Genomic DNA, 72,089 nt, shown 5'->3' on the forward strand with positions numbered 1-72,089 from the left:
TACGGGATCAATATATTTCAAACAGGCAAATGCAAACAATGAACACAGAATGATTCTACTTTAAATGTAGCCTCCCTGGCCTCTACTAAACAGGCCACACAGCTGCCGTGTTCTGTCTATTGAAACCTACACTAGGCCCTAACATGTGCACAAACAGGAACAAACTCACAACAACGTTGAGGACTTTAGGTTCAGTCCTGGTGGCCACCAACAGTCTTGAATGGTGGTGCGCACATCTGTCTGGCATATCCGTGAAACGTGGTCTTCTCCTTGCTTCAGGGTCCTGGAGGTGCTCCGGGAAACTGTATATCCCTTTCTCGGTCTATTCGTGGCTTCTCACATTAGCACAGGACAGCCACCTTTGCTACACCAAAAGAGTCTGTTCAATTTCACAAGCCCACTAAGTCTCAGGCTGTGCAACCTTTTTACACAGCTCCATGCACAGCAGCTCTCTGCAGCAGCTCCCAGCTCATAAGCTCTCACAGGCTCAAACTCCTCCCCTAATCTACTCTGCCTCGGGCAATTCATTAACACAGTCCTTTACAGGGGGAGCAGATCATTCCATCACACCAGACAAGAGGGTGCTGTCTCTTAAAGTTGCAGCGCGTTTCTTACTGTCTATAACAGCACCACCCCATTACATGCCTCCTTACTTAATGATGGTCGTCCTCAGCCATAGCAACATCAAGGACACAGTGTAATGAAGGAAGGTGCAATGCGGAAACAGCACCTATAGAGGAGGCAACAAAGTCTGAAAAACAGACAGAGTACACTGTTCTATGTATTTGACTGGTGGAACCCCTGGCCTCTACTAAACAGGCCACACAGCTGCCGTGTTCTGTCTATTGAAGCCTACACTAGGCCCTAACATGTGCACAAACAGGAACAAACTCACAATAACATTGAGGACTTAGGTTCAGTCTTGGTGGCCACCAACAGTCTTGAACGGTGGTGCGTATGTCTGTTTGGCAGATCCGAGAAACGTGGTCTTCTCCTTGCTTCAGGGTCCTGGAAATGCTCCAGGAAACCGTAAATCCCTTTCTCGGTCTCTTCGTGGCTTCTCACGATAGCACAGGACAGCCACCTTTGCTACACCCGAAGAGTCTGTTCAATTTCACAAGTCCACTAAGTCTCAGGCTGTGCGACCTTTTTACACAGCTCCATGCACAGCAGCTCTCTGCAGCAGCTCCCAGCTCGCATGCTCTCACAGGCTCAAACTCCTCCCCTCCTCTCCTCTGCCATGGGCAGTTCATTAACACAGTCCTTTACAGGAGGAGCAGATCATTCCATCACACCAGACAAGGAGGTGCTCTCTGTTAAAGTGTGTTTCTTACTGTCCATAGCAACACCACCCCCTTACACAAGATCTCCAGCTGCCCTGAAAACACATGTACGGTATAACATTTAGAGGTCTCCTATGGCTGTATATAAGCCTTGTCAAGCTTCTTAGCGCAAACACAGCCTTAGTAATGTCAACCTGCTGCCAGCCAATGACAGAGCATTTTTCAAACTTGGCCGTCGTGGGTTTCTGTCACATTGGCTCGCGAACAGTCCAGTTTTCTCACATAGAGCCATTCAGAGACTGCAAGGAGCTCTCACTGGGGTGCCAATTCTTATATTTCAAAGAGAAATCGTTTGCAAACGTCCCACTACTAGAGAATGCTGCAGACGCTGCCAGTACATCATTGAGGAAATGTGACCGGACATCAGCAGGCTAATTGGAAGATACTCTTGATATACAATGTAAATACTTAGACTGCTTGATGTTGTTTTGACTGTCTTTTTGGTGACAAGAGCTGTGGAGGTAGTGTGGGCACCTGGTCAGGGGTAACCTTGAGTTGTTTCATGCAGACAACTCTGTGTCATGGCTGGAAGCCTAAGTTGTAAGGGGGGAAAGGGCTGCTCCTCTGTCAGGTTATAGAAACAGTGCAGGAAGCACAGGTCTTGCTCAGGCACAAGCCAGAGCCATAATTAAAGGGTTATTCTGAAGTTAATTCTTCAGCATCTCCCAGCTCTGCAGTCTCATTACTTCCTGGTTGCTTGAGGGTGGATACTCTTCCTTTAGTGACAGTTCTGGTAAGGAGCTTCATTCTGCTACTACACCTTAACAATCTGTCAGTGTCAGTGATATGAGTCTACACTGCTGTCACTATATTCACATTTATAGATAACAGGGCCTTGGAACAAACACACAGCTCAAGAAAGTGAGAGCTGTGATTTGGAGAACTGCTGTGCAAACCTCTGAAAAAAGCATGTGTTGATGCAATTGTGCATCCAGGCTCAGATTACTTCTACCGGCATCTCCCTGTAATGCTCCAGGTGATTGTCAGGTCACTCCAAATATGCACACATGGGAGATACCTGTCAATCATCATGTGTTTGGAGAATCCGATACTTCAAAATGTTTTTTTTTTCTGTTCTGCAGGATCGTTTCAGAGAAAAACATGCCTAGCTGCAATTGTGCAGCCAGTCTCACGTTAATTCTGCCTCTTGCTTGGGCAACATGAATCATATGACAGGTTTCCTGTAAGTTCGGGTTGGGAGATCAGCAGTTGTTACATGTATCATGGACAGTGATAAATGGATGTGTGAATGAAGTCTTAGACTATAAAACAGAAAGACATCGCTATAATTACTTTACCCTGTTATTACAAGTACCCTGGTAAGTTGCCACTAGTAAAACAGGTTGTCCAGCATTGAATTTTTTTACAAATGAAGTGCAGATTAGTTTAAAAAAAATGTTATGTTCACTGATCCTCTAAGGCTGCTTTCACACATCTGGATTTCTGAATCCGGCACGATGCGGCACCGGATCCGGTTTTGTCCCATAGAGTTGTATTGTCGCCGCACTGTGCTGGATGGGTATGCGGCTCATCCGGTTTTTGCCGGATACCGCAAGAAGTAGCCATCTGGCGTCTGCAAAAAACGTTCGCTGCAACGTTTTTTGACAGCGCCGGACCATTTTTTCTCACAGCGCATGCGCGGAGACTGTGAGTCTCGCGCTGCTCTTTTAAATGTGGCCGCCCCTACGGCTTTTCGTCGCACGGCGCCGGAGACACAAAGCCAGATGTGTGAAAGAAGCCTTACATGTTCCCTAATAGTCTTTGTATTTTTTTTCTTTTAGCAGGAAGGATAGGCCAGTGACTATTACAGACAGTAGCATAGCTATCAGGGGGGCAGAGGGTGCAGCACTCACAAGGGACCATCAAGAGCTACAGATACTGTAAACTTTAGCGGCATGTGCAGTGCACCGTTACATTTAAATTCTGTGGTAGAGCACTACCGCGCTCAGCCTCAATTATCTGTAGTCCGTAGGCTGATTTAAGTCTGCAGTCTACAGAGAAGCAGGGAGACACACGGAAAAGGCAAGGGGCAGGGTGGCATGATTCGTGCTCTGGTGAAATTACATCAATTTATTGCTTTGCCCATGCCATGGTTCTGTCTGCCGGAGGACTCCTCAGGATCCATGGTGAGGTAAGATGTTTTTTTTTTTTTTTTTTTTATTAGTGATCATTGGGGGACTACTGAGGGCTGTGCATACAGTGAGGGGAATGGTGGGGCACTACTGGGGGCCACTCATACAGTGTGTGGAGTGGCTACTGGAATACTGGAGGCCATGCATACAGTATGGGAAACATGCATACCATGTAGCAGGGCTACTGTGGGGCCATGTATACCATGTGGGTAGCTACTGAAGGTTTTAAATACAGTGTGGGGGAGGCTACTGTTAGACCATAAAATAGACCATGGTCGCTCCATAAACTACTGGAACTGCCCGGCAGGTCACTTTTTGCCAGAGATCGATGGGAGTGACGCTGGAAAACAATGAAGGCGAAGGCAGGTTATTATGAAACCGGGGTCAGGGGAATAACATTTAAAGCACCACTCCAGCGGTGCAATAAAAAAATCCCACTGAAGTGGTGTTTTAACAGCTGGTAATATTGAGTTCTACATCTAGGGATGTTCTGAGCCAAGAGTCAAAGTAGAGAAGGGCACAACTGTATTCTCGGCATCAGTGGAAACGCAAAGTTACTATTTCATCACAACTCTACATGCTGTCTGCTATATAGTACATCCTTGAATATTGTTCGATTCTGACATTTTGGTTCTTTAACATCGTCCACCCCAGTTTCTTAATGATATGCCTTGTCAGTAGAGTTGAGCGACTTTTGTTTTTTTATGGTCGAGTTTCGTTTCTTGAAACCCGACTTTTCCAAAAGTCGGGTCGAGCAAGATCGGCCGATTATAGGGAAAAGTCGGGGTCGTCCCGAAACACGAAACCCAATGTAAGTCAATGGGGAATAAAAGTCGGCAGTGAGAGGAGGACAGGAAACACACCTACAGTGCTCATTTGAATGCCAAAAGAATCAAGCTGGTCAACCTTAATTAACCTCATAATACAAGTTACGCACTGAAAAATGGGGGTTATTTTGCTAAAGTTGTGGGGGGGTAGGGCTGGCTCCAGGATTTTCATGTGCCCTGGGCGAAAGAGCGCCCCTTTAACACATAATACCACAACTCATCATGCTCCAATACGGCAGAGAAATAGCGGTATAGTACAATGAAAAATACTTCACTTTTTACATCTCATGACGAGGCCCATCTATTTCTCCATACAGAATCATTGGTCCCATATAATGTTTGAAACAGTATATGATGAGCTCCACATAATGCTACAGTATATGTTGGTCCCCATGGATGAAGCTCCACTGTCTTATGGGCCCAAATAATGCTCCAAACATAATGGGCCCCATTTCTAATGCTCTAGTGTATAATGGGCCCTGTAAATGCTGCTCCAGTGTCTGATGTCCACCTTTGGAATGTTCCAGTGTATGGTGGGCCCCATCTATCATTCTCCAGAGTATAGTGCTCCCCAAAAATTGCTATCCCAACATTGAAAACAATCAAATAAGTCTCCTCGCTAGGGAATCCCTGTACTTGTCTGGACTCCTTGTCGTCCCCATCTTCCATCTCACTGCACAGTATTTCAACTTTGCAAGTGCTGTGATCCTGAGCAAGCAGGGGGGGGCCCACTCGTTGGCGACGGCACTGGCACAGGGCCCCTGATAGTACGGTGGTGTGTCTGATGGCGGGTGGGCCGAACCTGCACTTTCATCTGCAGCTTCCTCTTTGTCACCGTGTAAGATGGAACTGTATATGGGAAGGGTAACCTGAGTTTCATCAGGGTCAGATTCAGGCCGGGTAGCGTGCGAGGGGAATGTAGTGGTCTGGGTCAATGTACCAGCAGATTCATTGAGCAGTGGCTGGGCATCAGTGCACTTGTGTCGCCCCCAGGAGTACGGTCGCCACAGTGGCATTACCTTCCTCCTAGGGAGTGTGATGTTATGCTTGGGAGCAACGAAGGATCTCTCTAGCAGGTTAACTGATTGGGCGGCGTTATTCCCACGAGTCATGACCCTCCAAACAGCGTTCATGAAGGCAAAGTGTTTGTTTTACGTGGGCAGTATGGTTGCAAAGCTGAACCTTAAAGGAATGTCCAGAAGGGCACCACCAGGAGTGGAGCCTACGGCGTAATTTGACTCAACACGGGCAACCTCAACCATGCCAGCTACAGAACAGATGCACACATTGCAAGCTTAATTCCGTTAACGATCGAGACTCCGTCATGCCCCGCGGTCCGAGTCTGGCTTACTAGAGGGACACGTGAGGCTCTGGCACATGAGACTGGCCAATAACTGGTGTGTCATGCCCTTACATGTCCGTGGCTGCATGTGCGCTACACTGAAAAGGCCAGCGTTTGTCGCTTACAGGTGCAGATAACCCGCTGTACAACGTTAGTGATGGGGATCATTGATTACAATTATTACTCGCAAACGATGATTTCCCAGTAAGTGCAGGTCAACCGCAGTTCCGGAATTAGGCCTAACCGTCATTCCTGAAAAAAATGAAAAACTTACGTGTGCAAACCACAGGTGCTGTAGCTTGCTTAACAGCTCGCCAGCCGTTCTCACGCCCAGTATGGGTTACACGTGATTGCACAAAGGTGAGAAAGGGTACCGTATCCCCGGATAACATGTATGGATAGCGTACACATTCAAAATATATGTCTATACATCAGGAGGCAGGCTCAGACGGTGTTAGGCCCAGTATGGCTTGCACGTGATTGCACAAAGGTGAGAAAGGGTACCGTATCCCCGGATAACATATATGGATAGCGTACACATTCAAAATATATGTCTATACATCAGGAGGCAGGCTCAGACGGTGTAAGGCCCAGTATGGCTTGCAAGTGATTGCACAAAGGTGAGAAAGGGTACCGTATCACCGGATAACATGTATGGATAGCGTACACATTCAAAAGATATGTCTATACATCAGGAGGCAGGCTCAGATGGTGTAAGGCCCAGTATGGCTTGCAAGTGATTGCACAAAGGTGAGAAAGGGTACCGTATCCCCGGATAACATGTATGGATAGCGTACACATTCAAAAGATATGTCTATACATCAGGAGGCAGGCTCAGACGGTGTAAGGCCCAGTATGGCTTGCAAGTGATTGCACAAAGGTGAGAAAGGGTACCGTATCCCCGGATAACATGTATGGATAGCGTACACATTCAAAAGATATGTCTATACATCAGGAGGCAGGCTCAGACGGTGTTAGGCCCAGTATGGCTTGCACGTGATTGCACAAAGGTGATAAAGGGTACCGTATCCCTGGATAACATGTATGAATAGCGTACAAATTCAAAATATATGTCAATACACCAGAAGGCAGGCTCAGACGGTGTCAGGCACAGTATGGATTTGACGGCCCAGACTACACAGCGGAGGAGCAGGGAGAGGTAAAGATTGCAAATGCTGGGGCCCTGCCCAAGCAAGGGGGGCCCACTCGTGGGCGTCGGTACTGGCACTGGGCCCCTCATAGTACGGCGGTGTGTCTGACGGCGGGTGTGCACCACCACCGTCAGAGACACTTGATTGCACTATGAGGTACCCTGTGCCAATGCCCGCGCCCAAGAGTCGGCCTACCCACCTGTCCAGGGCAACGGCACTCGCAAGGTGTCGTGCGCTAGGTGGTGACCCCGGCCATGGGGGGGGAGGCAGCACAGTTAGGGAGTTTTAGAAAGTGGCATATGCTGATGTTGGACATTCAGCTGATGCAAAAGGCGAAATAGGTCAAGTCCCAGGAAGAGGTGGACCAAAGCAATCCATTTTTCTGTCACCCTATGTGTCATCAGGGGAAGGTGGGACAAACCCATGCATGGTTCATTTTAATGAAGGTTAGATCATCCACATTTTGGGTTGACAGACGGGTCCTTTTTTCTGTCAGGATTGATCCAGCTGCACTGAAGACTCTTTCGGATAGCACACTTGCAGCTGGGCAAGCGAGCTCCTGTAAGGCATATTGGGCCAATTCAGGCCAGGTGTCCAGTTTAGCGGCCCAATAGTCAAAGGGGAATGACCTGTGTGGGAGAACATCGATATGGGAGGAAAAGTAGTTTGTAACCATAGTTGACAACTGCTGTCTCCTGTCACTTTCCATCGATGCAGTATTACCAGTTGTGTGAGCGGTATTTGAAAAATCAGTCCACAACATTGTCATGAAACCTCTGTCTCCAACGCCACTTCTGCTGTGTGCACCACGAACACCTCTGCCAAGCTGCCCCCCGGCCCGTACGGCTCGTGTGAGAACCATCACCGCTGCTGTGTGCTGGGAATGCCTCAAGCAACCGATTTACCAGAGTTGCTTGTTTATTAGCCAATATTAGGTCAAGGTTCTCCTGTGGCATGATGTTTTGTAATTTGCCTTTATAGCGTGGATCCAGGATGCTGGCCAACCAGTAGTCGTCATCGTTCATCATTTTGGCAATGCGGGGGTCCCTTTTTAGGATCCGCAAGGCATAATCTGACATGTGGGCCAATGTTCCCGGTGTCAATGATGCACTGCGAGTGCTGGTTGGAGGAGCACTTTCTGGCAAATCCACATCCCTCCAGTCACGCACAAACCCTGTACCAGACCTTGCCACGCCAACATTTTCACTTGCCCCACGAGATGCATCCTCCTCCCCTAAGTAATCATCCCCATCATCATCCTCCTCCTCCTCTTCTTCCTCCAACTCGTCCAGGAGAGGTCCCTGAGCAGACAATGGCTGAATGTCATCAAGGATTCCCTCCTCCTCTTCCTCCTCATCAACATTGGCTGCAGACGCCTGCTCCTTAAGTTGCGTCAAAGTTTGCATGAGCAGACGCATAAGTGGGATGCTCATGCTTAGGATGGTGTCGTCTGCGCTTACCAGCCGTGTGCATTCCTCAAAACACTGAAGGACTTTACAGAGGTCTTTCAGCTTCGACCACTGCACACCTGTCAACTCCATGTCTGCTCTCAAAGTGCCTGGCCGTGTATCCTCCCACAAATGCATTATGGCCTGCCTCTGCTCGCACAGCCGCTCCACCATGTGCAGGGTGGAGTTCCACCTTGTTGCAATGTCGATAATGAGGCGGTGGTTGGGAAGGTGGAGCAATCGCTGCAGCTTCTGCATACGAACGGAGTGTACAGGTGACCGGCGGATGTGCGCGCACAGTCTTCGCACCTTGTGGAGCAGGGCTGTTAACTCCGGATAATTTTTGAGGAAGCACTGCACCACCAGGTTCAAGGTGTGAGCCAAGCAAGGTATGTGGCTGAGTTTTGAAAGGGCTATGGCTGCCACAAAATTACGGCCGTTATCACTAACTACCTTGCCTGCCTCAAGATGTACACTGCCCAGCCATGACTCAGTTTGTCGCTTCAAGTACTCGGCCAGCACCTCGGCGGTGTGTCTGTCGCCCAAACACATCATCTGCAACACAGCCTGCTGACGCTTTCCACTAGCTGCTCGATAGGGGGACACCTCGTGTGCAACAGTGGCAGCTGCAGATGGAGTGCTCGTACGACTGCTCTCTGTGGACGAGCTTTCGCTTCTGGAGGAGGAGGAGAAGGAGGAGGGTGGAACGCCTACAGCCAACTGCTTCCTATACCGTGGGCTAGGCAGCACTGTCCCACCACCGCTGTCCCCTGTAGACCCTGCATCCACCACATTAACCCAGTGCGCAGTGATGGACACGTAACGGCCCTGGCCATGCCGACTGGACCATGCATCAGTTGTGAGGTGCACCTTTCCACTCACTGACTGCTTGAGTTCATGGACAATGCGGTCTTTCACATGATGGTGGAAGGCTGGGATGACTTTGCGAGAGAAGAAGTGGCGACTGGGTAGGTCATAGCGTGGTACTGCATAGGCCATGAGTTCGCGGAAAGCTGCGCTTTCCACCAACCGATAGGGCATCATCTCAAACGAGATTAGTTTGGCAATGTGGGCGTTCAAACCCAGTGTACGCGGATGAGAGACTGTGTACTTTCTTGACCTACTCATAGTGTCTGGGAGGGTGAGCTGGACTTGAGAGCTGCATATGGTAGAAGTAGCGGTGGACAGGGCGGACTGAGAGAGGGTTGATGATGGTGATGGAGTTGGTGTTCTTTCTGATGGCCTAGATTCAGTATTTCGTTGATATAACAGTGGGATTCCCTGACTGCTGTGGCCTTGCAACGACACCTCAACATTTGCTGCTGTGCTAACCGGTGGGCTTACAGTGGGGGAAACAATGTAGCGTTGCTGACTACCTTCTTTGTGATATGTTGCACATGTGGCACTTGAGGTTTGGTGTTGTGTCCACGCTTGCAAGTGCATGCTGGTTAAATGTCTAAGCATGCAGCTGATATTCAAATTTTTCAGATTTTTCCCTCGGCTAAAGGTCTTTGCGAACTTCTTACAGATAACCTTGGCCTGATCATGAGGATTTTGTTCAAAAAAGTGCCACACTGCACTCTTCCTACTTTGGCAGACATTTTGCAGCCTAGCACGCTGTGATGTTTTGACCCTCTGGCCAAGCTGTCCAGCAACTCTTTTGATTTTTGGAACCTGTCTTTGGAGTGCTCCGGGCCTGCCAGATAACAGCTGTTGCGATGTTGATGTCTGCTGTGGATGCTCCTCATCTGAGCTATTGGAAGCAGCACCCTCTTCCCCCAATGGATGCCAATCTGGGTCAACAACTGGGTCATCCATCACCTCCTCTTCAGTGTCATGTGCACCTTCCTCTGTGTCATCGTATATGGTGGTATAGTGTGCGGGAAGGGGCACCTGAGTCTCATCAGGGTCAGAATCTGGCTCTGTACACTGCGAGGACAATGTAGTGCTCTGAGTGAATGTACCAGCAGAATCATCTATCAGCGGCTGTGCATCAGTGCACTCCATGTCAGATTCATCTTGGCCTGTGTAATTCACCATTTCACTTGATAATCCAGGCATGGTATGTGAAAACAGCTCCATGGAGTAATCAGTAGTATGGCCTGCGTCATCCTTCAATCTTGGTTGTGGTGAAGGACACAAGGAAAGGTTCATGAACATGAGCCTCCAATGACGACTCAGTGCTTTTACTTTTTACAACTTCAGAAGAGGAGGCGATAGAGCTGGAGGCTGAGTCAGCAATGTAAGACAAAACTTTTTCCTGATGCTCTGGCGTTAAAAGCGGTTTGCCATCTCCTAGAAAACTAAGCCTTCGAAGCCTTATGGAGCCAGACGATGACGCAGGCTCAACACCTCCTGCATTCGGTCCTATTTTGCTTTTGCTACTACCATCAGATCCACCACCAACACCATCATTACCAGCTGCCAACCCCCTCCCAATTCCACGGCCTCTTCCACCAGCCTTCCTCATTTTTGGTAGAAATGTAGACAAAATCCAACAAACTATATAGTAATGTAAAACAAGGTACAAGGTGTCTATAGGACAGGAGAGATTTAGATTTTCTGCACACACTAGTGGACACTGGACACTTTTGGATTGTGTGAGGCCCACTGAATATCAGAGCGCTATGTCACAGGCTCGATGGCACAGGTGTGAAAAAAGTGACTACAGGATAAGGGAGATTTTGAATTTCTGTGAGATTTTGAATTTCTGCAGACACTTGTGGACACTGGACACTTGGATTGTGTGAGGCCCACTGAATATCACAGCGCTATGTCACAGGCTCGATGGCACAGGTGTGAAAAAAGTGACTACAGGATAAGGGGGATGTTGAATTTCTGGGAGATTTTGAATTTCTGCAGACACTTGTGGACACTGGACACTTGGATTGTGTGAGGCCCACTGAATATCACAGCGCTATGTCACAGGCTCGATGGCACAGGTGTGAAAAAAGTGACTACAGGATAAGGGAGATTTTGAATTTCTGCAGACATTTGTTGACACTGGACACTTGGATTGTGTGAGGCCCACTGAATATCACAGCGCTATGTCACAGGCTCGATGGCACAGGTGTGAAAAAAGTGACTACAGGATAAGGGAGATTTAGATTTTCTGCAGACACTTGTGGACACTGGACACTTGGATTGTGTGAGGCCCACTGAATATCACAGCGCTATGTCACAGGCTCGATGGCACAGGTGTGAAAAAAGTGACTACAGGATAAGGGAGATTTAGATTTTCTGCAGACACTTGTGGACACTGGACACTTGGATTGTGTGAGGCCCAATGAATATCACAGCGCTATGTCACAGGCTCGATGCAGCAGGTGTGAAAAAAGTGACTACAGGATAATGGCGATTTTGAATTTCTGCAGACACTTGTGGACACTGGACACTTGGATTGTGTGAGGCCCACTGAATATCACAGCGCTATGTCACAGGCTCGATGGCACAGGTGTGAAAAAAGTGACTACAGGATAAGGGAGATTTAGATTTTCTGCAGACACTTGTGGACACTGGACACTTGGATTGTGTGAGGCCCAATGAATATCACAGCGCTATGTCACAGGCTCGATGCAGCAGGTGTGAAAAAAGTGACTACAGGATAATGGCGATTTTGAATTTCTGCAGACACTTGTGGACACTGGACACTTGGATTGTGTGAGGCCCACTGAATATCACAGCGCTATGTCACAGGCTCGATGGCACAGGTGTGAAAAAAGTGACTACAGGATAAGGGAGATTTTGAATTTCTGCAGACACTTGTGGACACTGGACACTTGGATTGTGTGAGGCCCACTGAATATCACAGTGCTATGTCACAGGCTCGATGGCACAGGTGTGAAAAAAGTGACTACAGGATAAGGGAGATTTTGAATTTCTGCAGACACTTGTGGACACTGGACACTTGGATTGTGTGAGGCCCACTGAATATCACAGCGCTATGTCACAGGCTCGATGCAGCAGGTGTGAAAAAAGTGACTACAGGATAAGGGAGATTTTGAATTTCTGCAGACACTTGTGGACACTGGACACTTTTGGATTGTGTGAGGCCCACTGAATATCAGAGCGCTATGTCACAGGCTCGATGGCACAGGTGTGAAAAAAGTGAATTGTAGAATTGGGCAGAACAGGAATCTCCCTAGAGTGTAGGTCTGTAAGAACGGAATAAGTCCTCCACAGTGACACACAGATAGCTTCACTGTGGCTGTGATAACAGCCGTTACACGGTACTGTGTGAGGAGCATACACCACTGTATGGTGTGAATAAATGCACACTCAGTACCTTAGCAGGACAAAAAAAAAATTGGGATTGCTTTTAAAAAAGCAGTTTGCAGAGCAGTGGGGAAACAGCAATGCAGCTGTCAGGAAGCCTTAGAAGGCAGCCTAACAACCAACACCGCTGATCCACCACAATATAGCCTCCCCTTGCACTGCACACACAGTGACTGGTGTGTTGCACAGGCAAAATCGCTAGCAGCAGAAGCAGTTTTTTTTTCTTCTTCCCTGCCTAATGCTCTCCCTACAGAATCAGCAACCTCTCCCTATGCTAATATCGGCAGAAGTAAGATGGCGGTCGGCGTGCACGCCCTTTTATAACCCCTGTGACGCCCACCAAAGCAAGCCAATCACTTGCATGCCCTTCTGAAAGATGGTGGCGACCCCTGCCTATGTCATCACGTTGCCCACAGTGTCCGTGGACCCTGATTGGCTGAAAAAGAGCGCTAAACAAACTTTTGAAACGCGACTTTGGCGCGTAAGTCGCCGACCTCGTGGCCGACCTCATCCTAGGGTCGGGTTTCGTTTCATGAAACCCGACTTTGCCAAAAGTCGGCGACTTTTGAAATTGTTCGACCCGTTTCGCTCAACTCTACTTGTCAGTATGCTACCCTAACAATCTACATTGAAATACATTAATTTGCATCAATACTCTGCAGGGTTGTCAGTAGGACATGAAAAAACATGTAACGTTGTTAATCTCAAATATTTACTGAAGATAAAAGATGTAGGAGATAGACAGCCTCTTTGTATGGCAGAATCGCAGTAGGTAAGACAGTGTCATCATGAGCCAGTGGGGGACTACTATATAATTAGATTGAAGCAGTGGTTTACATTATGGCATTGGTGGGCAAGCTGTGCAGGAGCAGCCTTTCCTCTATTAATACTGCAGCCTTCTGATCTTAGTCTGCTCGGATCCTGTCCACTCTATTAGCTGACACCCATTATATTTACATGAGCTAATTACCATTGCGGTTCGGGGGATTTCATATCATTTTCTTATGAAAATTACTTTATATGGACGGAAGTGTCAGAACTTTCCTGTCACTTCTAGGAATTAAATGTCCTCAAGGAGCACTTAAAAGAATGATCCTTACAACATAGTGATGTGCCTAGGGCAGGGCCTGGGTACAGGGCTTGGCACACTAATTACTTCAGGTTTTTTTCATCCTAAGCTATGCTCTGCCCCCTCAGACCCTGTACTAAGAATTGTAGTGCACAATTTCTAAATACAATGATCCTTAAGGGCATGTCACACTAAACGATATCGCTAGCAATATCGCTATAACTTGTGACGTTATAGCGATATTGCTAGCGATATCGCTGTGTCTGATACCTACGACCGGCTCCCCCCGCTGGTTATCGCTGATCGCGCGAGAACGTCCTGGACGCGTGGAGCCGGGTGGGAGGACGCAGGATCGCCTGGTGTGACAGGTAAGTAGCGATCCCCGTCTCCAGCGATGTCGCTGGTGAGATCTGCCTGTGTGGCAGCTCACTAGCGACCACTTAGCGATGTACCAGCGATCCTGACCACGTCATATCGCTGGTCGGGATTGCTGGTACATCGCTAAGTGTGACAGTACCTTTAAAGGGGTTGTTTTTATTCTTTCTTAAATGCACACAACTGGGACTAAAAATCATTTTTGGAACTGGGTTTCCTTAAAAATGTTGTACTATTTGCTTCCTATAGCCTCTGTATTAAACTGTCTATTGCTGGCTGCAGAATGAGTTAACAGATTTTTTGGCATTCACTATTATACAGATATTAAATACATGTACTCCTAATATCCAAGGCACCAGGTATCTTTCTTTTACAAAAATTATATTTATCCACACCAGTGTACACACAGGAAAATTAGCAACGTTTCGACCGTGCAGGGCCTTTGACAAGCCAAGAAAAAAAGTGCACTTTGCCAGTGTTGCTCTCACACTTCCTCTTGATGATTGATTTGTCGAAGGCGGGGATCATGACGATTTGTCCTAAGGCAGGGATAGTGACAATTTGTCTGAAAGCGGAGATAGTGATGATTTGTCCAAAGGTGGGGATCATGACAATTTGTCCTAAGGCGGGGATTGTGTCAATTTGTCCGAAAGCAGGGATAGTGATGATTTGTCCGAAGGCGGGGATAGTGACAATCTGCCTGAAGGTGTGGACAGTGACAATTTGTTCGAGCATGTAACAACAGATCTTCTGTATTCAGGAACAATCAGGAACAATATATGATATGCTTAATAGATCAGGAATAAATCATTTGTGTGTCTCTGTCTGTGCATCATCTGAAGCAGGCTGCTTTATCTTCCATACACAGACATAGGAAAACAGGAAATACAGTCACATGCTCTCCCTGTGTGAGCCTCTGGGAGTTTTTTTTTCTCTAACTCTATGAACAGCTTACAAATCTAGCAACTAAACACTCATAGACAGGAATTGAATTGTTTCATCAAACATATTCCAATACCACCATTCAACAACTACTTATCCTATTAATCCCATTGTGGTTCTGAAGTCTACAAACTTGGCTCTTGATAATGGCTTTGTCATATTCAATCAGCTATCATCTTGTCAGACTCGCAATAAACAGGCTCGAGTACACTACGTTCCAGTGTCTTTTGACGGACAGCGATGGATCCTGCGCCCATAGGCTTCCATTATAACCAACGACGGATGGCGCTGGATCCGTCACTGTCCAACTTTTCGATGTAGACAAAAAAATGTTACTTTGTCCATCATCTCCAGCAAATGGACAAAGAATTTCGAATGACGGATGAAACCTGCGGCCATCCATCGCTAACCGTCGCTAATACAAGTCTATGAGAAAAAAACAGATCCAGCGGCATCAGTCGCTGGATCTGTTTTTTTAAAAAAAAACAACGGATTGTGACTGATGGAAAAAAACTGATGTGTGAAAGAGGCCTAAGTGGTGATGTTTTACATCAATGTGCTTAGTCCTTGCACTAATAATCTTCTCACTGCTGGCAAGTTTAATGCATCCTTGGTTGTCTTCATAGATAACTATTGGTTGAGCTAATGGCTGCCAAAATCTTCCAAAAGTTGTTTCGTCCAAATTACTTCTTGACTTGCATAAGCAGCAGACATATATTCTGCTTCTGTAGAAGATAATGTGACTGACACTTCTTTTCTGCTTGACCAAGAGATTGAATTTTCTCCTAACTTGAACAAGTAACCACTTTTTGGTTTCCGATCACTTGAATCTCCAGCACAATCTGCATCCACATAACCTCTGAGAGTGAGATCTCCTGATGCAGATATCTTAAGATTTAGCCTTTTAGTTTCTTTAAGATATTGAAGAATTCTCTTAATTGCATTCCAGTCTCTTTGGCGTGGCTTGCCTACATGTCGGCAGAGAATTCTGACTGTTGCTGTGATATCCGGACGAGTTGTGGTTGTTATGTAAAGAAGCACCCCCACTGCTTGTCTGTAACTCTAATTGTTGGGTAGTAGATCTTCTTCTCTTTCCAACTTTAAGTAGGATGGATCCATTAGTGTTGACGCACCTTTGGCTTCTGACATTCCAAACTGGTTTAGTATTGCGGAAATTTTAGAACTTTGGTTGAGATGAAAACTCCCATCTTCCTCTCTCTGGATTTGGATTCCCAAACAATATGTCACATTTCCAATGTGCTTTGTCTCAAAGTGCTGGTTGTTTTGCAATTTCTTTTTCATCTTGATGACACATGATTACATCTTCTATATATAGGAGAACATACATCCACTCCTTCGCTACATTTTTCGCATACAAATATGATCAGCTTGAGATCTTTTAAATCCTTCATCCATCAAAAGTTCCCTCATTTTCGAGTTCCATGCTCTTGCCAACTGCTTAAGTCCATATAGAGATTTTTGCACTTTACAAACAAGGCGCTCTTCACCCTTTTTAATATATCGGGTTGACTCATGTATAACTCTTCTTCACTGTCACCATGTAGGAAGGCTGTTTTGATGTCAAAATGTCTCACTGTCATCTGTTGAATTGCAGCTACGGACATTAAAGTTCTGAATGTGGTTTGCTTTGCAACTGGAGAAAGTATAGCATCATAATCTTCACCATACTTTTGTGAGTACACTTTTGCTACCAATCTTCCCTTAAACCAGTGAACTTTACCCTATGAGTCATATTTGTTTTTGAAGACCCACTTACATACGATATAACTCTTTTTCGTTGTGGTAGCTCAGTAAGCTCCCATGTCTGGAGAGTTAGGTGTCGAGTTTCCCCCACTGCACAGGGGGAATCTCAAGCCATGTCCTCTGCGGTCTCCCATTCTTCTGCGGCCACAGAGGTTCCTGCTCAGGAGAAATGTAGGTCCCAGTGTCTTGCTCAGGCTAATGCTAGGCATCTGGTTGCTGCTCTAGGCTCAGCTACAGCATCATGCATTGGTCAGCGGCAAGCAGACGCTCTTGGGACTAAGTCCTGCTTTTCTCCATCTGAGCATGCCCGTGAGATGACCATTCATTGGTGGTCGGAGGTCACATGCTCAGGTCCTCAAGCAGCTCGGATTGGACAATCAGGAAGGCCCGGAAGGCTGCATCTATAAAAGGATCGCACGACTGCATGGCCATGTTCTAGTATAGACTGCATTATCAGACCATGAAGAGTGAGAGTTGTATGCACTTATAAATGTCTCTGGTGATTGACTCATTAAGAACCCCTACCCTTGGTACGCATGTGTTGTGCAGCCTTGCCTGTTAGCGCCCAGGCTGAGGTTTAGGTAGGAGGCTGAGTCTGAGACTGGCATCAACGCCAAGTGGTGGCTTGCGTGTACTCCACAGTACACTTGGTCGGCACACCACGGTAGCCAGCGTCAATTAGCTGCGTCCGCAGGTTCGATGCCGCACGCTTAGTGGGTCTAGAGGGACTCTGACCCCTGTCCTTGGGGCAGAGTTCTGTGACCATATACTGAGTGCTCACTTTTCCGAGCTCTGTGAGCTTTAACAACCTCCCACATTTATGTTCCGTGGTAGTTCCGCTCTGTGAGGGAACAGAGTCCGCCTCTGTACAAACCGGGTGACGTTAACCCACATGTGTTCCTCTCTTACTGTCATATAGCGTCCACCATTACCAAGCAGCAGAGTACCATCTCTGCACGGTGGACCCTGGACTGCGAACGCACCGTATTTACCATCTTTATTATTTGGTGCTGTGATGGTGTGATATGTTATGTGGATGTCATTTTTTGTATATTCCTATTTTTACCAATTCCAGTTATTTTCATAGTGTTTTTCTTATTACATTGTAAGCCTACAGCCTCACTGTATCTGTCTCTTGATGACCCACTGTAGTGCATTAATCCCTAAGGCCTTTTGTTCTCCTCTGGGAGGTAACTTGTTTGACTACCCCTGGACAAGGAAGGGGGTGGGGGGAAGAACTGCAGCTGGACAAGTCAGTTCCGGTAGAGACAAGATGGTGAAAAGGCTGCATTTCAGAGAGAAGGACCCATTTTTATCCTATGGTGCTAGAGTGTTTTGTAATCATTTCCCTGGACATTTTATCCTGTTACTGGACTGCATTCTTATTCTGGACTATCTTATCCTTTGTGTGGTGGACTGAATATGGACCTTTTCGTATTTTTGCCTGAATAAAGGTCTTGGAATTGTTCACTCTTCACTTGCTCTATTGATTGTGTGATACCAGAGAAGGACCCCGTGACAACTGGTGGCAGTAGTGGGATCAACAGAGCGTCACCCAATGGAGAACCACCCACAGAGTGAGTACAGAAATTGGACTGTATGCAGTTTACAGGAGAGAGCCAGAGACCTGGGCCTGAACTACCAGGGACTGACTAAAGAGGCCTTAATCGATCTACTGGTGGGCGCTAGCCCGACCACCTCCTCCCAGATGTCTGAAGGATGAGCACTGGAGACAGGGATCCCCATCCAGAAAAGCCAGTGGTTGGTGTGGTATGAAGAAGAGATGGCGGTTCTGGGCCCCGGCGTCTCTCAGGAGTACAAGGAGGAGGCTGCCCGCCGGGCACAGCGGAGACAGTAAGCAATGGAACTTGAAAAAGGGTAAGAGAAAAAAGTGATCCAGCTGGAGACGGAGGCGGCTGCAATTTACAAAGCTTTATTGGACAACTTAAAAATATGTTGGTTCTTTAAAAATTTCTTATAGCAAACACCAAGCACACCAGTGAGGAGGATCAACGCGTTTCAACTAAAAAATAGTCTTAGTCATGAAAAAGGGTGTAACGCAATGTGGAGTGTAACCCCAACAATCCGGGAGCCTGTACGGATCACCCGGACAGAGTTTAAGCCATTTGATGAGGCTTCTGGAGATGTGGAGGGATTCTTCAAAGACTTTGAGCAGCAGTGTGCTGTGATGGAGGTGCCCCACTCTAGCTGGATGCGTTTGTTAGTGGGGCTCCTGAACGGAAGCTTGGCGGAGGCTTACCGAACCATTGATGCACTGCGGAATCGGGATTATAACATTGTAAAGCGGACTATCCTGGATTACCATGCTATCACCCCAGCCTCATATAGGGACAAGTTCCGAGACCTCCCATGCACCACGGGGGGATCGTTTAGGATGTATGCACATAAGATGTCCGAGGCATGTCGGAGATGGCTGGAAGCAGAAAACGCCTTTACTATGGAAGATGTTATACAGGTGTTCCTTATAGAACAATTTCTTGCCAAGTGCCCTGTAGAGGTACGGGAATGGGTCCGGGAGCGCACGCTGTGTACCGTGGATAGAGCTGCAGCCCTGGCCAATGAAGCCCTTACTATCCAGCCGCAATGGAGGAGGCTTCTGGACAATGAACCACGGCCTGCTCCCGCTCCCCGTCCCCCTCCAATTATATCTGCCCTTCCACCTAGTCGCAAGCTGATGACAATCACGCCTCACAATCCTAGGCCCCAACAGTTCCGACCACGACCTGGGGGTATCACAGAGAGGAGGTGTTATGGGTGTGGGCAACCTGGACATTTGCAGTCTGGCTGTCCCTCCAGGATTCGGAGGGAGCCCCACTCAGCCCCACCTCGTCCAGTGCATCTTGTACATTCCACCACACCTGAGGAAGAGCTACCACCACCCCCCACCAGAGTGGACCACCGACCACGGCACCATAGATACCCCTCCTGGAGTGTACGGACTCCGGCCTCTGTCCTTTAGCTACTCAGAGCAACGGCAACGTCACCTGCAGGATGTCTTTATTGATGGATACAAAGTGTCAGGATTTAGAGACATGGGGGCATTCTTGACTATCGCTGACCCCCGTGTGGTTCGACCTGAGGCAATTTACCAGGGTCCGGGAATTCCCATTGTCCTGGCGGGCGGTGCCCGCAAATATATACAGCGAGCTTCTGTGCGTTTGGATTATGGTTGTGGAGAAAAACTGTGTTGGATTGGAGTTATGGGAGGACTTCCTGCAGATATCCTCCTTGGGAACGACATTGGGGAGTTACAGTGCCAATTTGTGGGAGCAGTCACCCGACTACAGGCCCTTCAAGCACTACGTCATCCGGACCCCACCGGGGAGCAATGTGGACTAAAGTGAGCAGGCCAGAGGTCTGTGTAGACCTCATGGCGTGCTCACTTATTATGGGGGGGAGAGGTTGTGATGGTGTGATATGTTATGTGGATGTCATTTTTTGTATATTCCTATTTTTAACAATTCCAGTTATTTTCATAGTGTTTTTCTTATTACATTGTAAGCCTACAGCCTCACTGTATCTGTCTCTTGATGACCCCCTGTAGTGCATTAATCCCTAAGGCCTTTTGTTCTCCTCTGGGAGGTAACTTGTTTGACTACCCCTGGACAAGGAAGGGGGTGGGGGGAAGAACGGCAGCTGGAAAAGTCAGTTCCGGTAGAGACAAGATGGTGAAAAGGCTGCATTTCAGAGAGAAGGACCCATTTTTATCCTCTGGTGCTAGAGTGTTTTGGAATCTCGTTTCCCTGGACATTTTATCCTGTTACTGGACTGCATTCTTATTCTGGACTATCTTATCCTTTGTGTGGTGGACTGAATATGGACCTTTTCATATTTTTGCCTGAATAAAGGTCTTGGAATTGTTCACTCTTCACTTGCTCTGTTGATTGTGTGATACCAGAGAAGGACCCCGTGACAGGTGCGTTCCGCCAGCCCTAACATGGAGTTGGTGAAGGGATTCCATCTCCTCATTAGTGGCATGTATCCACTTCTGCTTCTCGTGAACATCTCTTGCCATGACTGTGGCTCTGGTTCAAGAAGTGTTCTGACCATATAAGAAAGGCATTTAGCTGGGATACCTTTGACCTTTCTGATCTTCTGACTGGAGGTTGATTTGGTTCTTCTGTGTCTTCTTTGGTGGCTTCAGATCTTGTCCACACTTCAGTGTTTTCCATTTTTGGCATCTGGGTTTGGTGATTGAGATTGTTGTTCTTGCTTCTTAGGTTGAATAACTGGTGTAACTTCATGGAATTTGAGCGATAAAGCGTTTTCATCAATAATTACATCTCTGCTGATTGTTACTGTGTTGGGTGCAGGATTCCCTTTTAAGTTTCGCTATAGCCCACCAGGACTCCTTGCTTTGCATGTGATTCCCACTTGGAATGTTTTTGTTTGGGACATACACAAACATTTTGCTTCCAAATATCCTGAGGTAGAGTTGAGCGAAACGGGTCGGTCAAATTCATAAGTCGCCGACTTTCGCTAAAGTCAGGTTTCATGAAACGAAACCCGACCATAGCGTGAGGTCGGCGACCAGAGCGCCAAAGTCGTGTTTCAAAAGATGCTTCCAGCACCCTTTTTCAGCCAATGATGGAGGACGCACACTGTGAGCAATGCAATGACATAGGCAGCGGCCACCACCATCTTAGAGAAGGGCATTGAAGTGATTGGCTGGCTTTGTGAGGCGTCACAGGAGCTATAAAAGGGCATGCATGCCGACCGCCATCTTACTTCTGCCAATCTTAGCATAGGGAGAGGTTTCTGCTGCTGATTCTGAATAAGGGAGAGCATTAGGCAGGGAAGAAGAAAAAAAAAGTTTCTGCTGATAGCGCTTTTCACTGTACAGTTAGTGTGCAGTGAAAGGGGAGGATTTTTGCTTTTGTGCAGCAGTGCTGGTGGTGATTAGGCTACCTTTTAAGGCTACCTGATAGCTGCATTGCTGTGTGCACACTGCTGTTCAAACTGCTTTTTTCAAAGCTCTCCAACTTTTAATATTTTGTCCTGGGGAGTTACTGAGCGTTTATTTTTTCATACACCGTATAGCGGTGTACGCTCCTCACACACTACCGTGTACCTCCTTGTATCACAGACAAATAGAAGCTATCTGTGTGTGACTCTGGAAAAAAAAGCTGAGGAGTTTTTCCATTTTTCCAGACCTACACCTTAGAGTGCTGTCCGCTTTTCAAACAGTTTTGTATATCTGCTGTTTGATAATGGTCAAAACTAGACAGAGACAGCGTGTGTCAGTCCCTATACAAATAGACGGAGATTGACAATTTTCCATACAGACACCATATAGCAGTGTACGCTCCTCACACACTACCGTGTACTGCCTTGTATCATGGACAAATAGAAGCTATCTGGGTGTGACTCTGGAAGAAAAAGTCGAGGAGTTTTATCATTTTTCCAGACATACACCTTAGAGTGCTGTCTGCTTTTCAAACAGTTTTGTACATCTGCTGTTTGATAACAGTCAAAACTAGACAGTGACAGCGTGTGTCAGTCCCTAAACAAATAGACGGAGATTGACAATTTTCCATACAGACACCGTATAGCAGTGTACGCTCCTCACACACTACCGTGTACTGCCTGGTATCATGGACAAATAGAAGCTATCTGTGTGTGACTCTGGGAAAAAAAAGCCGAGGAGTTTTTCCATTTTCCCAGACCTACACCTTAGAGTGCTATCCGCTTTTCAAACAGTTTCGTATATCTGCTGTTTGATAATGGTAAAAACTAGACAGAGACAGCGTTTGTCAGTCCCTATACAAATAGACGGAGATTGACAATTTTCTATACAGACACCGTATAGCAGTGTGCGCTCCTCACACAATACCGTGTACCGGCTGGTATCACAGACAAATAGAAGCTATCTGTGTGTGACTCTGGAAGAAAAAGTCGAGGAGTTTTATCGTTTTTCCAGACATACACCTTAGAGTGCTGTCTGCTTTTCAAACAGCTTTGTATATCTGCTGTTTGATAACGGTCAAAACTAGACAGAGACAGCGTGTGTCAGTCCCTAAACAAATAGACGGAGATTGACAATTTTCCATACAGACACTGTATAGCGGTGTAAGCTCCTCACACACTACCGTATACCGCCTTGTATCACAGATAAATAGAAGCTATCTGTGTGTGACTCAGGAAAAAAAAAGCCGAGGAGTTTTTCTGTTTTTACAGACCTACACCTTAGAGTGCTGTCCGCTTTTCAAACAGTTTAGTATATCTGCTGTTTGATTATGGTAAAAACTAGACAGAGACAGTGTGTGTCAGTCCCTATACAAACAGACTGATATTGACAATTTTCCATACAGACACCGTATAGCGGTGTACGCTGCTCACACACTACCGTGTACCGGCTGGTATCATGGTCAAATAAAAGCTATCTGGGTGTGTCTCTGGAAGAAAAAGTCAAGGAGTTTTATTGTTTTTCCAGACCTACACCTTAGTGTGCTGTCCGCTTTTCAAACAGTTTCGTATATCTGCTGTTTGATAATGGTCAAAACTAGACAGACAGCGTGTGTCAGTCCATATACAAATAGATGGAAATTGACAATTTTCCATACAGAAACCATATAGCGGTGTACGCTCCTCACACACTACCGTATACCGCTTTGGATCACAGACAAATAGAAGCTATCTGTGTGTGACTCTGGAAAAAAAAGCCGAGGAGTATTTCCATTTTTACAGACCAACACCTTAGAGTGCTGTCCGCTTTTCAAAAAGTTTCATATATCTGCTGTTTGATGACGGTCAAAACTAGACAGAGTCAGCGTGTGTCAGTCCCTATACAAATAGACGGAGATTGACAATTTTCCATACAGACACCATATAGCAGTGTACGCTCCTCACACACTACCGTGTACCGCCTTGTATCACGGACAAATAGAAGTTATCTGTGTGTGACTCTGGAAAAAAAAGCCGAGGAGTTTTTACGTTTTACAGACCTACACCTTAGAGTGCTTTCCGCTTTTCAAACAGTTTAGTATATCTGCTGTTTGATAACGGTCAAAACTAGACAGAGACAGTTGGCTGTAGGCTTTTGCTCCTCCTCCTCTATCAGCAAAAGCTCGTCCACAGAGCGCAGTCGAATGAGCACTCCATCTGCAGCTGGCAGTGTTGAACACGAGGTGTCCCACTATCGAACAGCTAGTGGTAAGTGTCAGCAGTCTGTGTTAAAGTTGATGTCTTTGGGTGACAACAGACACACCGCGGACGTACTGGCCGACTACTTGCAGTGGCAAACAGTCATGGTTGGGCAGTCTACATCTTGAGGCAGGCAAGGTAGTCAGTGATAACGGATGTAATTTTGTGGCAGCCATAGCCTGTGCAAAACTCACACACATACCTTGCCTGGCTCACACTTTGAACCTGGTGGTGCAGTGCTTCCTTAATAATTATACAGAGTTAACATCCCTGCTCCATAAGGTGCGACATGGAATTGTCAGGTATGCAGTGGTCAAAGCTGAAAGACATCTGTAAAGTCCTTCAGTGTTTTGAGGAATGCACATGGCTGGTAAGCGCAGAAAACGCCAACATAAGCATGAGCATCCCAATTATGCGTCTGCTCATGCAAAGTTTGACGGACATTAAGGATCAGGCGTCTGCAGCGGAGGAGGAGGAGGAGGGAAGCCTTGATGACAGTCAGCCATTGTCTGGTCAGGGAACTGTCCTGGACAAGGTGGAGGAAGAAGTGGAAGAGGAGGAGGATGAGAGGGATGATTATTTTGGGCAGGAGGATGTTTCTCAGGGGGCAAGACTGAGTTGTGGTATGTGTTAAAGGGGCGCACTGACACTCTTTGGCCCAGGGCACACGAAAACCTGGAGCCAGCCCTACCCCCCTCAACTTTAGCCTAATAACCCCCTGTCCTGTTTTCAATGCATAACTATTATTATGAAGTAAATTAAGGTTGTCAAGCTTCAGTAATAAGAATTGATGTTTTTGGCATTGAAATGGGCACTGTAGGTGTGTTTACTGTCCTCCACTCCCTGCCGACTTTGCTTCCCCATTGACTTGCATTGGGTTTCGTGTTTCAGTCGGCCTCCGACTTTTCCCTATCGTCGGCCGATGTCGTTCGACCCGACTTTTGAGAAAGTCGTGTTTAGACTGTATAGTGCTGTATGCTTCTGATACAGTACCATATATCTGCTGGTATTTTGGGTCCATTTTTTAAAACATGAGGAAGTATGGTGGAAGAGGACACAGACGTGGGCGTGGGAGGCCATCTCATACTGATGGTGGTGGTGGTGCATCTGCTGGTAGTGCCAAAAACACAATAGCAGCTAAGGCAGGAGGTGTTGAGCCTGCGTCATGGTGTAGCTCTGGAAGGCCTGTAAGGCTCCGTTTTCTGGGAGTAGGTAGACTGCTTTTAAAGCCAGAGTATCAGGAACTGTTTTTGGCTTGCATTGCTGAAACAGCCTCCAGCTCTATCGCCTCCTCTTCTGAAGTTTAAAAGAATGCAAGCACTGAGTCGTATGTGCAGGCTTCTGGTTAGGAGCAACCACTTTCCTTGTGTCCTTCACCCACACCAAAAGTGAAGGATGCGGCAGCACGCACTTCAGATTACTCCATGAAGCTCTTTTCACATGCCATGCCTGGGTTTATTCAACATGAGGCCCATCATATACTGGAGCATTCCAATTGGGGGACATCAGACACTGGAGCAGCATTTACGGGGCCCATTATACACTGGAGCATTAGAAATGGAGCCCATTATATGTGGAGCATTATTTGGGCCCATAACACACTGGAGCATCGTCCATGGGGACCATCATATACTGTAGCATTATGTGGAGCTCATCATATACTGTATGGAACATTATATGTGGCCAATTATTCTGTATGGAGAAATATATAGGGCTCATTATCCTGTATGGCGCACAATGTGGTGGCCATAATACTGTATGGAGTAATATAATGTCCTTTTTTTGAGCTATTGTACAATTTAAAATAGATCAGTCATGTTATGTAAGCAGTGAAGCATTTCTCATTGTACTATACCTATATTTCTATGCCGTATCGGAGCATTATGAGCTGTGGTATGTATTAAAGGGGCGCACTGACACTCTTTGGCCCAGGGCACACGAAAACCTGGAGCCAGCCCTACCCCCCCCACAACTTTAGCCTAATAACCCCCTGTTTTCAATGCATAACTATTATTATGAAGTAAATTAAGGTTGACAAGCTTCAGTAATAAGAATGCAGTCACAAGAGTGTCGTAACTCTCTGGAAGACCACTTAATAGAAGTGCAGCAACATGAACATCTTTAATTTAGTCTCCAATACCCCTGAGGTGCCTCACAATATCTAGGGTGTTTCTTATATAGTCCTGCATATTCTGTCCATAACTTAGCTTAGACTGATACAGCTTTCTCATGAGATAAAGCTTATCTTTCATGCACTTTCTGTAACTAATTCCACATCTCCTTTGCAGTTGTACACTTGCATATATGCACAATCTGATTATCATCCACACTGAGGTAAATTGTGCTTTGTGCTTTCTGATCCTTCTCTAGCCAATCATCTGGTAATGGATGAGGCACTTGTTCCTGAGTATATTTCAACGTACTTTCTCTTATGAGCAGCATCTTCACCTTGAATTTCCAGGGCTGGTACTTCTGGCTAATGAGGCTTGGCTCTGAGAACTTGACAGGATTGCTGCTAGTGGACATCTTCTTTGTTGCTCTGTGCTGCTTTTGCTCTGGGTTTCTGTTGCTTTGGTCCATAACCTGTTGGCAGTGGATTATTCAGGATACTCTCCAAGCGTGTGACAACAGAGCTTCTTTATTCAGGAAAAATCAGGAACAATATACTTAGTAAATCTGGAATAAATCATTTGTGTGTCTCTATGTGCGCAGCATCTGCAGCAGGCTGCTTCATCTTCCATACACAGACACAGGAAAACAGGAAATACAATCACAAGTTCTCCCTGTGTGAGCCTCTGGGAAGTTTCTTTTTGTTCTAACTTTATGAATAGCATACAAATCTATATCAATAGACAGCAACTAAAAGAGGACTCAAATCCTCCAAAAATACAAAAGACAGTAGAAAAAAAGGCAGCAATGTATTTACCTGCCTAGGCCTCCAGCCATATGCACTTCAGGGTGCAGCAGGCTCATGTGGTTAAGATGGCAGTAACACAGGTGCAAAAATACTGATGAGACAGCCACTCACTACCTATCAATCCATGGAGGGGGTGGCTGCTTAGTATATGATTGCACAATGAGGACTTGTATGTAGCACTGTTCACACAGTGGAGATGCACAGCATCCAGGTTACAAATCTAGCAACTAAACACTCATACACAGGAATGGAGTTGTGGCAACAAACATATTCCAACAGATAGCGTTGCCAGCGATGACTGGGCGCCGGGCTCACATGTCATAACAACTGCACGAGAGCCCCATGGAATGTGAGTATAAGTATTTTTATTTTATCAGCACCAAAAATTCAGATCGAGAAGGGTTTGTGCTAGTAGTAGCCAACCCCCTTAACACCTGTACAGTCATCTGGTCTTATAGTATAGGGGTCACTGGATACTTTCAAAGAAGGTCTGCTCTTTGGAGAAGCGAACCAGAGGAGAGAAAAGTCAATGTAGCATGGTCAGAACCAGGAGGGCAGTCAAGGCACAAAGTCAGAAGAGAAAAAATAGTCAGGAAACAGGCTGCGGTCAAACAACAGGCATTCAATAAGCAGAGCATGAGCAGATAGCACAAGATAAAGGCAGAGAAAAACTTTAACTGGCAGTGAGAATCAGAGGTTCAGGGGTTTAAATAGATGAAAACCCGGCCCTGGGCTCGCAGAAAAAAATCCAGGATTCCCCCCATAGCTCCTTGATTGAGCAGCACCAACAGACCCAGTAATTAAACAGGATTGCCGTACTACTGCCCTGCGTTGTCCATAACAAGGGTATGTCACTTTCTAGTGACTGAGAGGAAACAGAGGGGACAGGCACTAGCTTGGCTGTTACAATCCTATGTATAGGGTATAACTTGCAGACTTGGGATATCCACTTTAATTCTACTTGTTAGCCTTAGAACCTTTGATTGACAGATCATGTCATCTCTTCTTTAAGTGGGACAATTTAGCAATTAAGGGACAACTCATAGAACCTATCTTGTCAGCGAGACAATGAAAAACTTCTATAGGCACCAGACTTGCGGCAATGTATCCCAAAGGCTATTATTACGGACTTCAAATAATTGCATGAATTTCGTCTTGTACTTCACAACCAATTTTTTTTCAGTAGTATTTCAATACTTCTTTTATCTGTTATTGCTCTTTAAGGCCCTTTAAGACCCGAGTCACTTATTCTCCTCCAGCAGTTGAAATTACAATAAAATGCCAGTATCTGTGATCTGACTTAGTCCATGATCTCGACAAGCTAATAATTGCATTGAAAGTTAAAAGCAGAGCACAGCTACCTCCTCTCGAGCATTTCCCATAAAGGCATTCTTTTAACTTGTTTGTTCCATCTCCGCGAGCTGAGTTCTCCTTTGACCTGATCGTCCTTTAATCTGTTTTTTGATGAAATTTCTGAAAACGTTTCTCAGGTTCCCTAGAACATTCCTGACGTCTCCACTACACACTGACTTTTCCACTATTGATTTCCTGTCTAATTAGGTATATGACTTATGAAAATGGGACAGATTAAAGAGATTTTCAAAAACATGGCAGCAAAAACAGAACCACAACTGTTCCTGGGTTCTATGTGGTTTTGTAGTTCGGTTCCAGTCAGTTCAATGGAGCTGCGCTGCAATACTAGACACTATCCGTTAGCTATATTTTTCTAATGCTGCAATACCCTTTTCCCCTTTCAAAGTACTTTTATTCATAGGTTGTGGAAGCCATAAAAACTAAACCCAGTATTACTTACCCACCCTGAGTCCATCGCCAACTCTCCGCCTCTCCAATCTCCAGTCTGATTTTTGCCTGCAGTGCTGACAGTACTGCAGCCAAATAGTGATCTCAGTCACCCTGCCCCTTGTAGGAGCCATGAGCTATTTAACTCACTGAATACCCGTACAAGACTAGAATACGGTATATACAGTACACGAGTAAATGCAGAAAAAAGCTACAAATAATAGAAACATAGGCCCACTAAAGTATTAAACTTTAGAAAGAATGTAACACAGGAATAGGGGTCTAAAACACTAAGGGATAACCCAAACCAAATAAGAGGACCACAATGCGCAAAGCTATATAATCACATCATGAGTCATGACAAATGAGGCCATTTAGCCAGAAGACTGATGAAATAATAAAAAGGCAAAAATACTCAAAAAGTGATAAGAAATAGTTGATGGGACAATTCAAGTGAAAATAGACTAGCCCTAACTTGCCTTTCACAATAGCTTCTTCGTACATTCCCCCATTTCTGACAATGTATATTATCTTTGTATTTATGTGTACCTCCATGTGTGTATGCAATCCCAGCCAATGTCCTCACTTATGAAACTCTAATGTTTAAAATCTCCATACTTTTCACAATACAATCTCCTACCAGACTAACATCTCCCTTTTAAAGATCGAGTACAATAGACTATAATTTTGTATCATTAACTCTCCGACTGTAAACTTTCCTAAATTATTCCCCCCCGCATGCACTAGAAGTGTGACTTCTTCAAAAAATTGCTTATGTTAAAAGTCTATGGTACGACCTCACCTCAACGCATAATCCTCTGCACTTGTTTAGCTGTTAGCAGGTCAGTCCTGACAGTTTTCATAGAAGCCCAACCTCCAGTAACCTAATATTTTCTAATAATTTAACTACTCTTCTCCCAAACCTAACATATCCACTGTTGTCGATGCACAAATCCAGAAGGCGTGAGAACAGCCCTTAAAGACAGAAAAAAAGTGGTAACGCATAGGCAAGGACGCAGTCTCATGTACTAAAAACACTCTGCTTGTTGCCTAATATTAGAAAAAAAATACAAATCGGATATCGCCGATTCCGATACCAGAAACCAATGCAAGTCAATGGGACAGAAATATCGGAATTAAAATAAACCCTTTCTTTCCTTGTAGGTTAATTCTACATGAAGGAAAGCAACTAAGAATAATGTAGAATGTATTGGGGGAGGTGGAGGAGACATTAAAGGCATAGATGTTTAGCCCAATCAAACGGAATAGCAGGAATAATTTTTTTTTTAAGACGTTCGGAGTTACAAAGATATTGACTATGTTAACCTTTTTTATATTTTGTCAGATATGTATGTTTCACTATTTCCATGCCCTTCACCTTCTTTTTTACTTCTCCCACACTTTCTCCTTCATGATCCTCAGCAGCAGCAGCATCTTTTTCATCAACTTCTTCTTCACCTTATTCATCTTCTTCTTCTTCACCTTCTTCTTATTATTCTTTTTAGTCACATTCTTCATATTCTTCTTATTCAACTATTATTCTTCTTCATATTCTACTTCTTCATCTTCTTCCTTTTCTTCTTCTTCATCATATTCTTATTTGTGACAGGCATTCCTGTAGTTGTTATCTATAAAAGTTTGAAGATTACACCTTCCGTTCTGTCTGTCACAAAAGATTTACAGCAGGATTTGTCCATGTTGAGTTTGGCCTGCAGCAGCAGGCATTTTCCAGTGGCACCACGAGGAGGAACGGACTCACCCCCATACACTGCTTAGTCTTCTTCTGCTTATAATTTAGATAATATCTTTTGCTCTGATTTTTACTCTTATGCTTAATGTTCATCTGCTGTTTGTTCTTCTGCTTCTTGGTCTTCTGTCTCTTGTTGTTCTATATCTTGGTGGTTGTCTTCATGTTCTTTGTCCTCTTGGTCATCTTCAGGGTCATCTTTTTGGTCTTCTTTGGGGTGGTCTTCAGGGTCGTCGTCTTCAGGGTCGTCGTCTTTGAGGTCGTCGTCTTCTTCGGGGTGGTCTTCAGGGTCGTCGTCTTCAGGGTCATCGTCTTCGGGGTCATCGTCTTCTTCGGAGTGTTCTTCAGGGTCGTCGTCTTGAGGGTCGTCATCAGGGAGATCCAGAGTGATTACCGAAAACCATTTAAAAAAAGCTTGAGCTTGGAAATGTAGCAGAAGGTACAAGAAGGCTGAGGAACTGCTGAGAACCAGCTGACGGTACTGGAACCCGGGTGGGTAGCAGAAGGAACAAGAGCCAATGGCACTACCGAGGACCAGCTGATGGTACTGGAAACTGGTTACTAAGCAGGAGGTACCTGTGCTAGAAAGCACTACCAAGAACCAGCAGACGTTGCTGGAACTCGGATACCGAAAAGGAGGCACCTAAGCCAAAGGCACTGCCGAGAACCAGCTGACAGTACTGGAACCCGGATGGGTAGCAGAAGGTACCCATGAAAAACAAAGTTACAAGGCAGCAAGCCGACCGCAGTTACCGAAACCCACAGTCCTACAGGGGGTGCTTGTCCTATTGGCACTACGGAACCAGCCTTTATTGCCAGATCCTGCAGCCCACATAGGAAGCACCTAAAATGCAGGCACCATAGAGTCGGCTAACCCGACCGCAACACGACAGGACAACGTATTGGTGGCAAAGTGACGTTGACACTACCCGGAAACAGCTGGTGTGCTGGAACCAGGCTGGGCAGGAGGGAGTACCCGTGCCAAAGACACTGCCGAGAACCAGCTGATGGTGCTGGAACCCGGATGGGTAGCAGAAGCTACAAGAGCCAATGGAACTACCGAGGTCCAGCTGACAGTGCTGGAACCCAGAGGGGCAGCAGAAGGAGCAAGAGCCAATGGCACTACCGAGGGCAAACTGATGGTACTGGAACCCGGTTACTAAGCAGGAGGTACATGTGCTAGAAAGCACTACCAAGGACCAGCAGACATTGCTGGAACTCGGATACCGGAAAGGAGGTTACCTAAGCCAAAGGCACTGCCGAGAACCAGCTGACGGTACTGGAACCAGGATGGGTAGCAGAAGGAACAAGAGCCAATGGAACTACCGAGGACCAGCTGACAGTGCTGGAACCCGGAGGGGCAGCAGAAGGAACAAGATACAATGGCACTACCGAGGAGCAGCAGATGGTACTGGAACCCGGTTACTAAGCAGGAGGTACCTGTGCCAGAAAGCACTACCAAGGACCAGCAGACGTTGCTGGAACTCGGATACCGAGAAGGAGGCACCTAAGCTAAAGGCACTTCCGAGAACCAGCCCAGCTGACGGTACTGGAACCCAGATGAGTAGCAGAAGGTACCCATGAAAAACAAAGTTGCAAGGCCGCGAGCCGGCCGCAGTTACCGAAACCCACAGTCCTACAGGGGGTGCTTGTCCTATTGGCACTATGGAACCAGCCTTTATTGCCAGATCCCGCAGCCCACATAGGAAGCACCTAAAATGCAGGCACCATAGAGTCGGCTAACCCGACCGCAACACGACAGGACAACGTATTGGTGGCAAAGTGATGTTGACAATACCCGGAAACAGCTGGCGTGCTGGAACCAGGCTGGCAGGAGGGAGTACCCGTGCCAAACACACTGCCGAGAACCAGCTGATGGTGCTGGAACCCGGATGGGTAGCAGAAGCTACAAGAGTCAATGGAACTAGCGAGAACCAGCTGACGGTGCTGGAACCCAGAGAGGCAGCTGAAGGAACAAGAGCCAATGGCACAACCGTGGACCAGCTGACGGTGCTGGAACACGGTTGATAAGCAGGAGGTACCTGTGCTACAAAGCACTACCAAGGACCAGCTGACGGTGCTGGAACTCGGATACCGAGAAGGAGGCACCTAGGCCAAAGGCACTGCCGAGAACCAGCTGAGGGTGCTGGAACCCGGATGGGTAGCACTAGGTACCCATAATAAACAAAGTTGCAAGGCCGCAAGCAGGACGCAGTTACCGAAACCTACAGTCCAACAGGGGGTACTTGCCTATTGGCACTACGGAACCAGCCTTTATTACCAGAACCGGCAGCCCACATAGGAAGCACCTAAACTGCAGGCACCATAGACTCGGCTAACCAGACCGTAACACGACAGGACAACGTATTGGTGGCAAAGTGACGTTGACACTACCCGGAAACAGCAGGCGTGCTGGAACCAGGCTGGGCAGGAGGGAGTACCCGTGCCAAAGACACTTCTGAGCAGCAACTCGCGATGTTGGAGCCCAGGGTCAATCATGCAGCAGTCTGAGGCCTACTTGGAGCAAGTAGTAAATAAGATGTAGTGTGATTTTGGAGGCAGCGGAAGACTTTGTCGTCCACACAGCAGGGGAGCAGCTGGCATTACTGAACCCCACTAACACTGGAGCATGTGTTTTTCTCTGTGCAGACGGCACTTCCGAGCAACAACTGGCTGTGTTGAAGCCCAGGATCAATCATGGATCAGGCTGAGGCCTGCTTGAAGCAAGTTTTATATCGGCTGTACACTACTACTGATTGTAACCGTGCTCCACTTAGGCCTCTGGCTCTACTGTCTCTAGTATTTCCCCTGGCCTCCAACGTCGCCAGTTGCTGCTCTGAAGTGGCGTCTGCATAATCCACACTTGTTCCTGGGTTACAGGGGCTCAGTCACGTCAGTTGATCCCCTGATGTGTGTCCGGCAAGGTCTCCTGCTCTGTCCACATTCCCACTACTAGTAATGGAACTGCCACAATAAAAACTTATTTTCAAAAAGGATCATTCAGTTGAGTGCCAAGTTACTTTATTGAGCACATGTACCAGACATGGAATGTGAGTGAGGTTGCCTAGGCCCAGAGCTGCCACCAGATTTCTACCATTGTCACACACTACCAAGCCTGGCTGGAGATTCCCTGGCACAAACCACACGTCGCTCTCCTGCTTGATGACATTCCAGAGCTCCTGCGCTGTGTGGCTTCGATTCCCCAGAGAAATTAATTTCAGTAAGGACTGTTGACATTTGGCCACCGCTGTGCTCATATCGGTCGTAACAGGTAAGCGTTCACGGGTCCATGAGGAGGTAGACCGTGACGGCTCCTGCAGCGCTGATTCAGAGGAACTGGAGTATGAGGAGGAGTCAATGTGTACAGACTGGATTCCTGCAATGCTTGGAGTTGGCAGAACACGTACAGCGCCACTCTCAAGATCTGTACCCGGCTCCACAACATTTACCCACTGGGCAGTGAGGGAAAGGTATTGTTCCTGTCCATGGTTACTGGTCCACACATCGGTGGTCAGGTGGACCTTGCTACTGATGGTGTTTAGTAGCGCATGTTTAATTTTTCCCTCCACATGCTTCTGCAGGGCAGGGACGGCTTGCCTGCTGAAATAAAAGTGGCTGGGCACGTTGTATTGTGGGACTGCCAATGCCATGAAGTTACAGAAGCTGTCAGTCTCCACCAGCCTGAATGAGAGCATTTCAAGGGACAGTAGTTTTGCAATGCCAGCATTCAGAGCCTGTGCTCGGGGATTGTTTGCCGAGTATGGCCACCTTTTCTCCCTTGCCTGTGCTATCGATGGCTGTAGAGTGGCCTGGGAGTGTGAGGATGACAGGGAACGGGGTGCTGTCGGTGGAATTACACTGGGTCTCTGTACAACAGTGCCAAAGGTTCTTCCATGGCGATCCTGTCAGGAAGCCGAACCAGCTGTGTGTGAGCTGGAGGAAGAGGCTACAACATGAGCTAAAGAGGTGGTAGGTGGTCCTGTAGGTTGGCCTACGTCTTCAATGTGTCTTTGTAACTCCACCACGTGCTTGGTCCGCACATGTTTCCACATATTTGTGGTATTGAGGTTGCTGACACTTTTCCCTCTTTTGACTTTCTGATTACACAGCTTGCATTTGACAAAGCAAATGTAATCTGCAACTGTGTCAAAAAAGGACCACGCACTGCAAGTCCTGGGAGCGCCTGTTTTGGGTTTTGGAAGAGGAATGCTCCTAATGGGTGCCGAAGTGGAGGCTACAGGCAACCAGGTCTGCCCCCTCCCTCTCCCTCCTGTTTTGGCCGTTCGGGGAATCTCTTCCTCAGAGCTGCTCCCACCTCCTTCCTGTTCCTCACTCCATGATGGGTCAAGAACCTCATCATCTACACTACCATCTTCAAACACCTGCTTCTCCTGGGTAGTCTCACCAGCACAGTACGCACCACAAAGTGGCACCAGAGTCTCATCATCAGATGCATACTGAGGTGTGCTGACCATAGGCACTGGCCCACTCACCTCTTCAGATTCATAGAGACAAAGCAGTTGCGCATCACTGCATACTCCCTCTTCTTCACATTCTAGAATGCTGCTTGGCTGGCCCCCTCTTTCAAAGCCAAGAGATTCAGAGAACAGAAGTAGAGATGGCTCCTGTCCAGGGCTCTCTGACTGTCTGGGCAATTTGGCAGGTGGTGAAGAGACAGATGGTTGCTCTTCAGTGCTCTGGACCTGAGAGGATGTGGAAGTAATTGAAGTCGATGCATTTCCCTTATGCTATTGAGGTCAAGTAACTTTTCAAAGTGGTTTATGATCCATGTAGGCCTGGACACTTGTTTATCTGCTAAATACATTTATTGTGTCCTGCTGTCCTAACTTAGTTTATCTGATTGCTAACGAGTAAGGAGAGAGAGAAAAAAAAAAAAAAAAGGGAAGATCTTAGAAGTGGCCTTCTATAAATTCAGACGTAGCCTGGGGGAGCATTTATGCAGGGGTGGCATTTATGTGCATGTAATCAAAGTACATGTATCTAAGTAAGCTGGCAGTTATAACATGGCAGTTAGACAGGGCAGGAGACAGGTAAGACACATAAATATATCTCTTCCCTGGACATTTGGGCAACCCCTAATATTTACCATATGCATTTGTTTAATTTATATTCTGACCGCTGCATTTACACACATCCACCGCCCTGGCATTAACTCTCTACACTCCATCCATATTGGCCCCTCACTCCTTTCCTCTCCTATGTATAGCACTCACGCTCTTTTTACTTTGCTACACAGCACAGATCCATTCAGTCCCACCATTCAACATAAGAGACGCTCTCACAAATCACTTAACCATCTCCTCACTCTTTCTATCCTCCTTCTCCTAGTCGCAGGAGACATTGCTCCCAACCCTGGTCCCTCATGTTATAGAAAGTCAAACCCCCTAACTGCTACACTCAGAATCCCCTCTAATCTTATTAATATTCCCTGCATGCAAACTGTCTCTCTAAGGCCTCTTTCACACATCAGGTTTTCGCCGTCAGGCGCGATCCGGCGCTTTTGACAGAAACGGGATCCGGCGAAATGCAATGCCGGATCCGGTTTCCCCCCCATTGACTTGCATTTGCGCCGGATCGCGCCGGATGGCCATGCGTTTCATCCGGTTTTCGCCGGATCCGGCAATGTGTCGCGATCCGGCGTCTGGAAAAAACGGCTACTGTAACGTTTTTTGTCTCCGGCGAAAAAGCCGGACACGCCGGATCCGGCGCGTCCGGCTTTTTCACACAATGAAAGCCTATGAGCACCGCAATGCGCTTGATCCGGCGAAAGCCGGATCCGGTGGCCGGATCTGGTTTTTTTGGTCTGAGCATGCTCAGTAGCTCTGCCCACAAGACATATATAAAAGCAAGACAGTGGGACCCACAGCCACACCCAACATGCCACCCAAGAAAGCAACCAAGCGCAGCAGGAGAAGGCAGGAGACCACTGCAGCACCATCAGCACCACCACCACCCCAAATGGAGCAGCAAATGGAACATGCTGAGGAGGGGAGGCCAGCAGCAGATGAGAGACGGTAATTATCAAATCCCCCATTCCTCCAAACTAGGGCTATTGAATATCAAGATATTCATTGGCCCTTTGTTTCTCTTTATTCAACAGCCGCCCAATAGATGCAGCAGCAGCAGCAGCAGCAATGGCAGCAGCTGGAACACCACCCACAGGCATGGAGTGTGGCCACCAGGAAGACAGCACATCATCTTCTGGGAGCCCTCCCTCGCATCGTCAGCGTTTGACGATAAGTTTTTATTTCCAAAATCCATCATCTCTGTAATATATGTCTATTCATTGCCTTTTATTTCAAAACAGGATTCACAAGATGAAGAGGAGCTCCCAGAAGAAGAAGGAAGGGGTGGACAGACACTTGGAGTGGGCTCACAATTGGTAAGTTTTTTGCATCAAACGCAGAAACACAACATCACACTACACACAACACATAGAAAACAATGTTCTGCAGACCACACACAGCAAACAAATGCCTACATCCAAAGACATAACATTTTTTGTTTTCTTCTCTAGTCTTCCCAATCTGGTGCTCGGCCAAGAGGTCCTCGCAGTGCCTCCCAGGGTCGTCGGCGACAGCAACGCGGCGGTCACCAGTGTGTAAGTATAAATATTTTTGCTTTGTTTTTTTGCACTTTTTATTTCATTTCTTTTGTGGAGGCTAATTATGTTATTTTTGTCTTTTTCTTTAACAGCCTTCACAGCGTGCTCCCGACTCTGACGGTGAGGATGGAGGACTCGATGTGGACCACCTCATCGATCTCGTCAGAGAAAGGGAGCCGCTCTGGAATATGGCTGACCGCCGCCACGCTGACCTTATCGTTACCCGACGACTCTGGGAGGAAATCTGTTCGCTCCTTGTGGGCCGCTGGGAGGGCCTCGATGTTCGGGCCCAGATTAAAGAGCGTAAGTATATACAGTACCGGTTGCTTGATGTAAACCAGTGTTTCCTGAACTCCAGTCCTCGTGGTCCCCACGGATCATGTGTTCAGGATTTCTATTTACTATGGAAATCCTGAAAACATGACCCCTGGGGACCATGAGGACTGGAGTTTGTGAAACACTGATGTTGTATACTAACCACTCCTTTCTCGTTTCAGGGAACAGAATTGTGAATCGGTGGCAGTCTGTGAGGGATCGTTTCAAGAAGGAGTTCAATAAAGAGATGCGGGCCCCGAGTGGATCTGGAGGACGCAGGAGCAAGTACAAGTACGCACAAGCCCTGTCGTTCCTCCGGGAAACAATGGTCACTAGAAGGTAAATATTACACATCACATGTGAAAAAAAATGTTAGATGTAACTTTTTTTTTTCAGCCAGGGCCATACCATGTCAGTATTTTAATTGTTTTTTTTTCTCTTTATTCCACAGCACGGTGAGCGGCACTCGGGAGCCTGCACGATTGGACCCTTCTGAGGCGATCCCTGAGGAGACCGGCACCTAGGGACACTTCGACCGCGCCGGTACATCTGCACCTTCCCAGCCTTCCCACACATTCGACCCATCTGTCCCATCCACCAGCACAGGAGCATCGTGGCCGCCTACATTACATGAAGCTGCTGGTGAGGAGATCGCTTTCCCTTTACCCCACCCTTCTGCCCCTGCCACCTCTAGTACACCTGCGGGTACTGGGCGGCAGCGGCAGAGGGGTCAGGAAAAGAGTTATGCGCCAGAGTTCTTGCATCTGAATGCATCTTTCCAGAACTGTCTAAAAGTCTTGTCAGAGCAAATCTCCGCAGGCTTTCAGCAGATCAACTCCAGCATTCTGGAGGTGAAGACACTTCTGCAAACCATGCATTCAGAAGCAAGATCTTCGCCAAACCACACCTTTTTCAGGTCTGTTGTGGAGCGCATGGCAACACTATCTCCTACCCAGCAGATGCATGTAATGCATTCGTGCCACGGTGCTCTACAGCAGGTTACCTCCCAACCTCCACCTCCCACCACTGTAGTTCCTCCACCTGCACCCCCTCCAGCCACTTTCCATCCTCCCCCTCCTATTACATCTGCACCCCCTCCAGCCACTTTCCATCCTCCCCCTCCTATTACATCTGCACCCCCTCCAGCCACTTTCCATCCTCCCCCTCCTATTACATACCAGCAACCTCACCAGTACCAGCAACCTTCCCAGTACCAGCAACCTCCCCAGTACCAGACATCTCCCCACTTCCAGCAACCTGCCCCGTACCAAACTCCTTCCCCGTACCAAACTCCTTCCCCGTACCAAACTCCTTCCCCATACAACTTTCCATCAACATCATCTGCTCCTACAGTCCCTGCCCAACCCTCCACTCCACCGCCCACCACCTCTTCTGCCTCCCACATGTCCACCCATTCTGTAGCTTTTTCCACACCATCACCTCTAACTGTTCCTTCCCCACCACGATCCCAGTCCTTTCTCCACACTCCCATTGTCGAAGTGTCCCGCAGCCCCTCCAGCAGTATTTCCACCCCACACTACACCGAGTTATAATGTTTTTTTTGTAATAAAAATGCCCATTTGGTTGGTTTCAAACCTTTATTAAAAAAGTTTTTTTAACTTTAAAAACAGTTTACACAAAGAAAAATATTTTAAATAAAAGTTAAATTATTGTTTACACTGGTTGTCTGTCATTTCTTTCTGCGGCGAAATATGTTTAAAAAAAAGGTTAAATACAGGGTATTTAAAAGGTAAAAAGGTATTCAAAACCAGGTATATAACTGTGGGTAAATTTTAGCTTTTTGCCACAGTTGTGTTCCTGGTTGTGTTTGAAGCAAAGTATTTCACCTGAAAAGTTGTGTTTATTGTTGGTGATTTCCTAACAATGTACACAACTTTTGTTAAAAGGTGAAATAGTTTGCATAAAACACAACCAGGTACACACCTGTGGCCTAAAGCTAAAAATAGTAAGACCATGACAAGATAGCCAACTTTGGTTGGCAAAGGTATATACTGTTGGTCCAGAAGGTACACAAGTTTGGTTAGGGCACAAATCTTTCACACTCTGTCATCCTGCCAGTGTACTCTGCCTTGAGGTGACATAAAGTATAGTGCAAAATTGTCCCTCATTACTGAAACCGTCACAGAACTTCTAGTGGTAATATTTCCAATGACAACATCCATCTTCGCCAGTAACTTGCTCTTCTCTCCAACCTGCACTTTCTCCTCTACAACCTGTCAAAGAAGGGCTGTAGGAACATACTATATATAGTTTTCCAGTAGCCAATCCCGTTCGGAAGGCCACAAGGGTCAATTTTAAAAACCGGATCCGGCGTAATCCGTCGAAAAACGGATAGAAAAACGGATGAACCGGATGAGACGGATCCGGTTTTGTCTGTCACTAACATCATGTCCTCACTATATCTGAAACTGAACCTGTCAAAGACTGAACTCCTTGTGTTTCCTCCCGCTACTAATGTACCTATACCCGACATTGCCATTTCCGTGTGTGGTTCTACTATTACTCCCCAGCAACATGCCCGCTGTCTTGGGGTCATACTTGACTCTGAGCTTTCCTTTGTCCCCCACATCTGATCACTGGCTCGCTCTTGTTATCTGCACCTCAAAAACATTTCTAGAATTTGACCTTTTCTTACTTTTGACTCTGCAAAAACTCTTACTGTTTCTCTTATTCAGTCTCGTCTCGACTATTGTAACTCCCTTCTAATCGGTCTCCCTCTTACCAAACTCTCCCCCCTCCAATCTGTCTTGAATGCAGCTGCCAGGATCATATTCCTCGCCAATCGTTACACCGATGACTCTACCTTGTGCCAGTTATTACACTGGCTACCCATCCACTCCAGAATCCAGTACAAACTTATTACCCTCACCCACAAAGCCCTCCATAGCTCAGCACCACCCTACATCTCCTCCCTTGTTTCAGTATACCATCCTACCGGCGCCCTCCGTTCTGCTGATGACCTGAGGTTAGCATCCTCAATAATCAGAACCTCCCACTCCCGTCTTCAAGACTATACACGTGCTGTGCCAATTCTTTGGAATGCACTTCCCAGGTCAATACGATTAGTCCCCAACCCCCACAATTTTAAGCGTGCCCTGAAAACGCATTTATTCAGACTGGCCTATCGCCTCAACATATTAACCTAATCTATCCCTGTGTGGCACAGCCAAAAGTATTACCATAACCAGGTTCCCTGCATCATGTTCCCACATGCTTTATGCATCCATTAGCCCTCTGCATCCGTACTGTTACACACTTAACATTATGGCTGGTCCATACAATCAGGGCAACTGTTACCACCCACCTTTCGTGTCTCCCCTTTTTTCCTCATAGATTGTAAGCTTGCGAGCAGGGCCCTCATTCCTCTTGGCATCTGTTATGATCTATGTGATTATTGTTATGCTGTAATGTCTATTGTCTGTACAAGTCCCCTCTGAAATGTAAAGTGCTGCAGAATATGTCAGCGCTATAGAAATAAAATTTATTATTGTTATTATTATTATTATTATTATTATTATTATTAGCTGCCATCCATCCGACAACAGCTTCAATTTGTTCATCCCGCAGCAGCGGGGTACGGCGAGCTCCTATAAAGCTGCGCATAAAGGACTGTTCCCTGGTAAAACTGGGGGATACTGAGTCACTGGTGCCCGCAGCAGGCACAGAATCCCAACATCCTCTCCCTGCTGAAACTCCATGCCCATGACCACATGCCTTACTCCCTGCCTTCTTCATCTTGGTAGACTGATAAAGATAGCCAGAAAAGCACTAAGGGCTAAGTGTGCTTATTCCGGAACAGCTGCTAACAGGTATAAGAAACATTAATTTTATAAAGTGTGGACTACACTTTAATATGAGCTAATGTGGGCCACACAACTGTAAAGTTGAGTGGTGAACTTTATTTACGTGTTTTTTTCACAAAAAAAAGGATGTGACCAAAGATGTAAAAGCGATACTATCACAAACTTTTTATAGCTATTACAATGCAGGAAGGTAACCTACCATGCAATAGATGAGGCTCCAAAAAATAGGCTAATACTAATCTGGCTGGGGCTGCAGGGCACAAGCCAGCAGAAAGGCTCCTCTATCTACTCCTATATAGTGTTTGCAACCAATCTACCTGGATACGGATGGAAGCACACTAATAGGAGAAATTCAGGAAAAATAAGCAGCACTACAGCAAAAAAAGACAATGTATGAGGCAGTGACGCGCGCTGAGAAGAATACAAAAAGAGGTGGCTGCAGAACACACTACAGCGTGAGCTGCACTCACACACACAGACCTTCCAGACAGCTGAGAACAGTGCTGCAAGGCAAAAGAAAGCTTCACACAGCAGTTGCTAAAGTAGCCTGAGTATTGCACAATATAGTAACTCGCTATCTCAAGCTGTCCCTCAGAGTCAGAACAGCAGAGCCCTGTCCTTAACTGAATTCACAGGAGAGTGAACCCAAAATGGCGGCGGCGGCGGCGTTTATAGTGCATCATGACATCATTTCAGCAGCCAATCACAGCCATGCCATTAGTTAACATGCCTACATGCCTAACAGGATGTGCCCACACTTCTTAGGATTCCTCATTGGCTGAATCAAATCAAACTGGCTCATAGCATTATGGGAACTTCCGATTCCGGTATTCGATATGAAAAAAGTATCGGAACTCAGTATCGGAATTCCGATACCGCGAATATCGGCCGATACCCGATATTTGCAGTATCGGAATGCTCAACACTGCTTCTAACACAGATTTGAATCCGTTCATCAGAGATTTTAACATCCATTGTCCAGTTCCTTGTTGCTGGGTTCAACTAACTCCTTAATCCGCAGAACTCAAAAGAAAGCCATGACAAACGCTGCATTGAACAGAAACATTTCTCAATTATTTTTTTCAACCATCCAAAACCGATGGCAGACACAACAACAACTGAAAAGATATTAGGTGCCTGAAATCATCCCCTATTTTTAATATTTCCACCCCTTCAACACTTGCATAGTTAGAAAATGTTTCAAAAGAACCCTAATATGCAAGTTTATCAAGAATGTCATCCTGGACAGAGATTTCCGCACCTTTTGAAGGAAATAAAAATTACTGACAATAGAATCCTGACTAACCATACCCATAGCACAATCCAACCACTCCTCCTAGATATTACCATAAAATCTCCATCTCTGCTACTGAATTTTGAAGTAACCTGTCAAGTACTTCATTATCATGTTCCACAAATAGTCTGAGTGCGCTCTGAGTCTGGTGCCTGATGTAGTTCCCAAAACATCTGGAATTGTAAATGGGACATTGCATTAGCGGCAACATTTTGACATCCTGGGAAGAACTTTGCAAACAACTCTGCCCATAATTCAATAGCCAATATCATGGGAAACAGTTCTAGCAATTTCATATCCTTTGTTAACCCCAATTTTTGGCATCTACCCCTCCACGCATCCCGACTAGTGTTGAACATTCCGATACTGCAAATATCGGGTATCGTCCGATATTCGCTGTACCTGATTTCCGATACTGAGTTCAGATACTTTTTGCATATCGAATACCGGAATCGGAAGTTCCCATAATGCTATGAATCAGTTTGATTTGATTCAGCCAATGAGGAATCCTAAGAAGTGTGGGCACATCCTGTTAGGCATGCAGGCATGTTAACTAATGAATGGCATGGCTGTGATTGGCTGCTGAAATGATGTCATGATGCACTATAAAAGCCGCCGCTGCCATTTTGGGTCACTCTGCTGTGAATTAAGATAGGGACAGGATGCTGCTGTTCTGACTCTGAGGGACAGTTTGAGATAGCGATTTGCTATATTGTGCTTTACCCAGGCTACGTTAGCAACCGCTGTGCGAAGCTTTCTTTTGCCTTGCAGCGCTGTTCACAGCTGTCTGCAAGGCCTGTGTGTGTGAGTGCAGCTCACGCTGTAGTGTGTTCTGCAGCCACCTCTGGTTGTAGTCCGCTCAGCGTGCGTCACTGCCTCATACATTGTCCTTTCTTTGTTTAAGTGCTGCTCATTTTTCCTGATTTCTCCTATTAGTGTGCTTCCATCCGTATCATCTACATTGGTTGCAAACACTATATAGGAGTAGATAGCGGAGCCTTTCTGCAGCCTTTCAGTACCAGTGCACAGTTCTTTGCACTGTTCACGGCTGTCTGTGAGGTCTCTGTGTGTGAGTGCAGCTCACTCTGTAGTGTGTTCTGCAGCCACCTCTGGTTGTAGTCCGCTCAGCGTGCGTCACTGCCTCATACATTGTCCTTTTTTGCTGTAGTACTGCTTATTTTTCCTGAATTTCTCCTATTAGTGTTCTTCCATCCGTATCCAGGTAGATTGGTTGCAAACACTGTATAGGAGTAGATAGAGGAGCCTTTCTGCTGGCTTGTGCCCTACAGCCCCAGCCAGATAAGTATTAGCCTATTTTTTGGAGCCTCATCTATTGCATTGTAGATTACCTTCCTGCATTGTAATAGCTACAAAAAGTTTGTGATACTATCGCTTTTACATCTTTGGTCACATCCTTTTTTTTTTGCGAAAAAAAACCACGTAAATAAAGTTCACCAAAGACTCCACTTTACAGTTGTGTGGGCCACATTAGCTCATATTAAAGTGTAGTCCACACTTTATAAAATTAATGTTTCTTATACCTGTTAGCAGCTGTTCCGGAATAAGCACACTAAGCCCTTAGTACTTTTCTGCCTATCTTTATCAGTCTACCAAGATGAAGAAGGCAGGGAGTAAGGCACATGGTCATGGGTGTGGAGTTTCAGCAGGGAGAGGACGTGGGGATTCTGTGCCTGCTGCGGGCACCAGTGACTCAGCATACCCCAGTTTTACCAGGGAACAGTCCTGTATGCGCAGCTTTGTAGGTGCTCGCCGTAACCCACTGCTGCGGGAGGAACAAATTGAAGCCGTTGTCGGATGGATGGCAGCCAATGCATCAACTTCAATTACTTCCACATCCTCTCAGGTCCAGAGCACTGAAGAGCACCCATCTGTCTCTTCACCACCTGCCAAATTGCCCAGTCAGAGAGCCCTTGACAGTAGCCATCTCTACTTCTGTTGTCTGAATCTCTTGGCTTGGAAAGAGGGGGCCAGCCAAGCAGCATTCTAGAATGTGAAGAAGAGGGAGTATGCAGTGATGCGCAACTGCTTTGTCTCTCTGAATCTGAAGAGGCAGGTGGGCCAGTGCCTATGGTCAGCACACCTCAGTGCGCATCTGATGATGAGACTCAGGTGCCACTTTCTGGTGCGTACTGTGCTGGCGAGATTACCCAGGAGAAGCAGGTGTTTGAAGAGGGTAGTGTAGATGATGAGGTTCTTGACCCATCATGGCGTGAGGAACAGGAAGGTGGTGGGAGCAGCTCTGCGGAAGAGATTCCCCGAATGGACAAAACAGGAGGGAGAGGGAGGGGGCAGACTTGGTTGCCTGTAGCCTCCACTTCGGCACCCATTAGGAGCATTCCTCTTCCAAAACCCAAACCGGGCCCTCCCAGGACTTGCAGTGCGTGGTCCTTTTTTGACACAGTTGCAGATGACATTTGCTTTGTCAAATGCAAGCTGTGTAATCAGAAAGTCAAAAGAGGGAAAAGTGTCAGCAACCTCAACACCACAAATATGTGTAAACATGTGCGTACCAAGCACGTGGTGGAGTTACAAAGACACACTGAAGACGTAGGCCAACCTACAGCACCATCTACCACCTCTTCAGCTCGTGTTGTAGACTTTTCCTCCAGCTCACACACAGCTGGTTCGGCTTTCTCACAGGATCGCCACGGAAGAACCTCTGGCACTGTTGTACAGAGACCCAGTGTAATTCCACCGACAGCACCACGTTCCCTGTCATCCTCACACTCCCAGGCCACTCTACAGCCATCGGTAGCACAGGCATGAGAGAAAAGGAGGCCATACGTGGCAAACCATCCCTGGGCACAGGCTCTGAATGCTGGCATTGCAAAACTACTGTCCCTTGAAATGCTCTCATTCAGGCTGGTGGAGACTGACACCTTCCGTAACTTCATGGCATTGGCAGTCCCACAATACAACATGCCCAGCCGCTTTTATTTCAGCAGGCAAGCCGTCCCTGCCATGCAAAAGCACGTGGAGGGAAAAATTAAACATGCGCTAATAAATGCTGTCAGTAGCAAGGTCCACCTGACCACAGATGTGTGGACCAGTTACCATGGACAGGGATGATTCCTTTCCCTCACTACCCAGTGGGTTAATGTTGTGGAGCCGGGTACAGATCTTGAGAGTGGCGCTGTACATTTTTTGCCAACTCCAAGGATTGCAGGAATCCAGTCAGTACACATTGACTCCTCATACTCCAGTTCCTCTGAATCAGCACTGCAGGAACCGTCACGGTCTACATCAACATGGACCTGTGAACGCTTACCTGTTACAACCGATATGACCACAGTCATGGCCAAACGTCAACAGGCTGTACTGAAATTAATTTCTTTGTGGAATCGAAGCCACACAGCGCAGGAGCTCTGGAATGCCATCAAGCAGGAGAGCGACGTGTGGTTTGTGCCAGTGAATCTCCAGCCAGGCTTGGTAGTGTGTGACAGTGGCCGAAATCTGGTGGCAGCTCTGGGCCTAGGCAACCTCATTCACATCCCATGGCTGGCACATGTGCACAACTTGGTCGTGCAGTTTTTTGAGGGACTATCTGGATCTTGATGCACTGCTGCACAAGGTCCGCATAGAGTGCGCTCACTTGCGGCGTTCCAGCATGGCAAGATCGCGCATTGCAGCTCTGCAGCGCCGGTTCCGCCTTCCGGAACATCGCTTCATAGGTGACTTAGCCACTAGGTGGAATGCAACGTTTCATATGTTGGAGCAGTTGTGTGAGCAGCAGGCAGCAGTAATGGAGTACCAGCTGCATCAGGCGCAAACAAGTCGCACTACGAGCCGTTCACACTTCACCACCACTGAGTGGGCCTCTATGAAGTACATCTGCCACGTTTTGCGTGCCTTCGATGATTCCACGCGGATGGCGAGTGCAGATGATGCACTAGTCAGCATGACTGCCCCCCTTATCTGTCTGCTTCAAAAAACACTGCAAGCACTAAGGGAGGAGGTTTTGGAAAAGGTGGAGGATGAGGAGTCACAAATGCCATCTGCTTCTGGGCAGTCTGCGCAACGTGGTTCCTCACAAAGGCCTAAGCAGGGGACACTTTGTGAGGAGGATGAGGAGGAGTCAATGGAGGAGGAAGACATCTCTCCAGAGGAGGGAGGTACACAATGCGCTAGTAGTCAGTATGTAGAGCGAGGGTGGGGTGATGCAGAGCAGGCAGAGATGACGCCTCAAGCAGGGGACAGCGTTTCTTGGCCAGTTGGCGGTCTGCAGCACATGGTTGATTTCATGCTGCAGTGCCTGACATTCTCAACACGGCTGATTATTGGGTGTACACCCTCCTAGATCCTCGCTACTGGGGCAACTTACAAAGCCTCATAACACCGTTGAACCGGGAGCGTAAAATGCGGGAGTACCAAGACACACTGGTGCATTCCATCATGTTCTCCATTCTACCCGAGAGCAGTGCTGCTAGTGCTTTACAAAGCAGCTCCGTGCATCGAGGCAGTGGATGAAGCTCTGCACAAAGAGGGAGCAGAAGCAGCGCCTCAGCACAAGGCAAGACCAGTATGGCCCAAATGTGGCAATGTTTTGTGTCCCCGCCACAAATGTCTACACCATCACAGACGGCTCCAGTTAGCAGGAGGCAACATTTCCGTCAGATGGTGACAGACTACATGTCTTGCCCTGTCAGTGTACTCCCAGACGGCTCTTCCTCCTTCAAGTTTTGGGTCTCTAAGCTGGATACATGGCCAGAGCTTAGCCAGTATGAATTGGAGGTGCTGGCTTGCCCTGCTGCTAGTGTATTATCGGTACGCGTCTTTAGTGCCGCAGGTGGTGTATTAACAGACCGTTGCATGCGACTATCCTCCGATAACGTTGACCGGCTAACTTTTCTGAAAATGAACAAGGCCTGGATCTCACCAGAATTTGCCAGTCCTCTTCCAGATTAAATAATTGATTGGCAACAGTATCCAGGTCTCCTGTTGTGTTCATGTTTCTACCACCTGAACTGTAATCCCTGGGCTCCAACACCGAGAGTTGCTGCTCAGAAGTGCCGTCTGCACAGAAAAACACTAGCTCCTGTGTTATTGAGGTTCAGTAACGTCAGCTGCTCCCCTGCTGTGTGTCCGGCAATGTCTCCTGCTCTGTCCACAATCACACTACTACTGATTTTAAACTTGCTCCAATTAGGCCTCTGGCTCCACTCTGTGAAGACGGCACTTCTGAGCAGCAACTGGCGGTGTTGGAGCCCAGGGTAAATACTAGAAACAGAGTGGAGCCAGAGGCCTAATTGGAGCAAGTTTAAAATTAGTAGTAGTCTTCAACAGATATTAATCTTGATCCAATTAGGCCTCTGGCTCCACTATGTTTCTAGTATTAACCCTGGGCTCCAACACTGCCAGTAGCTGCTCAGAAGTGCCGTCTGCACAGTCAACCTATGCTCCAGTGTTATTGGGGTTCAGTAATGTCAGCTGATCCCCAACTGTGTGTCCAGCAATTTCTCCTGCTCTGTCCACACTCACACAACTACAGATATTAAACTTTCTCCAATTTGGCCTCTGCCTCCACTCTGTTTCTACTATTGACCCTGGGCTCCAACACTGCCAGTTGCTGCTCAGAATTGCCATCTGAGCCCAATATTTACCCTGGGTTCCAGCACCGCCAGCTGGTTCGCGGCAGTGTCTTTGGCACGGGTACTCCCTCCTGCTCAGCCTGGTTCCAGCACACCAGCTGTTTCGGGTAGTGTCAACGTCACTTTGCCACCAATACGTTGTCCTGTCGTGTTGCGGTCGGGTTGGCCGACTCTATGGTGCCTGCATTTTAGGTGCTTCCTATGTGGGTTGCGGGATCTGGCAATAAAGGCTGGTTCCATAGTGCCAATAGGACAAGCACCCCCTGTAGGACTGTGGGTTTCGGTAACTGCGGCCGGCTCGCGGCCTTGCAACTTTGTTTTTCATGGGTACCTTCAGCTACTCATCTGGGTTCCAGTACCGTCAACTGGGCTGGTTCTTGGAAGTGCCTTTGGCTTAGGTGCCTCCTTCTCGGTATCCAAGTTCCAGCAATGTCTGCTGGTCCTTGGTAGTGCTTTCTGGCACAGGTACCTCCTGCTTAGTAACCGGGTTCCAGTACCATCAGCTGGTCCTCGGTAGTGCCATTGGCTCTTGTTCCTTCTGCTACCCATCCGGGTTTCAGTACCGTCAGCTGGTTCTCGGCAGTTCCTCAGCCTTCTTGTACCTTCTGCTACATTTCCAAGTTCAAGCTTTTTGAAATGGTTTTTGGTAATCACTCTGGATTTCCCTGATGATGACCCTGAAGATGACGACCCTGAAGACCACCCCGAAGAAGACGATGACCCTGAAGACAATGCCCCTGAAGACAACGACCCTGAAGACCACCCCGAAGAAGATGATGACCCTGAAGACGACGACCCTGAAGACCACCCCAAAGAAGACCAAAAAGATGACCCTGAAGAAGATGACCAAGAGGACAAAGAACATGAAGACAACCACCAAGATACAGACCAACAAAAGACAGAAGACCAAGAAGCAGAAGAACAAAAAGCAGAATTACATTAAGCATAAGACTAAAAATCAGAGCAAAAGTAATTATAAGCAGAAGAAGACTAAGCAGTGTATGGGGGTGAGTCCGTTCCTCCTCGTGGTGCCCCTGGAAAATGCCTGCTGCTGCAGGCCAAACTGAACGCGGACAAATCCTGTTGTAAATCTTTTCTGATAGGCAGAACGGAAGGTGTAATCTTCAAACTTTTATAGATAGCAACAACAGGAATGCCTGTCACAAATAAGAATATGATGAAGAAGAAGAATAGGAAGAAGATGAAAAAGTAGAATATGAAGAAGAATAATAGTTGAATAAGAAGAATATGAAGAATATAAAAAAAAAGAATAATAGGAAGAAGGTGAAGAAGAAGAAGATGAATAAGGTGAAGAAGAAGTTGATGTAAAGCTGCTGCTGAGGATCATGAAGGAGAAAGTGTGGGAGAAGTAAAAAGAAGGTGAAGAGCATGGAAGTAGTGAAACATACATATCTGACAAAATATAAAAAAGGTTAACATAGTCAATATCTTTGTAACTCCGAACATCTTAAAAAAAAAATTATTCCTGCTATTCCATTTGATTGGGCTAAACCTCTATGCCTTTAATGTCTCCTCCACCTCCCCCAATACATTCTACATTATTCTTAGTTGTTTTCCTTCATGTAGAATTAACCTACAAGGAAAGAAAGGGTTTATTTTAATTCCGATATTTCTGTCCCATTGACTTGCATTGGTTTTGAGTATCGGTCCGATCCAATCCGATCCGATATTTCCCGATATCGGAAGGTATCGCTCAATACTAATCCCGACACCACTTTCTAACTATAATTTCCCTCAGTTGTCCCTAGAATTGCCCCTGTCACATCCTTGAAAACCTATAAATTTAAACTAGACACTTCTTCTTCTTGGCATGATGTCCTACCATTAAAAAATTGTAAAAAAAAAAACTGCCAGACCTTCAACTGGGACGTCATAGCCAGTGCGTTTTGCAGGGTGGCTTTCGAGGTGAATGTGTCTTCGCCTGTGTGCGCTAACAACGTGGGTCATGTGGACGGGGCTTTGCGTGTGCAGTGAGTGTGGCTTTGTGGAGTGGGCGGGGCTATGTGGAGTGGGTATGACTTGATACATACACATACACACATACATGCAGTCATCTTTATATACAGGGGTTGGGCAAAATCATGGAAACACCTGGAAACATCAACAAAAGTTAGTTTAATATGGTGTAGGTCCACCTTTTGCGGCGATTACAGCCTCAATTCTCCGAGGTATGGATTCATACAAGGTGTGAATTGTTTCCAAAGGAATTTTAGCCCATTCTTCAGTTAAAACATCCACCAGTTCTTTGAGCGACGATGGCGGCGGAAATCGACGTATAACTTGAATCTCTAAAATCGACCATAAATGCTCAATAATGTGGAGGTCTGGGGATTGTGGGGGCCAGATGAGATGCTCAACTTCATTAGAATGTTCCTCGTACCATGCTTTAACGATTCTAGCTGTATGAATTGGTGCATTATCATCCTGAAAGATGGTGTTTCTCTCCGGGAACAGTGCTTGAACCATAGGATGCACTTGGTCGCCCAAAATACCTAAATAATCTCGGCTGTTAATTCTTCCATGAAGGGATATCATTGGCCCGGCGGATCTCCACGAAATAGCACCCCAGATCATTACAGAACCTCCACCATGTTTTACGGTTGGGAGAAGGCAGTCTGGATGGAATGCTTATTTCGGCTGTCTCCAAACGTACACTCGGCCGAAGGTCGGAAATAGGGTAAACGATGATTCGTCTGAGAATATCATGTTTCCACTGCTCGAGGGACCAATTCTGGAGGTTTCTACACCACTCTAAACGCTTGGAAACATTTGTCATTGAGAGCAGCGGTTTTCGAATTGCAGCTCTTCCATGGAATCCAGATTTGTGCAGCTCCTGATGAACAGTTTTCGTGGAAACTGGGTTCTGTAGGTGTTCATTGAGCTCCGCAGTGATTTTCGGAGCCGTGGTCTTGCGATCCTCTCTCACAGTTCGCTTTAGAGTCTGACGGTCTCTCTCAGTCAACTTCGACTTTCGGCCGGACCTGTGCTTTGCTGCGGACGTTTTTCCTTCTCTTTCAAATGCAGTCATTACTTTAGAGGCAGTACCTCTTGACACGCCAAGCATTCGGGCACTTTCTCTTACACTAGCGCCTGCCATACGAGCACCAACAATTTGGCCTCTTTGAAAATCCGAGAGGTCTGCCATTGGTATGAGGTTCTCATCAATGTTCTTACAATTCTGCAAAACAAACAGTTAATTTACATACACATATCACATAACACAAATAATCAAATACAAAACATTACCATATGTTACGGCTTGCATGTTTATAACATGTTCGAAGATTATGATGCCAAAACGGAAGGTGTTTCCATTATTTTGACCAACCCCTGTATATAGATAGGGGTTTAGAGGACATTATATAAAGATTTATAATGAATTTTGGGGTGGGGAGGATATTGTATAGAGACTTAAAATTAATTGAGAGTTGAGGATGCAAAGTCTCTAATAGCATCCTCCCTCATTCCCCAATTTATTATACAGTTGAAACAAGTTTACATACACTATATAAAAATACACATCTACATGTTTTTCTCAATATCTGACATGAAATCAGAATAATCCTTTCCCGTTTTAGGTCAGTTAGGATTTCCATAATTAGTAATATTTGCCAACTGCCAAAATAATGAGAGAGAGAGAATGTTTTAAGACATTTTATTACTGCAAAGCCAAAAGTTTACATACACTAAGATTACTATGCCTTTAAACAATTCTGGACTGCCCATATGATGATGTCATGTTTTTGGAACTTTCTGATGTTTTTTTTTTTTGCAACATCTGAGTTAATTAGAGACACACCTGTGGATGTATTTTAATGCACACCTGAAACACACTACTTTTTTGTGTAGCATCATGGGAAAGTCACATGACCATATTGACCAAAAAATAAAAAAAGTTATGGCTCTGTGAAGAAGGGGAGCAAAAAACAAAATGCAAAAACTGAAATACCTCTGGTCATTAAGTGGCTAATGCGTGCAGAAAATATGCAACATCAAAAACTCACCAAAAGCTCATTGTGGGAACGTAGCCTTATAAGAGAACATTCTGATAATTTCGTAAGGTTATATTCCCACTCTGAGTTCTTGATGTGGCAGATATTCTGAGCTATTTATGCACTGATCAAGCAAAATATGTCACTTGCATTTATTTAAAATTACGCAAAAACTCACCAAACGAGCATTGTGTAAACATAACTTTACATTTTGTATTGATATCTAACTTTAAGGTTTTGCTCCCACTTTTAGTTTTTGATGTTGCAGATTTTCTGTGCCATTTCTGCACCTATTAGGTAAAATAGGTTACTTGCATTTTTTTTTAGAAATTTGCAACATAAAGCAACTCAACAAAAACTAATTGTGGGAACATAGTCTTACCTTTTGTATTGATGTCTAATTTTAAGGCCACGTGCACACGTTCAGTATTTGATCAGTATTTGACATTAGTATTTATAAGCCGAAACCAGGAATGGAACAATCAGAGGAAAGTATAATCGAAACATGTCACCACTTCTGTATTATTCACAAACTCCTGGTTTTGGTTTATAAATACTGAGGTAAATTACTGACCAAATAATGAGTCAAAATACTGCCCAAACACTGCGGTAAAATACTGACCAAACACTGAGGTAAAATACTGACCAAACACTGAGGCAAAATACTGACCAAACACTGGGGTAAAATACTGACCAATACTGAAGTAAAATACCGACCAAATACAGAGGTAAAATACTGGCCAAACACTTAGGTAAAATACTAAAACACTGAGATAAAATACTAACAAAATACTGAGGTAAAATACTAAAAAACTGAGATAATACACTGACCAAATATTGAGGTAAAATACTGACCAAAATCTGAGGTAAACTTCTGACCAAATACAGAGGTAAATACTGACCAAATACTGAGATAAAATACTGACCAAATACTGAGGTAAAATACTAAAACACTTATGTAAAATATTGATTAAGTACTGATGTAAAATATTGATCAAACACTGAGGTAAAATACTGACCAAGCGCTGAGGTAAAATGCTGACCAAATACTGAGGTAAAATACTAAAATACTGAGGTAAAATACTGACCAAACACTAAGGTAAACCATTGACCAAACACTGAGGTAAAATACTGACCAAATATTGAGGCAAAATACTGACCAAATATTGAGGTAAAATATTGATCACACACTGAGATAAAATACTGACCAAATACTAAGGTAAAATACTGACCAAATACTGAGGTAAAATAATGACCAAACACTGAGGCAAAATACTGACCAAACACTGAGGTAAACCACTGACCAAACACTGAGCTAAAATCCTGACCATACACTAAGGTACAATACCGACCAAACAAAGAGGTAAAATACTGAGCAAACACTGAGGTAAAATAATTACCAAATATTAAGGTAAAATACTGATTAAACACTGAGATGAAATACTGACCAAATACTGTGGTAAAATACTGACCAAATACTGAGGTAAACCACTGATCAAATATGAGGGAAAATACTGATTAAATACTGAGGTAAAATACTGACTAAACACTGAAGTAAACTGCTGACCAAACACTGAGGTAACATACTAAAACACTGAGATAAAATACTGACAAAATACTGAGGTAAAATACAGACCAAACACTGAGGTAAAATACTGATCAAACACTGAGGTAAAATACTAAAACACTGAGGGAAAATATTGACCAAACACTGAGGTAAACTACTGATCAAATACTGAGATAAAATACAGGAGTGTCTCGATATACACACATACATACACTCATTTTTATATATATAGATTGCAGTAGATCAAAAAGACTTGGACAATAACAAAAAAAGATTTGTACTCAGGCCTCTCTTACCACTAATCATGGTGGCACTTTTTGAATGTATGCATCTATTTCTATTCTATTTAGATAAATTTGGATTGAGTAACCCTAAACTTTACTATTTACTGCACATAACCGACACAAATTAATATTTCATTGACCTATGTGTTTTTTCAGTTTTGAAAAAAGTAGCAACATGAGCAAACTTGTAAAATAGCTGTATCAACTGGGACTCACCTATTCCGTACAACCGAAAGTTAATCCTATCGATTCTATGCTCAGTACCACAGGAAATATAAACTCTGTAATCCATTAAAAAAATGACTAATTCTTGCTGCAGCCTCCACCAGTCACCAGGCGAAAAGGACGTTGAAAAATGCTCATTGTAGCTCATTAGTGTACATGTCAGTCTCCAAGGATGCAGCGGCTGCTTGTTCACTGCTTCTTTACTTTAGTTTACAAGTCTCAAGCTCGAAGAAAAAAAAATCTCAATTCTAATACTCCTTGACCAACTCTATATTACACCTTTAAGAAAGTCATGTATACAGGTGCATCTCACTAAATTAGAATATCATCAAAAAGTTAATTTATTTCAGTTCTTCAATGCAAAAAGTGAAACTCATATATTATATAGAGTCATTACAAACAGAGTGATCTATTTCACGTGTTTATTTCTGTTAATGTTGATGATTATGGCTTACAGCCATTGAAAACCCAAAAGTCATTGTCTTAGAAAATTAGAATACTTTATAACACCAGCTTGAAAAAAATGATTTTAAAATCTGAAATGTTGGCCTACTGAAGTGTATGTTCAGTAAATGCAGTCAATACTTCGTCCTGGCTCCTTTTGCATCAATTATTGCATCAATGTGGCATGGAGGCGATCAGCCTGTGGCACTGCTGAGGTGCTATGGAAGCCCAGGTTGCTTTGATAGCAGCCTTCAGCTCATCTGCATTGTTGGGTCTGGTGCCTCTCATCTTCTTCTTGACAATACCCCATAGATTCCTTATGGAGTTAAGGTCAGGCGAGTTTGCTGGCCAACCAAGCACAGTGATACTGTTGTTTGTAAACCAGGTATTGGTACTTTTGGCAGTGTGGACAGGTGCCAAGTCCTGCTGGAGAATGAAATTTCCATCTCCAAAAAGCTTGTCAGTAGAGGGAAATATGATGTGCTCAAAAATATCCCGGTAGACGGCTGCGCTGACTTTGGTCTTGGTAAAACACAGTGGACCTACAGTGGATCAGTGGATGTCTCCCCAAACCATCACTGATTGTGGACACTTCACACTAGACCTCCCTATATCAATTCATAGGCAGAGACAGTGGTGGATTATAATGAGGTCAATCTGGGTGGTAGCCCAGGGCCCAGTGGTGTGGGGGGCCCACCAGCCCAAGGAAAATTGCCCCATTATAATCCGCCACCATAGCGCCATGCCCCCCCATGTACCAACCCCTTCCTCCCACTCCCAGACCCACCGGCCACCACAGCGCCAGTCGCTCACTGATAAATCCCTGCTCTGTGCACACAGGACCTGTGATGAGGTCACAGGAGGGGTGGAGTCAGGGGTTACATGATCAGGGGCTTCAGTCGGAGGCCCCTGATCATGTGACACCTGACTCCTCCCCTCCTGTGACCTCATCACAGGTCCTGTGCACACAGCCCTTAATGTGTTGTATGCGGGACTCTGCTGTGCTGGTTGTCATGGTGCTGGATGAGGGAATTATGTGTGGGGTCAGGAGGGGTTTATAGGGTGGATGTAGCTGCATGTGTGTGCGAGGTGTACAGAGCAGAGCCGCGAATGTGCGAGGTGTACGGCGCAGAGCCACAAATGTGCGAGGTGTACGGAGTGGAGCTGCGTGCGTGCGAGGTGTACGGAGTGGAGCTGCACGCATGCGAGGTGTATGGAGCGGAGCCACGCGCGTTCGAGGTGTACGGAGCAGACCCGCATGTGTGTGAGGTGTACGGAGCTGCGCCGCGCATGTACGGAGCGAAGCTGCGTGTGTGGACGAGGTGTACAGAGCGAAGCCGCATGTGTGTGCGGAGCGAAGCCACGTGTGTACGTGGTGTACGGAGCGGAGCGCGTGTGTACAAGGTGTATGGAACGGAGCCCTGTGTGTAAAAAGTGTACAGAGCTGAGCCGTGTGTTTACGGAGCGGAGTCGCGTGTGTACAAGGTGTAGGGAGAAAAGCCGCATGTGTACAAGGTTTACGGAGCAGAGCCATGTGTGTACAAGGTGTACAGAGCGTGACCGCGTGTGTATAAGGTGTATGGAGCAGAGCCGCATGTGTACGAGGTTTAAGGAGTGGAGCCATGTGTGTACTGAGTGGAGCCGTGTTGTGCGAGGTGTATGGAGCAAAGCCGTGTGTAAGAGGTATACAAAGCGGAACCGTGTGTATATGAGGTGTGCGGAGCCATGCGTGTACAAGGTGTATGATGGAGAGCATTCATACCTCCCAACCATCCCAGATTTTGAGAGCCTGCCCCACTGCCCTGACCGGGAGCTTACTTTTCCCGCGGACACAGAGGAGTATACGGTGGAGCCCCGAGAAGCACTTGAAAACTCGCACGTGACATTCTATTGGAAGTGACATGCTGACCGGAGGAGATTGTGATGGAACCATGGAGGCACTTCAGGGAATGCTTCAGATCATCACCATGTCCTCCTCCGACAGCGCAGACAGCGGGATCGCCTTGGACTCGGGAATGTCGGCCATGTGAGTGGATCATAATATGTCCTGCACCAGGAGGCTCAGGTGGGCACTACAATGTGAGCCGGGCTGGTATAGTATATTTATAGAATCTTTCTTTCCCCTCTTTCCTTGTCTTTCTTTCTTTCCCTGTTCTTTCTTTCTTTCACTTTCTGTTCTTTCTTTCGCCTCTTTCTTTCTCGCTCTGCTCTGTTCTTTCTTTCTTTCCCCTTTCTTTCTTTTTTTCCCTCTTTGTTCTTTCTTTCACCTCTTTCTTTCTTTCTTTCTTTCTCTTTGTTCCTTCTTTCCCCTCTTTCGTTCTCTCTCCCTCTCTGTTCTTTCTTTCTTTCCTCTTTCTTTCTTTCTTTCATTCTTTCTTTTTTCTCTCTCTGTTCTTTCTTTCACCTCTTTCTTTCTCTCTGTTCTTTCTTTCTCTCTCCCTCTCTGTTCTTTCTTTCCCCTCTTTTTTTTCTCTATGTTCTTTTTTCTGTCCCCTCTTTCTTTCTCTCTGTTCTTTCTTTCTCTCTCCTTTCTTTTTCTCTTTTTTCTCTCTCTCTGTTCTTTCTTTCTTTTCCTCAGTACCAGTCAGTGTTCCCACAGTGCCAGCCACTGTGCCCTCAGTACCAGTCAGTCTGATCAGCAGTGCTAAATGGGTGTGGTTGGGGCATGGATATGGGTGTGACTAGTTGTGAAATGGGTGTGGTCGGGCGACCGATAACCAATCATCATAGTGGAAGTCATCTGTTTCCATCAACTTTGTTATATGTGGGCAGTGGGCACCTCTAGTAAGGTGGGCACGAGATGGCGGGTCTTGTTACCTCTGCCTCACACATAAGTTACTATGAGGTGTGCTTTATTCCTGACACATTTCTTTCTTGGCCTACTGAGAGAAATATTTTGACCAATTGAAAGTTATACAACCTGAGGATTGTGCATGTGTGCGCTGCCCGCATATATATATATATATATATATATATATATATATATATATATGTATATATATTTACTTACTCCGACCCCTATATAAACCCTCCCCCTCCGACCGCTGTCCACTTTCCCATGCTCCTGTTCCAATCCTGGGGTCTTTTTTGGACCCCCCCTTGGTCCTCCACATGCTGAACATCTGAGACAAGACTAACATTGTGCAATGTGCGCTTGTTCATCGCCAGATGCAGCGTCGTGTCCAGTGTGTGAGGAGATGGCGATTTGTCTGTGGTGTTAACCCCTCTGCTGACATGTTGGGCACAGCCTGTGACAAGGAGAGTCTCTTCCTGTGTATCCAGCCACAGGCTGCACATCGAAGGCTGCTTCTTCTATCTCGGGAAGTTCATGAAGCAGAATCCTCTGTATGACTCATGTAAAGTAACTTGTCTGACAGGTCATGGGTCCAGGTCAGCAGGTGATTGCAGACTATTAGCTGGTTTCGATGTTAGATACAGGTGAGTATTTGGTGAGTTTTTACCTCAGTATTTATAAGGCCTCATGCACACGCTGAGTATTTGGTGAGTTTTTACCTCAGTATTTACAAGGCCTCATGCACACGCTGAGTATTTGTTGAGTTTTTACCTCAGTATTTATAAGGCCTCATGCACACGCTGAGCATTTCATGTTTTTTACCTCAGTATTTGTGAGGCCTCGTGCACACATTGCGTATTTGCAGTTTTTTTACCTCAGTATTTAACCCCTTCCCACCCCTTGACGCACCGTATGTGTCATGAAAACTAGTGACTTCCCGACCCCGTCACATGACCGGGGGGCCCACAGAGTCTGAACAGCAAGGGGCCCTGGCTAACCTTAATCCACCCCTGGGCAGAGATGAGCATTTTTACAAAAATATTCCTTTGATCAGAAATCAATTACATGCAATCTCTGAGGCCCCAACAATCGGCTATAATTTTCAGTTTTTACTTATATTACCGAAAGATGTAGATAATGTGATGCTACAGGGATGGTATAATGAAAATGTATCACCTTTGCACACTGCCTGTGACATGCATATGCAGCAACCTCTCCTACACCAGCATCTGCATCTCTCCGGTCTGAAAGATCTACACAATTACAGCTTTTGCTTTACTTTATCCTGTCAGGTTCCCCTTGCCCTCCAATCCAACAGCATGCAAATCTGCGCACACGCACCACTCATTCCGGTAGCTTCACTGCCTACATTTCTGGAGCCTGGTGTATGCTTCCCGGATTCAGATACCTACACTCCCTACAATGGGACCAGACTCCAACACAATGACTCCAAAAGAGCCTGCAAAATAAATCTCCATTTGGAGATTACTCTGAAGTCATTCACTTACTCCTAGGCTTCAATTCATAGGTTAAATTACAAACAGCTTAATAAATATTCCTTTAGGCTGTGTCCATATCTTTCTGCCATGATTACAGTAAAGCCACAACATATGTGTTTTTATATCTTGGCAAATTACGCATTTTTTGTTTCGGCAAAAAGACAAATCACTGCAGCAACATGTGAATGCAGCCTTACGAACGGTATATTGTCATTAGTAGAGTTGAGCGAAACGGGTCGGTCATATTCAAAAGTGGGCGACTTTTGCTGAAGTCGGATTTCATGAACCGAAACTCGACCATAGCGTGAGGTCGGCCACGAGGTAGGCGACTAGAGCGCCAAAGTCGCGTTTCAAAAGATGCTTCCAGCTCCCTTTTGCAGCCAATGATGGAGGACGCACACTGTGGGCAACGCGATGACATAGGCATCGGTCACCACCATCTTTGAGAAGGGCATGCAAGTGATTGGCTGGCTTTGTGTGGTGTCACAGGGGCTATAAAAGGGTGTGCACGCCAACCGCCATCTTACTTATGCCGATCTTAGCATAGGGAGAGCTGCTGCTGATGGTGATTCTGTAGGGAGAGCGTTAGGCAGGGAAGAAGAACCAAAAAACTGCTTCTGCTGTTAGCAATTTCCACTTACAACACAACACTTTGTGTGCAGTGACAGGGGAGGCTCTATTTTTGTGCATCAGCTCTGTTGGTTATTAGGCTCCCCGATAGCTGCATTACTGTTTGCACACTGCTGTGCAAACTGCTTTTTTAAAAGCAAAAATACTTTTCTTCCTCTTTTCTGCACAGTTATCAAGCGTTCATTTTTCCACCCTTTTGTGTGTGCAGCAGTCCTGCTTATTAGGCTGCCTGCGTCCATACTTGGACTGAGAGCACCATTGTCAGCGTCCTCAAATCTCTAGTGAGATCCAAATTCTCACCAATCCTATAGACACCCTCCACCTTGTCATACACCATCCAATTTCAGCCTGTTACATTGAGGTGTAATCTCTACTGGGCCTGAGAAAATAGTTCAGCATCCTCAAATCTCTAGTGAGATTCAAATTCTCACCAATACTACATACACCCGCCACCTTGTCATACACAATCCAATTTCAGCCTGTTACATTGAGGTGTAATCTCTACTGGGCCAGAGACAATAGTTCAGCGTCCTCAAATCTCTGGTGAGATTCAAATTCTCACCAATACTATATACACCCTCCACCTTGTCATACACCATCCAATTTCAGACTGTTACATTGAGGTGTAATCTCTACTGGGCCTGAGACAATAGATCAGCGTCCTCAAATCTCTAGTGAGATTCAAATTCTCACCAATACTATATAAACCCTCCACCTTGTCATACACAATCCAATTTCAGCCTGTTACATTGAGGAGTAATCTCTCCTGGGCCCGAGACAATAGTTCTGCATCCTCAAATCTGTAGTGAGATTCAAATTCTCACCAATAGTAGATACACCCTCCACCTTGTTTTACAGTACCATATAGCTGGTGTTATTTTGGGTACATTTTCACAAAAATGAGGAAGTATGGTGGAAGATGCCATGGAAGTGGGCAGGGGTTGCCAGCTGGTCCCGATGGTGGTGTTGGTGGTGTTGCATCTGTTGGTAGTGGCAAAAGCACAATAGCACCTAAGGCAGGAGGTGTTGAGCCTGCATCATCGTCTGGCTCCACAAGGCCTTGAAGACTCTCTTTTCTGGGAGTAGGTAAACCACTTTTAAAGCCAGAGCTTCAGGAGCAAGATTTGGCTTACATTGCTGACACAGCTTCCAGCTCTCTCGCCTCCTCTTCTGAAGTTTCAAAAAATAAAAGCACTGAGTCGTCAGTGGAGACTCCTGGTCAGGAACAACACCTTTCCTTGTGTCCTTCACCCCTACCAAAATTGAAGGATGTGGCAGGCCACACTACTGATTACTCCATGGAGCTCTTTTCACAGACCATCCCTGGGTTAGCAAGTCAAATTGTGAATTCCCCAGTCCAAGATGAATCTGACATGGAGTGCACTGATGCACAGTCACTGCTAGATTTTTCTGCTGGTACATTCACTCAGAGCACTACATTGTCCTCACAGTGTACTGAGGCAGAATCAGACCCTGATGAAACTCAGGTGCCCCTTCCCGCATACTATACAACCTTACACGGTGACACAGAGGAAGGTGCACATGAAATTGAAGAGGAGGTGATGGATGACCCAGTTGTTGACCTAGATTGGCATCCATTGGGGGAAGAGGGTGCCACTGACAATAGCTCAGAAGAGGAGGAGGAGGATTCGCAGCAGGCAACGATATCGCAACAGCTGTTATCACACATGACCATAGAAGTCCAAAAACGTGTTACAAAAACCAAAAGAGCTGCAGGACAGCTTGGCCAGACGGTCAAATTAGCACAGCGTGCAAGGTCTCAAAATGTCTTCCATAATAGGAAGAGTGCAGTGTGGCACTTTTTTTGAACAAAATCCTAATGATCAGGCAAAGGTTATCTGTAAGAAGTGCGCAAAGACCTTTAGCCGAGGGAAAAATCTGAGAAATTTGAATACCAGTTGCATGCTTAGACATTTAACCACCATGCACTTGCAAGCGTGGACGGACTACCAAACCTCACGTACCAGATGTGCACCTGCTCCGAATGAAGGTAGTCAGCAACGCAACATCGCTTTCCCCACTGTAAGCCCACCGGTTAGCACACCACCAGCAGCAAATGTCGAGGTGTCAGTCGCAAGGGCAAAGTAGTCATGGAATCACAATGTTATTGCTACGAAACACTGAATCTAGGCCATCAGCAACACCACAAACACCATCACCAACCCTCTCTCAGTCCGCTATGTCCACCGCTAGTTCCACCATATGCAGCTGTCAAGTCCAGCTCACCCTACCAGAGACTCTGAGTAGGACAAGAAAGTACTCATCCTCTCATCCGCGTACACTGGCTTTGAACACCCACATTGCCAAACTAATATCGTTAGAGATGATGCCCTACCGGTTGGTTGAAAGCAAAGCTTTCCGCGAGCTCATGGCCTAAGCAGTACCACGCTATGACCTACCCAGTCAGCACATCTTTTCGCGAAAAGCCATCCCAGCCTTCCACGTGCATGTGAAATACCGCATTGTCCATGCACTTAAACAATCGGTGAGTGGAAAGGTGCACCTCACAACAGATGCATGGTCCAGTAGGCATGGCCAGGGCCATTACATGTCAATCACTGCGCACTGGGTTAATGTGCTGGATGCAGGGTCCACAGGGGACAGCGGCGGTGTGACAGTGCTGCCTAGCCCACAGTATAGGAAACAGTTGGCTGTAGGCATTCGACCCTCCTCCTCCTCCAGAAGCGAAAGCTCGTCCACAGAGCGCAGTCGCACGAGCACTCCATTCGCAGCTGCCAGTGTTGCACACGAGTTGTCCCACTATTGAACAGCTAGTGTTAAGTGTCAGCAGGCTGTGTTGAAGATGATGTGTTTGGGCGACAACAGACACACCGCGAAGGTACTGGCCGACTACTTGCAGCGACAAACTGAGTCATGGCTGGGCAGTCTACATCTTGAGGCAGGCAAGGTAGATAGTGATAACGGCCAGAATTTTGTGGCAGCCATAGCCCTTTCAAAACTCAGACAGATACCTTGCCTGGCTCACACCTTGAACCTGGTGGTGCAGTGCTTCCTCAATAATTATCCGGAGTTAACACCCCTGCTCCATAAGGTGAGAAGACTGTGCTCGCACATTCGCCGGTCACCCGTACACTCCAGTCGTATGCAGAAGCTGCAGTGATTGCTCCACCTTCCCAAGCACCGGCTAATTATCGACGTTGCAACAAGGTGGAACTCCTCCCTGCACATGGTTCAGAGGCTGTGCGAACAGAGGCAGGCGGTAATTCATTTGTGGGAGGATACACAGGCAGGCAGTTTGCAGGCAGACATGGAGTTCTCAGGTGTGCAGTGGTCGAAGCTGAAAGACCTCTTTAAAGTCCTTCAGTGTTTTGAGGAATGCACACGGCTGTTAAGCACAGACGACGCCATCATAAGCATGAGCATCCCACTTATGCATCTGCTCATGCAAACTTTGACGCACATTAAGGAGCATGCATCTGCAGCTGAGGAGGAAGAGGAGGAGGGAAGCCTTAATGACTGTCAGCCATTGTCTGCTCAGGGAAGTCTCGTGGACGAGGTGGAGGAAGAAGAGGAAGAGGAGGAGGAGGAGGAGGATGGGGATGATTATTTTGGGGAGGAGGATGCTTCTCAGGGGGCAAGAAAAAATGTTGGCGTGGCAAGGTCAGGTACAGGGTTTGTGCGTGACTGGAGGGATGTTGATTTGCCAGAAAGTGCCCCTCCACCCATCACTCGCAGTGCATCATTGACACTTGGAACATTGGCCCACATGTCTGATTATGCCTTGCAGATCCTAAAAAGGGACCCCCACATTGCCAAAATGATGAATGATGACGACTACTGGTTGGGCAGCATCCTGGATCCACGCTATAAAGGCAAATTCCAAAACATCATGCCACAGGAGAACCTAGAGCTAATATTGGCTAACAAACAAGCAACTCTGGTAAACCGTTTGTTTGAGGCATTCCAAGCACACAGCGGCGGTGATGTTTTTCCAACGAGCCGTAGGGGGCAACATGGAAGATGTGTTCGTGGTGCACACAGCCAAAGTGGCGTTGGACACAGGGGTTTCATGACCATGTTGTGGACTGATTTTTCAAGTACCGCTCACATGACTGGTAATACTGCATCGATCGAAAGTGACAGGAGACAGCAGTTGTCAACTATGGTAACAAACTACTTCTCATCCCATATCGATGTTCACCCTCACCGGTCATTCCCCTTTGACTATTGGGCCAGTAAACTTGACACCTGGCCTGAATTGACACAATATGCCTTACAGGAGCTCGCTTGCCCTGCTGCTAGTGTGTTATCTGAACGAGTCTTCAGTGCTGCTGGATCAATCCTAAAAAAAAAAAGGACCCGTCTGTCGACCCAAAATGTTGATGATCTAACCTTCATTAAAATGAACCATGCATGGATTTCAAAGGATTTTGTCCCACCCTCCCCTGCTGACACGTAGGTTGCCAGAAAAATGGCTTGCTTTTGTCCTCCTCTTCCGCGGACTTCTCCAATTACTCCATTTGCAGCTGCTGAATGTCCAACATCAACATATGCCATTTTTTCCACCTCCCTAACTGGGCTGCCTCCCCCCACAGGTCTGGGGTCACCACCTGGTGCACGCACCAGTGCGAGTGCCGTTGCCCTGGACAGATGAGTGGGCACACTCTTTGGCAACGGCAGTGACACAAGGTCCCTCATAGTAGAATCAAGTGTCTCTGACGGTGGGGATGCACACCCGCCGTCAGACACACCGGCGTACTATGAGGGGCCCTGTGCCAGTACCGCCGCCCACGAGTGAGCCCCCCCTGCTTGCTCAGGGCACCAGCACTTGCAATACTTACCTCTCCCTGCTCCACCACTGTGTAGTCTGGCCTGTTAAATACTTCACTGGGACTGCCAATACAAATTTGGTGAAATTATAGATGATGCCTGTGGCTTCAGATGATCAATGGCTTCCATTTGTTATGGACGTCGACTCACAATGAGATGCAGTGGTGGTTTATCATCAGCTTTCATGGTTTTCCGACTCACAGAGGTGTGACATTCCTGCCCACATTTTTAAATGTGTCCTCTCATGCCAATCCAATAGAATCGCCTACGGCCTGTGGCTTGTGTCTTTTGCACTCCAAAGTTACCTGACAGATCATGATAGGCAGTGAGGACAATGTCTACATCTGTCCCTGTGATCACAATTTGATGGAGATGAGTAACGGTTATTGGTTCCACGGTACTGCGATACAGCAAACCTTTCTTCACAAGAACTGTTTTCGCTATCTCCACAGACAAAGTAATTGAGGGTCAGCATCGCCTCTGAGAATTCTCCTGGGAGTTTTTCCCGTGATTAGTAAATCTAAAATTTCTACAATCAGTCAACTTTCCGTCTGTACTTGTATCCATCTCGTTTCCTCTTGCGGAGAGTCTGAATTGTCTTACTGAGACTGAAATATGTATGAAGATTGAAAAATAACCCAACAGTGTGTACTGGTGTACGCTTCGAATACATAACCCTTTCTCTTCTTTTTAGATTCTTGTCTAATCCATACTGAGGCTGTGAGTGTCTTTGTCGGACTCCAGAAATATACACACAGATTTTTATTGTTTAAATTATGCTATATACCTGCTATCCAGTAATACTGTACCCTTTCTCAACTTTCTACAATCACGTCGAATCCATACTGGGTCTGAGACCATCTGAGTCTGCCTCCTGATATATAGACATAGGTTTTCATGTGTAAACTATGCTACATATATACCTGTTATCGGGTGATACTGTACCCTTTCTCAACTTTCTACAATCTTGTTGAATCCATACTGGGCCTGAGAACGTCTGAGTCTGTCTCCTGATTACAGATGAGCGGTGTTCGAGTCGACCTGTTCGCCAAGTTAAAATTCCAGCTGTTATGGGCGGTGTTCGAGCTGTTGTCGAACTCGAACACTATGCTTAAAATTCGGCTGTTCGAGGTTCCGTTCGAGAACGGTTCGTTCACCAAAAGCGTAACTTCATTTTCACATTAATAATGGTTTTCAATAGAGTTGAGCGAAACGGGTCGAAAAATTTCAAAAGTCGCCGATTTTTGGCAAAGTCGGGTTTCATGAAACGAAACCCGACCCTAGGATGAGGTCGGCCACGAGGTCAGCGACTTACGTGCCAAAGTCGCGTTTCAAAAGTTTGTTTTGCGCTCTTTTTCAGCCAATCAGGATCCACGGACACTGTGGGCAACGTGATGACATAGGCAGGGGTCACCACCATCTTTCAGAAGGGCATGCAAGTGATTGGCTTGCTTTGGTGGGCGTCACAGGGGGTATAAAAGGGCGTGCACGCCGACCACCATCTTACTTCTGCCGATCTTAGCATAGGGAGAGGTTGCTGCTGATTCTGTAGGGAGAGCGTTAGGCAGGGAAGAAGACAAAAAAACTGCTTCTGCTGCTAGCGATTTGGCCTGCACAACACACCAGTCACTGTGTGTGCAGTGCAAGGGGAGGCTATGTAGTGGTGTATCAGTGGTGTTGGTTGTTGGGCTGCCTTCTAAGGTTTCCTGACAGGCTGGCATTGCTGTTTATCCACTGCTCCGCAAACTGCTTTTTTAAAAGCAATCCAATCTCCCTTATCCTCTAGTCACTTTGGTCACAGCTGTGCCATCGAGCCTGTCACATAGCGCTCAGATATTCATTGGGCCTTAAACTGCTTTTTTAAAAGCAATCCCAATTTTTTTTTTTTGTCCTGCTGAGAAGAAAAAAAAACTGCTTCTGCTGCTGATAGCAATTTGGCCTGCACAACACACCAGTCACTGTGTGTGCAGTGCAAGGGGAGGCTATATTGTGGTGTATCAGTGGTGTTGGTTGTTGGGCTGCCTTTTAAGGCTTCCTGACAGGCTGGCATTGCTGTTTACCCACTGCTCCACAAACTGCTTTTTTAAAAGCAATCCAATCTCCCTTATCCTCTAGTCACTTTGGTCACAGCTGTGCCATCGAGCCTGTCACATAGCGCTCAGATATTCATTGGGCCTCACACAATCCAAAAGTGTCCAGTGTCCAAAAGTGTGTGCAGAGATTCAAAATCTCCCTTATCCTCTAGTCACTTTTGTCACAGCTGTGCCATCGAGCCTGTCACATAGCGCTCAGATATTCATTGGGCCTCACACAATCCAAAAGTGTCCAGTGTCCAAAAGTGTGTGCAGAGATTCAATATCTCCCTTATCCTCTAGTCACTTAGGTCACAGCTGTGCCATCGAGCCTGTCACATAGCGCTCAGATATCAGTGGGCCTCACACAATCCAAAAGTGTCCAGTGTCCAAAAGTGTGTGCAGAGATTCAAAATCTCCCTTATCCTCTAGTCACTTTTGTCACAGCTGTGCCATCGAGCCTGTCACATAGCGCTCAGATATTCATTGGGCCTCACACAATCCAAAAGTGTCCAGTGTCCAAAAGTGTGTGCAGAGATTCAAAATCTCCCTTATCCTCTAGTCACTTTTGTCACAGCTGTGCCATCGAGCCTGTCACATAGCGCTCAGATATTCATTGGGCCTCACACAATCCAAAAGTGTCCAGTGTCCAAAAGTGTGTGCAGAGATTCAAAATCTCCCTTATCCTCTAGTCACTTTTGTCACAGCTGTGACATCGAGCCTGTCACATAGCGCTCAGATATTCATTGGGCCTCACACAATCCAAAAGTGTCCAGTGTCCAAAAGTGTGTGCAGAGATTCAAAATCTCCCTTATCCTCTAGTCACTTAGGTCACAGCTGTGCCATCGAGCCTGTCACATAGCGCTCAGATATCAGTGGGCCTCACACAATCCAAAAGTGTCCAGTGTCCAAAAGTATGTGCAGAGATTCAAAATCTCCCTTATCCTCTAGTCACTTTTGTCACAGCTGTGCCATCGAGCCTGTCACATAGCGCTCAGATATTCATTGGGCCTCACACAATCCAAAAGTGTCCAGTGTCCAAAAGTGTGTGCAGAGATTCAAAATCTCCCTTATCCTCTAGTCACTTTTGTCACAGCTGTGCCATCGAGCCTGTCACATAGCGCTCAGATATTCATTGGGCCTCACACAATCCAAAAGTGTCCAGTGTCCAAAAGTGTGTGCAGAGATTCAAAATCTCCCTTATCCTCTAGTCACTTTTGTCACAGCTGTGCCATCGAGCCTGTCACATAGCGCTCAGATATTCATTGGGCCTCACACAATCCAAAAGTGTCCAGTGTCCAAAAGTGTGTGCAGAGAAACAAAATCTCCCTTATCCTCTAGTCACTTTTGTCACAGCTGTGCCATCGAGACTGTCACATAGCGCTCAGATATTCATTGGGCCTCAAACAATCCAAAAGTGTCCAGTGTCCAAAAGTGTGTGCAGAGATTCAAAATCTCCCTTATCCTCTAGTCACTTAGGTCACAGCTGTGCCATCGAGCCTGTCACATAGCGCTCAGATATCAGTGGGCCTCACACAATCCAAAAGTGTCCAGTGTCCAAAAGTGTGTGGAGAGATTCAAAATCTCACTTAACCTCTAGTCACTTAGGTCACAGCTGTGCTATCGAGCCTGTCACATAGCGCTCAGATATCAGTGGGCCTCACACAATCCAAAAGTGTCCAGTGTCCAAAAGTGTGTGCAGAGATTCAAAATCTCCCTTATCCTCTAGTCACTTTTGTCACAGCTGTGCCATCGAGCCTGTCACATAGCGCTCAGATATTCATTGTGCCTCACACAATCCAAAAGTGTCCAGTGTCCAAAAGTGTGTGCAGAGATTCAAAATCTCCCTTATCCTCTAGTCACTTTTGTCACAGCTGTGCCATCGAGCCTGTCACATAGCGCTCAGATATTCATTGGGCCTCACACAATCCAAAAGTGTCCAGTGTCCAAAAGTGTGTGCAGAGATTCAAAATCTCCCTTATCCTCTAGTCACTTAGGTCACAGCTGTGCCATCGAGCCTGTCACATAGCGCTCAGAAATTCATTGGGCCTCACACAATCCAAAAGTGTCCAGTGTCCAAAAGTGTGTGCAGAGATTCAAAATCTCCCTTATCCTCTAGTCACTTAGGTGACAGCTGTGCCATCGAGCCTGTCATTTAGCGCTCAGATATCAGTGGGCCTCACACAATCCAAAAGTGTCCAGTGTCCAAAAGTGTGTGCAGAGATTCAAAATCTCACTTATCCTCTAGTCACTTTTGTCACAGCTGTGCCATCGAGCCTGTCACATAGCGCTCAGATGTTCATTGGGCCTCACACAATCCAAAAGTGTCCAGTGTCCAAAAGTGTGTGCAGAGATTCAAAATCTCCCTTATCCTCTAGTCACTTTTGTCACAGCTGTGCCATCGAGCCTGTCACATAGCGCTCAGATATTCATTGGGCCTCACACAATCCAAAAGTGTCCAGTGTCCAAAAGTGTGTGCAGAGATTCAAAATCTCCCTTATCCTCTAGTCACTTAGGTCACAGCTGTGCCATCGAGCCTGTCACATAGCGCTCAGAAATTCATTGGGCCTCACACAATCCAAAAGTGTCCAGTGTCCAAAAGTGTGTGCAGAGATTCAAAATCTCCCTTATCCTCTAGTCACTTAGGTGACAGCTGTGCCATCGAGCCTGTCATTTAGCGCTCAGATATCAGTGGGCCTCACACAATCCAAAAGTGTCCAGTGTCCAAAAGTGTGTGCAGAGATTCAAAATCTCACTTATCCTCTAGTCACTTTTGTCACAGCTGTGCCATCGAGCCTGTCACATAGCGCTCAGATGTTCATTGGGCCTCACACAATCCAAAAGTGTCCAGTGTCCAAAAGTGTGTGCAGAGATTCAAAATCTCCCTTATCCTCTAGTCACTTTTGTCACAGCTGTGCCATCGAGCCTGTCACATAGCGTTCAGATATTCATTGGGCCTCACACAATCCAAAAGTGTCCAGTGTCCAAAAGTGTGTGCAGAGATTCAAAATCTCACTTATCCTCTAGTCACTTTTGTCACAGCTGTGCCATCGAGCCTGTCACATAGCGCTCAGATATTCATTGGGCCTCACACAATCCAAAAGTGTCCAGTGTCCAAAAGTGTGTGCAGAGATTCAAAATCTCCCTTATCCTCTAGTCACTTAGGTCACAGCTGTGCCATCGAGCCTGTCACATAGCGCTCAGATATCAGTGGGCCTCACACAATCCAAAAGTGTCCAGTGTCCAAAAGTGTGTGCAGAGATTCAAAATCTCCCTTATCCTCTAGTCACTTTTGTCACAGCTGTGCCATCGAGCCTGTCACATAGCGCTCAGATATCAGTGGGCCTCACACAATTCAAAAGTGTCCAGTGTCCAAAACTGTGTGGAGAGATTCAAAATCTCACTTATCCTCTAGTCACTTAGGTCACAGCTGTGCCATCGAGCCTGTCACATAGCACTCAGATATAAGTGGGCCTCACACAATCCAAAAGTGTCCAGTGTTCAAAAGTGTGTGCAGAGATTCAAAATCTCCCTTATCCTCTAGTCACTTTTGTCACAGCTGTGCCATCGAGCCTGTCATATAGCGCTCAGATATTCATTGGGCCTCACACAATCCAAAAGTGTCCAGTGTCCAAAAGTGTGTGCAGAGATTCAAAATCTCCCTTATCCTCTAGTCACTTTTGTCACAGCTGTGCCATCGAGCCTGTCACATAGCACTCAGATATTCATTGGGCCTCACACAATCCAAAAGTGTCCAGTGTCCAAAAGTGTGTGCAGAGATTCAAAATCTCCCTTATCCTCTAGTCACTTTTGTCACAGCTGTGCCATCGAGCCTGTCACATAGCGCTCAGATATCAGTGGGCCTCACACAATCCAAAAGTATCCAGTGTCCAAAAGTGTGTGCAGAGATTCAAAATCTCCCTTATCCTCTAGTCACTTTTGTCACAGCTGTGCCATCGAGCCTGTCACATAGCGCTCAGATATTCATTGGGCCTCACACAATCCAAAAGTGTCCAGTGTCCAAAAGTGTGTGGAGAGATTCAAAATCTCACTTATCCTCTAGTCACTTAGGTGACAGCTGTGCCATCGAGCCTGTCACATAGCGCTCAGATATCAATGGGCCTCACACAATCTAAAAGTGTCCAGTGTCCAAAAGTGTGTGCAGAGATTCAAAATCTCCCTTATCCTCTAGTCACTTTTGTCACAGCTGTGCCATCGAGCCTGTCACATAGCGCTCAGATATTCATTGGGCCTCACACAATCCAAAAGTGTCCAGTGTCCAAAAGTGTGTGCAGAGATTCAAAATCTCCCTTATCCTCTAGTCACTTTTGTCACAGCTGTGCCATCGAGCCTGTCACATAGCGCTCAGATATTCATTGGGCCTCACACAATCCAAAAGTGTCCAGTGTCCAAAAGTGTGTGCAGAGATTCAAAATCTCCCCTGTCCTATAGACACCTTGTACCTTGTTTTACAAACTATATAGTTTTTTGGATTTTTTCTACATTTCTACCAAAAATGAGGAAGGCTGGTGGAAGAGGCCATGGAATTGGGCGGGGGTTGGCAGCTGGTAATGATGGTGTTGGTGGTGGATCTGATGGTAGTGGCAAGAGCAAAATAGGACCGAATGCAGGAGGTGTTGAGCCTGCGTCATCGTCTGGCTACATAAGGCCTCGAACGCTTAGTTTTCTAGGAGTTGGCAAACCGCTTTTAAAGCCAGAGCATCAGGAAAAAGTTTTGTCTTACATTGCTGACTCAGCCTCCAGCTCTATCGCCTCCTCTTCTTCAGTTGTAAAAAGTAAAAGCACTGAGTCGTCATTGGAGGCTCATGTTCATGAACCACACCTTTCCTTGTGTCCTTCACCCCAACCAAGATTGAAGGATGATGCAGGCCATACTACTGATTACTCCATGGAGCTGTTTTCACATACCATGCCTGGATTATCAAGTGAAATGGTGAATTACCCAGGCCAAGATGAATCTGACATGGAGTGCACTGATGCACAGCCGCTGATGGATGATTCTGCTGGTACATTCACTCAGAGCACTACATTGTCCTCGCAGTGTACAGAGCCAGATTCTGACCCTGATGAGACTCAGGTGCCCCTTCCCGCACACTATACCACCATACACGGTGACACAGAGGAAGGTGCACATGACATAGAAGAGGAGGTGATGGATGACCCAGTTGTTGACCCAGATTGGCATCCATTGGGGGAAGAGGGTGCTGCTTCCAATAGCTCAGATGAGGAGCATCCACAGCAGACATCGACATCGCAACAGCTGTTATCTGGCAGGCCCGGAGCACTCCAAAGACAGGTTCCAAACATCAAAAGAGTTGCTGGACAGCTTGTCCAGAGGGTCAAAAGATCACAGCGTGCTAGGCCGCAAAATGTCTGCCAAAGTAGGAAGAGTGCAGTGTGGCACTTTTTTGAACAAAATCCTCATGATCAGGCCAAGGTTATCTGTAAGAAGTGCGCAAAGACCTTTAGCCGAGGGAAAAATCTGAAAAATTTGAATACCAGTTGCATGCTTAGACATTTAACCAGCATGCACTTGCAAGTGTGGACACAACACCAAACCTCAAGTGCCACATGTGCAACTGATCACAACGAAGGTAGTCAGCAACGCTACATTGTTTCCCCCACTGTAAGCCCACCGGTTAGCACAGCAGCAAATGTTGAGGTGTCGTTGCAAGGCCACAGCAGTCAGGGAATCCCACTGTTATATCAACGAAAGACTGATTCTAGGCCATCAGAAAGAACACCAACTCCATCACCATCATCAA

This window comes from Dendrobates tinctorius, unplaced genomic scaffold (genome assembly GCF_039654945.1).
Source record: "Dendrobates tinctorius isolate UK_male_01 unplaced genomic scaffold, ASM3965494v1 ptg000071l, whole genome shotgun sequence".
Classification (NCBI taxonomy): Eukaryota; Metazoa; Chordata; class Amphibia; order Anura; family Dendrobatidae; genus Dendrobates; species Dendrobates tinctorius.